The sequence below is a fragment of the Mustela lutreola genome, chromosome 6 (genome assembly GCF_030435805.1).
Source record: "Mustela lutreola isolate mMusLut2 chromosome 6, mMusLut2.pri, whole genome shotgun sequence".
Lineage (NCBI taxonomy): Eukaryota > Metazoa > Chordata > Mammalia > Carnivora > Mustelidae > Mustela > Mustela lutreola.
The window spans coordinates 74,700,562-74,772,650 of NC_081295.1; the positions used below are offsets into that span (position 1 = coordinate 74,700,562).

At 36.0% G+C, this 72,089-nt stretch overlaps 1 protein-coding gene and 2 non-coding genes across 4 annotated transcripts; all 3 read right to left on the reverse strand.

The window, feature by feature from the left end:
* Nucleotides 1-38,512: 38,512 nt before the first annotated feature.
* On the reverse strand, nucleotides 38,513-38,614 carry LOC131834946 (U6 spliceosomal RNA). Its single transcript, XR_009355037.1, has one exon. It is a non-coding gene; the product is annotated as a U6 spliceosomal RNA (small nuclear RNA).
* Nucleotides 38,615-41,633: 3,019 nt separating this feature from the next.
* Nucleotides 41,634-41,737, reverse strand: LOC131834931 (U6 spliceosomal RNA). Its single transcript, XR_009355023.1, has one exon. It is a non-coding gene; the product is annotated as a U6 spliceosomal RNA (small nuclear RNA).
* A 2,001-nt stretch (nucleotides 41,738-43,738) lies between these two features.
* On the reverse strand, nucleotides 43,739-52,901 carry CENPW (centromere protein W). Of its 2 annotated transcripts, none has more exons than XM_059177630.1 (3): nucleotides 52,599-52,896; nucleotides 45,838-45,951; nucleotides 43,739-43,883 (listed from the first exon to the last, which is right to left on the reverse strand). In XM_059177630.1, the coding sequence occupies exons 1-3, from the start codon at nucleotides 52,722-52,724 to the stop codon at nucleotides 43,857-43,859; spliced, it is 267 nt and encodes an 88-aa protein (XP_059033613.1). In that variant the 5' UTR covers nucleotides 52,725-52,896; the 3' UTR covers nucleotides 43,739-43,856. The 2 variants fall into 2 exon arrangements, with proteins under 2 accessions (XP_059033613.1, XP_059033612.1); XM_059177629.1 differs by lacking the exon at nucleotides 43,739-43,883 and adding an exon at nucleotides 43,922-44,217 and having other exon boundaries at nucleotides 52,599-52,901.
* Nucleotides 52,902-72,089: the final 19,188 nt, after the last annotated feature.

The following is a 72,089-nucleotide window of genomic DNA, read 5'->3' on the forward strand; positions in this document are numbered from 1 at the left end:
TAATATTGTTAAGATGTCAATACTACACAAAACAATCTGCAGATTCAATGCAATCTCTATCAAAATCCCAATGATGTTTTTGGAGTAAGTAGAAAAGCCTACCCAGGGCATCTGGGTGGCTCAGTTGGTTAGGCGACTGCCTTCAGCTCAGGTCATGATCCCGGACTCTTGGGATCAAGTTCCTCCTTGGGCTCCCAGCTCCATGGGGAGTCTGAGTCTGCTTCTCTATCTGACCTTCTCCCCTCTCATGCTCTCTCTCTCACTCTCTCTCTCAAATAAATAAATAAATAAAAGCCCACCCTAAAATTCATATAGAATCTCAAATGACCTCAAATAGCCAAAATAATATTGAAAAAGAACAAAGTTAGAAAACGCACTCTTCCTAATTTCAAAAAAAAAATTTTAAGATTTTTATTTATTTATTTGACAGACAGAGATCACAAGTAGGCAGAGAGGCAGGCAGAGAGAGAGGAAGGGAAGCAAGCTCCCTGCTGAGCAGAGAGCCTGATGCGGGGCTTGATCCCAGGACCCTGAGATCATGACCCAAGCCCAAGACAGAGGCTTAACCCACTGAGCCACCCAGGCGTCCCCCTAATTTCAAAACTTAACACAAAGCCACTGTAATCAAAACAGTGTTGTGCTGGCATAAAGACAGACATACAGATTAGTAAAATAGAATAGAGTCCAGAAATAAACTTTCTCACATATGGTCAAATGATTTTTTTAATATTTATTATTTTCACTCCTGTTTTTCTTTTTTCAACTCCAGTATAGTTAACATACAGTGTTATATTAGTTTCAGGTGTACAATATAGTGATTTAACAATTCTATATGTTATTCAGTGCTCACCATGGTAAGTGTACTCTTAATCCCCCTCACATATTTCATATATTCCCCTCACCCATCTCCTCTCTGGTAACCATCAACTTGTTCTCTTGTTAAGAGTTCTTTTTTGGTGTGTCTCACTGACTTACTTCACTTAGTGTTATACCCTCTGGTCCATCCATGTTGTTGCAAATGGCAACATTTTATTCTTTTTTACGACTGAGTAATAGTCCATTTTTATATATAACTTCTTTATCTGTTCATCTATCGATGAACACTGTGTTGCTTCTACAATTTGGCTTGTAAATAATCCTATAAGAGGGAGCATATAACTTTTTGAATTAGTGTTTTTGTAATTTTAGGGTAAATACCGAGTAGTGGAATTACTGGATCATATGGATATTCTATTTTTAATTTTTTGAGGAATCTCCATACTGTTTTTCACAGTGGCTGCACCAGTTTTGCATTCCCACCAACAGTGCACAAGTGCTCCTTTTGCTCCACATTCTTTTTTTTTTTTTTTTTAAGATTTTATTTATTTATTTGTCAGAGAGAGAGCGAGAGTGAGCACAGGCAGACAGAGTGGAAGGCAGAGTCAGAGGGAGAAGCAGGCTCCCTGCTCCCAGGCTCCCTGCTCCCTCCCAGGCTCCCCGATGTGGGACTCGATCCCAGGATGCTGGGATCATGACCTGAGCCGAAGGCAGCTGCTTAACCAACTGAGCCACCCAGGAGTCCCTTTGCTCCACATTCTCATCACACTTGCTTCTCGTGTTTTTTATTTTAGCCATTCTGACAGAAGTAAGGTGATATCACACTGTGGTCTTGATTTGCATTTCTCTGATGATTGATGATGTTGTGCATCTTTTCATGTGTCTGTTGGTCATCTGTATGACTTCTTTGGAGAAATATCTGTTCATGTCTTTTGCCCACTTTTTAATTGGATTATTTGAAATTTTGTTTTGCATTGAGCTGTTTAAGTTCTTTTATATTTTGGATACTAACCCTTTATTGGATATATCATTTCCAAATAACTTCTCCCATTCAGTAGGTTATCTTTGAGTTCTATTGATTGTTTCCTGTGCTATGCAGAAGCTTTTTATTTTGATGTCGTCCCACTACCTTATTTCCCTTGCATCAGGAGACATCTAGAAAAATGTTCCTATGGCCGATGTCAGAGATATTACTGCTTGTGCTCTCACCTGGGATTTTTATTATTTTGGGCCCCATATTTAGGTATTTAATCCATTTCAAGTTTATTTTCATGTATGGTATAAGAAAGTAGTCCTAAAAAAGAAAAAGAAAGTGGTCCTGTTTTATTCGTTTCCATGTACCTGTCTAGTTTTCCCAACACCATTTGTTGAAGAGACCGTCTTTTTCCCATTGCATATTCTAGCCTCCTTGTCATAGATTAATTGACCACATAATCATGGGTTCATTTCTGGGCTCTCTATTATGTTCTATTGATCTATATGTCTAGTTTTTGTGCTAGTACCATATTGTCTTGATACTATGGCTTTGTAATATATCTTGAAACTTGAAATTGTGATACTTCCAGTTTTGTTTTCCTTTCTCAAGACTGCTTTGGGTGATTAGGGGTCTTTTGCAGTTCTATACAAATTTTAGGATTATTTGTTCTATTTCTGTGAAAATATCTCTATTTCTATTTCTATTTCTGTTGGCATTTTGATAGGGATTGCCTTAAATTTGTAGATCACTTTGGGTAGTATGGCCATCTTAACAGTATTTGTCCTCCCAATCCATGAGCATGGAATATCTTTCCATTTGTTTATGTCATCTTCAATTTCTTTCATCAATGCTTTATAGTTTTCAGATTATAGATCTTTCATTTCTGTGGTTATTTATTCCTAGGCACTTTATCCTTTTTGGCAATTATAAATGGACTGTTTTCTTAATTTCACTTTATGCTATTTCTTTTTTAGTGTATAGAAATGGAATGGATTTCTGTATATTGATTTTGTATCCTGCAACTTTACTGAATTTATTTGTAAGTTATAATAGTTTTTTGGTGAAGTCTTTAGGGTTTTCTGTATATAGTATCACATTATCCACAAATAGTGAAATCTTTACTTCTTTCTTAATAATTTAGATACATTTTATTTCTTTTTCTTGTCTGATTGCTGTGGTTAGGATTTCCAGTACTGTGGTAAACAAAAATGATGAGTGAACATCCTTGTCTTATTCCTGATCTTAGGAGAAAAGGTCTCAGGGGCACCAGGGTGGTGCAGTTGGTTAAGTGTCTGACTCTTGGTTTTAGCTCAGGGTATAATCTCAAGGTCGTGAGATAGAGTCTTGTATCAGGCTCTGTGCCCCACATGAAGTCTGCTTGAGATTCTCTTTTAATCCCTCTGCCCCTCCCCACCACATGTTCTCCCTCTCTCTCTCTCTCTCTCTATCAATAAACCTTTTTTAAAAAAAAATTCTTGGTCTTTCAGAATTGAATACAATGTTAATTGTGAGTTTTTCATATATGGCCTTTATTATGTTGAGGTATGTTCCCTCTAAACCCACTTTCTTAATAGTTCCTAGCATGAATGGATGTTGCACTTTGTCAAATGCTTTTTCTTCATCTATTGAAATGATCACATGGCTTTTAATCTTTCTCTTATTGATGTTATGTATCATTGGATTCATTTGCAAATCTTGAAGCACTCTTGCATCCCAGGAATAAATTCTACTTGATCATGGTGAGTTATTTTTTAAAATATTTTTGGGTTTGATTTATGAATATTTTCTTGAGGATTTTAGCATCTATGTTCATCAGACATTTTGGCCTGTAGTTCTTTTAATGTAGTGTTTTTATCTGGTTTTTGTACCCAGGTAATGGTGGCCTCATAAAATGAAGTTAGAAGCTTTTCTATTTTTTTTTCATTTATTTATTTTCAGCATAACAGTATCATTATTTTTTCACCACACCCAGTGCTCTGTGCAATCTGTGCCCTCTATAATACCCACCACCTGGTACCCTGACTTCCCACCCCCCCTGCCACTTCAAACCCCTCAGATTGTTTTTCAGAGTCCATAGTCTCTCATGATTCACCTCCCCTTCCAATCTACCCCAACCCCCTCCTCTCTAACTCCCCATGTCCTCCATGCTTTTTGTTATGCTCCACAAATAAGTGAAACCATATGATAATTGACTCTCTCTGCTTGACTTATTTCACTCAGCATAATCTCTTCCAGTCCTGTCCATGTTGCTACAAAAGTTGGGTATTCATCCTTTCTGATGGAGGCATAATACTCCATAGTGTATATGGACCACATCTTCCTTATCCATTCATCCGTTGAAGGGCATCTTGGTTCTTTCCACAGTCTTTCTCTTCTATGTTTTGGAATAGTTTGAAAAGAATAGATATTAACTCTTCTTTATTTTTTTTTTAATTTTTTATTTTTTATAAACATATATTTTTATCCCCAGGGGTACAGGTCTGTGAATCACCAGGTTTACACACTTCATAGCACTCACCAAATCACATACCCTCCCCAATGTCCATAATCCCACCCCCTTCTCCCAAACCCCCTCCCCCCAGCAACCCTCAGTTTGTTTTGTGAGATTAAGAGTCACTTATGGTTTGTCTCCCTCCCAATCCCATCTTGTTTCATTTATTCTTCTCCTACATATTTGGTAGCATTCAGCTGTAAAGTTGTCTGGTCCTGAACTTTTGTTGTTGGAAGTTTTTTTAATTAAAGATTCAATTTTTTTTAATTTTTTAATTTTTTTAATAAACATATAATATATTTTTATCCCCAGGGGTACCAGTCTTGAATTGCCAGGTTTACACAATTCACAGCACTCACCATAGCACATACCCTCCCCAATGTCCATAACCGCACCCCCTTTCTCCCAAACCCCCTCCCCCCAGCAACCCTCAGTTTGTTTTGTGAGATTAAGGGTCACTTATGGTTTGTCTCCCTCCCAATCCCATCTTGTTTCATTTATTCTTCTCCTACCCCCTTAACCCCCCATGTTGCATCTCCACTTCCTCATATCAGGGAGATCATATGATAGTTGTCTTTCTCTGCTTGACTTATTTCGCTAAGCATGATACCCTCTAGTTCCATCTATGTCATCACCAATGGCAAGATTTCATTTCTTTTGATGGCTGCTTAATATTCCATTGTGTATATATACCACATCTTCTTGATCCATTCATCTGTTGATGGACATCTAGGTTCTTTCCATAGTTTGGCTATTGTAGACATTGCCGCTATAAACATTCAGGTGCATGTGCCCCTTCGGATCACTACGTTTGTATCTTTAGGGTAAATACCCAGTAGTGCAATTGCTGGGTCATAGGATAGTTCTACTTTCAACATTTTGAGGAATCTCCATGTTGTTCTCCAGAGTGGTTACAAAGCTGTCATCATCAAGACAGCATGGTACTGGCACAAAAACTGACACATAGATCAATGGAACAGAATAGAGAGTCAAGAAATAGATCCTCAACTCTATGGTTAACTAATCTTCGACAAAGAAGGAAACAACATCCAATGGAAAAAAGACAGACAGCCTCTTCAATATATGGTGCTGGGAAAATTGGACAGCCACATGCAGAAAAATGAAATTGGACCATTTCCTTACACCACACACAAAAATAGACTCAAAATGGATGAAGGACCTCAATGTGCGAAAGGAATCCATCAAAATCCTTGAGGAGAACACAGGCAGCAACCTCTTAGACCTCAGCTGCAGCAACATCTTCCTAGGAACATTGCCAAAGGCAAGGGAAGCAAGGGTAAAAATGAACTATTGGGATTTCATCAAGATCAAAAGCTTTTGCACACCAAAGGAAAGAGTTAACAAAACTAAAAGACAACTGACGAATGGGAGAAGATATTTGCAAATGACTTATCAGGTAAAGGGCTAGTGTCCAAAATCTATAAAGAACTTAGCAAACTCAACACTCAAAGGACGAATAATCCCATCAAGAAATGGGCAGAAGACATGAACAGACATTTCTGCAAAGAAGACATCCAGATGGCCAACAGACACATGAAAAAGTGCTCCATATCACTCGGTACCAGGGAAATACAAATCAAAACCACAATGAGATATCACCTCACAAAAGTCAGAATGGCTAAAATTAACAAGTCAGTAAATGACAGATGCTGGTGAGGATGCAGAGAAAGGGGAACCCTCCTACACTCTTGGTGGGAATGCAAGTTGGTACAGATTCAATTTTATTGCTGGTAAACAATATGTAAACTTTCCTCTTAGAACAGCTTTTGCTGCATCCCAAAGATTTTAGAATTTTGAGTTTTCATTTTCATGTATTATTTTTATTTCCTCTTTTATTTATTTTTATTTACTGAATGACCTATTCATTGTTTAGCAGCATGTTTTTTAATCTCCATGTATTTGTGTTCTTTCCAGATTTTTTCTTTGGTTAATTTCTAGTTTTATAGCATTGTCTTTGGAAAAGATGCATGGTATGACTTCACTCTTTTTTAATTTTGAAAGACTTGTTTTGTGGCATACCATATGATCTGTTCTGGAGAATGTTTCATGTGCACTTAAAAAGAATGTGTATTTTTCAGTTTTAGGATGGAATGTCCAGAATATATCTGTTAGATCCATCTGGTCCAATGTGTCATTCAAATCCACTGCTTCCTTGTTGATTTTCTTTTTGGATGATCTATCCATTAATGTAAGTGGAATGTTAAATATCCCTACTATTGTTGTATTACTATCAATTACTCCTTCTGTTTTATGTATTTACAATTGTTGTATCTTCTTGTTGGTTTATTCTTTTTATGATTATGTAATGTCCTCCTTTGTCTCTTGTTAGTCTTTGCTTTAAAGTCTATTTTGTCCAATATAAATATTCGTGCCTCAGCTTTCTTTTCACTGACATTTGCATGGCAAATGCTTTTCCGTCCCCTTCAATTTCAATCTGCATATGTCTAGGTGTTGAAATGTATCTCTCATAGGAAGCATATAGATGGCTTTTCTTGCTTTTCTTTCTATTCCATCACCCTATCTCTTTTGATTAGAGCAGTTAGTCCAACTAAATTCAAAGTAGTTATTGATAGGTATGTACTTATTGCCATTTTGTTACTTGTTTTGTGGTTGTTTTCATAGTTCTCTGTTCCTTTATTCTTTTGCTCTTTTCTCTCAAAGTTTGCTGACTTTCTTTAGTGATATACTTGGATTCCTTTCTCTTCATTTTTTGCATATTTATTACCAGTTTTAGATTTGTGGTTACCATTACGTTTATGCATAACATATTATGCATATAGCAATCTATATTAAATTGATGGTCACTTAAGTTTGAACTCATTCTTTTCTACTTTCCCTCATCCCTCACAACATTTTAGGTATATGATATCAAATTTTGCATCCTTTTATTTTGTGAATCCCTTGACTGAGCTTTAGAATATGCTTCTTCTTACTACTTTTGTGCTTCCTGATTTTCTTACTCCTACTTAGGATCCTTCCTTTCCACTGAAAGTATCCCCTTTAACATTTCTTGTAGAGCTGGTTTAGTGGTTATGAATTCTTTTACCTTTTGTTTTCCTGGGAAATTCTTTAACTCTCCTTCTATTCTGAATAATTGCCTTCCTAAATAGAATATTCTCAGCTGCAGATGTTTTTTTCTTTCAGCACTTTGAATACATCATGTGACTCCATTCTGACCTGAAAATTTCTGCTGAAAAATCCAATGTAGTCTTATGGGGTTTCTCTTCTATGTAACTGTTTTGTTTTCTTTTCTCTTTCTGCTTTTAAAACTCTCTTTATCACTACTTTTTGCCCTTTTAATTACTATTTGCCTTGATATGGACCCCCTTGGGTTGATTTTGTTGGGAGCTCTCCATGCCTCCTGGATCTGGATTTGTTCCTTTCCCCAGATTCAGGAAGTTTTCAGATACTACTTTTTTAAATAAAATTTCTGCCTCCCTTTCTCTCTATTCTCCTTCTGGGATCCCTATAAATGCAAATTTTGTTACTTTTTATGATGTTACTAAGTTCTCTGTGTTCACTTATTATTATTTTTTCTTTTCTCTTGTTCAGCTTGATTGCTATTACTCTGCCCTCCAGGTCACTGAGTTATTTTTCTGCTTCCTCTAGTCTATTATTTATTCCCTCTGGTGTATTTTTATATACTAGTTGAGTTCTTCATGTCTGATTGGCTCTTTTTTAAGGCTCTTTGTTAAGGATCTCACTGAGATCCTACACTCTTTTTTCAGGTCCATTATCTTTATATTAGTTTAAATTCTCTATGAGGCCTATTACTTATCTTTATTTCACTCAGCTTTCTTCTGTTTGTTCTGTGCTTTTACTTGAGACATATTCCTCTGTTTCCCCATTTTCTCTAACTTTCGGTGTCTGTTCCCATGTATTATGAAAGTCAGTTGTGTCTCCTGCTCTTGAAAGTAGTGATTTTATGAAGAAAGTCCCTGTAGTGCCCTGAAGTGAAATATCCCCTGTTCACCAGAAATTGGCACTTCGTTGATGTCCCCTATGTGTGTTGCATACATCCTACTGTTGTGGCTGGAGCACATTTGACTTCAGTCCAATCATCTGCAATGGCTCTTTTTGCCTATTATGGGAAGGATTTGGTCCCCATGTTGTTAGTAGGCCAGTCTGGAGCAACTCTGGGTTTGAGTTGAGTCAGATCAGGCATTCACCAGAGACACAGTAGCACTAAACTACATGGCACTTTTTCTGTATTGTCCCCTGAGAAGTTTGTGTTGGTGGGTGGGGGCTGCAGTCAGAACAGATGACTGCCCCCAGTCCACTGCTGGGTTAACAGTTGTTTGTGGTTATTTTCCCCTCTACCTAGGGTAGGAATCACTTTGGAGTGGCGCTGGACCTACTGAGGTGTTTACACACTGCCAGGTTTTTGGCACTTTGGATGGACTCTAGCCAAGAGGGTACCGGAAGGAGCAGATCTGTGGGAGAGTGTGGAGGTAGAGTGCACAGTACCAAAAGCCAGTTTTCAGTGGGAGGGAACCCGTAGTTGCCTGGTAAAACTGTCAAGGTGGCTGGGTTGGAGGGGTGGATCTGCAGAAGCAAGGTAGCAGCAGTGCATGCCATTAGCAAGCTAGGTGGAGAGTAAGCAGTGTGGAGCAAGCTAAGTGTAGTGTTCCCCTAGGAGTCATGTAACTAGGCTGGGCAAGGGGTCGGGAGGCTGGGGAAGGAAATGTCCCCGGGAGCTCTTTTGATCTTGGAGAAGTCTCCCAAGACTTCTGCCCCTCCAGCACAAGCTTCAAGATTAGTAAATAAATTATTTATTAGTAAATAAATCTTCCTATATACTCCATGCATTTTTCAAACTGCTGAGTCTATGCTGTATCTGTGGGGCCATTATACTGTCTCTTTAAGGACAAGGACTCCACCTTTCCAGCTCTCCCAGAACCAAGCCGTATGATTTTTAAAGTTCCAGGTGTTGAGCCCCATTGATTGTTAGGCTTCTCTGATTTTCAAAGCCAAATATTATAAGGATTCATCTTCCCTGTGTCTGTCCTATATGCCTAGGGTACCTGGTGTGGGGGTCTGGTCCTCTCTCCTCTCTGCACCTGCCATGTTCCTCCCTACAATGGACAATCCCATGGGTCCATTTGGCTCCTGACTTCAACTCTGCCTTCCCATCTTCTCCAGTTTTTCCTCTTCTCTACATTTAACTGTGGAGAATATGTTCTGCTAGTTATAGGGTCATTTTCTGGGTTAAGTTATGTTTTACTTAGTTCTATCTGTGGGACAAGATGACTCTGGGGCCCTCCTATTCTGCTATCTTCTCCTGGTTAAATGATTTTTTTTTTTATAATGGTGCCAAGAGCATTCAATGCGGAGAAAAAGACAGTCTTTTCAACCAATGGTGCTGAGAAAACTGTATATCTACATGTAAACTTGAATCCTTAGCTAACACCATATACAAAAATTAAGTTTAAAATGGCTCAGAGACCTAAATGTAAGACATAAACTATAAAACCTTTAGAGGAAAACATAGGGCAAAACTTCATAACACTGAATACTGAATTTGGCAATAATTTCTTGGCTATGACACCAAAGGCACAATCAACAAGAGAAAAAAAAAGCAGTCTAATTTTTTTAAAAAATTTGTGTATCAAAAAAGTATAGCAATCCTCAAGAAAATAAAAATAGAATAACCATATGATCAAGATTTGAAGTATATTCCCATATTCCACTCTGGGGTATATACCCAAAAGAATTGAAAGCAGGGTCTCAAAGAGATGGCACAGCAGCATCATTCATCAACCTATGTACCTATCAATAGATGAATAGATAAGCAAAACATGGTGTGTGTGTGTGTGTATAAATACTGAAATACTATTCAACCTTAAAAAATAAGGAAATTGTAATATATGCTACAACATGGATGAAACTCAAGGACACTCTGCTAAGTGAAATAAGATAGAAAAAGACAAATACTTTATAATATTACTTATATGTTTGTGCAAGAGGGGAAGATACATATTCTACCTCTGGAGTATGATTCCATTTATATGAGTACCTAGAGTATATGAGTACAGTCAAAATCATAAAGACAGAAAGTAGAATAGTGTTTCCTAGGGCTAGGGAAAGGTGGAATGGAGACACTATTTAATGTTATAGAGTTTCAGTTTTGCAAGATGAAATAGTTATGGACTGTGCTGATGGTTGTAGAACATTATGAATGTATTTAACACCACTGAACTATACACTTAAAAATTGTTAAGATGGTAAATTGTGTTATGTGTATTGTACAGTAAAGATAAAAATAAGTGCTTAATTTCTCTTTAAAGAACAACTACCTGCATTTGTAGATAATGGATCATAAGAAGGCAAGAACAGCTGTGGAAAACTAGTTTTTATTTGCTAGAGTGGGGTGTTTTGGAACTTGAAAAGCTAAGCCATGAAGATGATAGGCATAAGTATATAGATATAATTTTCATTGCTCTGACGATATAAACTAGTTTGAGTATATTGGATGAGGCTGGGTTTTGGAGAAGAAAAAGAAATGTATCCTCCTTGGGGACTTATTAAAGAAGGTAGTGATGGACAAGAGAATCCCTAAAGTGGTTTTAGGAAATCTGTGCCTAGTTTCCTAAATGAAACCTAAGGAAGTAGAAACCTAATGGAAAAGTCTCTCATTAAAAATAGAAGAAAAGAAGAAGGAGAAGAAAGAAACTATGGCTTCAGTAACATTTTAAAACTTAATCAGCCCCACCTACAGGTGTGGATAGCAATTGTCTCCCATATGGTCTCATATCACTATATCATGGCAGCAGTAGAGATGCCTGGAAATTATTCTGTGTTGGAAGGGAGATAGAGTTAGTCTTGGCATCCATCAGTTAAGGAATGATAGGTAAAATGTGGCAAATGCACACAAAAAGAAACAAATCATTATGAACAAAGAAAAACAAAGATGGATCTTAAAACAATAGGGCTTAGAGGGAAATTAGGAAACAGAATGAGATCTACAACCTTACCATTCATATTCTAGTAATTCTCTCCCTCCAGAATTACCACATCTACAGAAACTCTTTGAATGCTTGTTCTTCCAACTATTCATTCAACAAATATTTAAGTCATTTTGTACCAGTCCCTGGGCTATGTCCAGGCTATTAAGTGTTAAACAAGATATATTTAATACCCTCAAGAAGCTTAAAATCTAGAAAGAGAGACAAGGAAATATATAGGCAATCATAATTAAGTTGAGTAATTATTAGCATTTATTTATTCTCCTTCTTACCCTTTTCATCTTTCCAGGTGATATGTCAGCTGAGTAACTGATACAAAGACACACTTGGGAAGAACCATATTACTGCCTAAGAATCTAAATGACTATAATGGCCTTAAGTATGTCAACCAAGTGAGCAATGTCTTATACATTATCTCTTAGACAGCTGAAACCAATTAAATTTCTTGGGCAGTCCCATGAAATACGTCCTCCACCCAAACATGAACAACAGTAGGTCCTGACCTTAATCAGAAAACAGACAACCAAATGTCCTCTGTGCTATACATCTGTGGTATTCACTAGGACAACAAGAACCACTTCAAAAAAACAATATGTGGCATTTGATAAAATAGAAGGTGCTGGAGGGAAGAGGCCATCAGTTCAGTGAAATTAGATCCAGCTGTGAGCCACTCAGGCCAGGGCTATCTGTAAGTCGGTTTTCTTCCCTGCCCTGAACATTATAGCAATCTACTACAGATCACAAGAGCACAGCCAAAAGCCATATGTTTGGCATCATGTGAACAGCATCTGGTATTTTTTAAGATACAACTAAAAACGTTGAAAATACAATAAAACAACTGTCATTCACTTAATGCTTATGCTTATGTCTTAGCTCATGGATGGTTTTATGACAAATAAACAGTTGTATGAAGTCTCCGTTTAGTCACCTTCCTTTATACATTTCTTTCCTTGGTGAATTAGATTTTCATCTCTCCGTTTGGCTTGGTCTGAGTGTAATTTGTATATGTGCGCGTGTGCTACTGTAGATAGTGAAACACTGCTGTATAAGCAGAATGAAACTGTCTTTTCAGGTGGATTCAGCCAAGTAGTCGATAGTCATAAATATTATTTACACTCAGTTCTGTTTACTAAAAGGGGTCTGGCTAACATGTTTCATAATGTCTAGAATTCAGGCTTATATTGGAGTAGTAAGGGAAAAACACATGTGGTTGGCACTTAGGAAAATGGACATGAGTTTTGCTGGCCCTTCTGAGTTATATATGAATTGTATATTCTGAATTATATATAATTCATATATATATGAATTATAAATTCTGAATTATATATGAACTATCATTCCAGATCAAATCTACTCATCTAAGCATCTCAACAAGTATACCTATGAGTAACTGATAACCCCAAAGCAATTTATGTAAACCTCATAGTAGTTAGAAATCTCTTAATTATTGGTTTAGGAAGACTCTTAACCCCTTGCTAGAACAAACTAATGATATTGCCTAATTCACATCTTCTTTACAGCTGTCCATAAAATAATGCTATTAGCCTTAAATTCTCAGGTAGGGACATGTTTGTTTTTTAGATGCTGATTTAGAGGAGGATAAGTATACTAATTGTCTTTGAAAATACTTATTTTATGTGAAGATAGAAAAGTTATGATAGTTTTTTAAGTTAAATAAAAAAAAAACCACAACTCCCCCTTGTAGAATTTGTATGTAATTTCCAAAATCAAGACACACTGGATATAAAACATCAAATTTATATTTATTTGATTCCTTCAACAACTTTTTCATACTTCAAATTTCACTTTTTTCACTGTGATTTATTTGGGAGAGGAGCTAGGATGTAGCCTGGTCTGGAGATACATAGATTTCATGCCTAAAAAAGACTGGTATAGTTCACTGGGAGCTAGTAAAAATAGGATCTCAGTGAAAATGACTTACTTAATTATCTAATTAAAAATTAAAATTAAGAATTCATAGTCTGGACTTACTTTTTCACTAGATACTAAACATCTTAACTCAGTTTATCTCTAAATAAATCACTTAGTCATTTAAAAAGATATAATTTATCTGTAGTAAATGATAATTATTTTTAATTATATTTAATACTATAATGAAATAGACTAAATTCCAAAGAGTCTGCTCCATTCAAGTGGAGAATCTCATTTTTAATCCTTTTTAATTTTTTAAAATTTAATTTTAAAAAGATTTAATTAAAAATTAAATCTTTTAAAAATATTTTAAAAGGATTTAATCTTAAAAATTAAAAAAGAGTTAATTTTTTAATCTCATTTTTTTAATCTTCCCACTTCTGTATTCCCACATTTTATTTATATAACAACCGTAATACTTATCAAGATGAAATACAATTATTTCTGAACTAGAAGTTCTTCTAGTATCAAAGCCGTGTTTTATTCATCTTTGTACCCCTAGTGTCTACTGAGAAGAAGCTAAGTGGTGGGGAGGGGAGGTGTTGAATAAAAGAACAAATTGTTTTAAAACAAAAGGAAAAGTCAATTTGGAGATTTTTCTCTAGTGTACACTAATTATTCAATAGACTTAAAAATATAAGCACTAACCTGTTTAAAGATATAGCCTATCTGTGAAGCATGGGCCCAGGAGTGTTCATATGCTGACACAGCATATAGTGTACAGGAATGGATTCAAAGAACAGTGGAATTGACTAAAGGAACTGATGACATTACGTCTGAGGACAGAATCTAATATGGTGAAGTAATCAAGGCCTATGCTGTTTTAACTCAAATAGCCACAGCTAGTTTAATAGGATGGGGCATTGCAGTATATTGACAACTTTTGACATCATTCACTTCACGGGGATTTTCTCCCTCCACTGATATACACTGGATGTTTATTTTATTACTGGGGGACTGTGAAACAGTCTGATTAAAGCAGATATCACAAGTAGGGTAGAAGAAAACCTTTGTTTCATATCTGATCCCACAGACTGGATTTGAGCTCTTATTATTAAAGGGTGTAAGACTGGGTGCCTGGGTGGCTCAGTTGGTTAAGCAACTGCCTTCGGCTCCAGTCATGATCCTGGGGTCCTGGGATCAAGTCCCATGTACAGTTAGTTCCCTGATCAGCAGGAAGTCTGCTTCTCCTTCTGCTCCCTGCCACCACTAACCACCCCCCATTCATGTTCTCCTCTCATGAATAAAATATTTTAAAAATAAAATAAAATAAAATGATAAATCATGCCTTCTAACACTGAATCCCACTCCCCAGGTATAACCACTTTTATATCTAGTAAAACCCTGTTTTTCAAAAAAATGCATTGATATTACAATTTCTTGTTATGGATTTTAGGAATTATCAAATTAATTTGATTATATGAAAGGTTAGCTTACTTATAAAACTATCTCTTCTCCTCATTCCCAATATGGGAAATAGGTGGAGCTAGGAAGGATGGGCTGGGAAGACCTGTAAGTGGAGAAGTATGATGGAGATGGTACCAAATGCAACATTTTGAGGTGAGACCAAATTAAAAACTTGGCCAACTGCCAAAAGACATCATCAATACAAAAGGCAAAAGATCTTGCAGCAAAATCAACAGAACAGAGCAAGTCCAGAGAAAAGTCCAGATGCAGTGGTCGAGAAGGTACAGAAGACACAATTTCTGCACCCACATAACCCCTGCAACTCTTACAGAGCTCCTGCTACACAAGAAGACTAAAGAGACAGTCTCCTGAGTGGTGGCCATCAGAACAAGGAATTATAAAAACCAGCTAAAAAAATAAAGTAAGCCCTCAAAAGATACTTGTTTAAATCATTTCAATTTTGCAATAATTCATAAAAAAAGAAAATGTTGTAACCTTGAAATTCTATATACTAAGATCTATACCAATTAACAAGCCATCCTGGTAAACCCTAACATTTGAGAGCCCTGGAGTAAGAATACAAATAAAGGTCAACATACTATATTCCATTTATTCAAAAGTTATAAATCAAGGCAACTTTTAAATAAAAATATATTCTATCTTCCTACTCTGAAAACTACAACTTCATAATGAAGATAAATGTATAAAGCTATGCTTTTTCATATATAATTTAAATTCAGCAAAATAACAGAATTAAATTTAAGAAGTATAATTGCTGGGATGACTGGGTTGCTTAGTCAGTTAAGTATCTGCCTTCAACTCAGGTCATGATCCCAGAGCCCTGGGATCATGTCCTGCTTTGGCCCCTTGCTCAGAGGGGAACCTGCCTCTCCTTCTGCCTGCTGCTCTCTCTTCTTGTGCTCTTCCTCTCTCTCTCTCTCTCTGGCAAATAAATAAATAATTTTTTTAAGTGTTATTGTTGTAAAAGTGGTCTGTGAGTGGACTGAGTAATAAAACTATAAAATTCATAAACTTAAAAATCATTTTTCATACCTTCATTTCAGCAAAATATATTACTCTATTCAAGATTTTTATAGTCTATGCTTATTTTGAAAGTATTCACTTAAGAATTTAAAATTAAATGCAATCATAAATGTGTACAAAATGTGAATATTTTTAAAAATGTTAAGGTAATTTTAAAAATAAAAATATTATCTTGCATGCATAATGTCAAAAAACATTCTACTAAAGTATTCAACATCTACTGAAAGTGAGGGGAAGGTACAAATGATATTTCATATCAAAATTTTAAATATATTTAAAAGCTAAAACTTTTTTGAAAATGTAATTAAATATATTCAATATTTTATTAAATATTTAAGTAAAAAGGAAACTATTAGCAATTCTAACACTCAGCATCAATTAATTATATCTGATATGCTATAAGCATATGTATGCATATACAGAAATTTAAGTGAAATATAAACTGAAAAATATTGCATAATTCTTTTCAACTGCCTCATGCAAATGTTTTAAATAACATGGTAATCTGTGAGTACCCCCAGATTCAAACTGAAAGACAAAAGCCCCAAAAATATATATATGTTATATTCTACTGGTAAATATATATGTCTACGGTTAACAAGAATTCATTTCATTCATGCTATCTAAGATGTAATAATTTATCTAATTACCTAAGTGTACCTTCCACTTGAATGCATGATAGAGGTGTTACCTAATGCTATAGTAATAATCATAATGCAATATATAAGTTCATCAAATAAGCATGCTATATACCTTATACAATGTTATAATTTTATCTCTATAAAGCTGGGGGGAAAAATCTTTCCCACACACTGAAGCCATATCCCTCTTCAAAGAACAGCAGTATAATCCACAAACTCACCACATTTACATACAGTTACCTTTTGTTTCAAGAACACACACAGGGAGTGAAAAAGCCTTTCCCTGGGGCCTGAATGTTAGTCTTGACAGTTCAGGATGTTTAAGGTTCCTAAGGTTTCAGTTTCAGGAAGTTTAAGCTCTATCAGGACTGAACACTAGATCATGAGTAACAGAGGTACTCACATGTACTTTAATATATTACATATGTATGTTTGGGATATCCAGTTATCAATGAGATCTCTAAAGATGTGTGAGGCCCCTCTGCCCAAGGGTGGTACTGCTAGCAATAGAAGTGACTCAGATGCTACTAAAAGGTTCTAAGATAATATAGAGAGAGTTGATATGTCTACAAATAGTGACTCCTAAAGGTTTCCATGTTATTGTTATCACTATGTCAGAATGAACTAAAAAAAAAAAAAAAATTAAATGGGATTGGGAGGGAGACAAACCATAAGTGACTCTTAATCTCACAAAACAAACTGAGGGTTGCCGGGGGGAGGGGGTTGGGGAGAAGGGGGTGGGATTATGGACATTGGGGAGGGTATGTGATTTGGTGAGTGCTGTGAAGTGTGTAAACCTGGTGATTCACAGACCTGGGGATAAAAATATATGTATATAAAAAATATATGTTTATAAAAAATAAAAAATTAAAAAAAAAAAAAATAGAAAGTAAGTCCAACAAACCCATACTTCAAAGTCATGATATAGGTATCACATCTGTAGAGGCCACTACTATATACCCTGTATACTAGATACACCATACTTGGTGCATAGTAGGAGCTTAATAAATCCTTATTTATTAGCAAAATATTTTGTGCTTACTATGTGATCATGTAAATTTAAGACAGTGGGAGCCCCCTGCCAATGTTCCCAAGGAGACACCTGAGACAAAATTCACATGCCAGAGTAGAATTCACCAACTTTTCATCAGTTCTTTCCATGACTTTTGTGGCAGCTCAACCTAAAGCAGAGGGAGCCCCTTCTGCCATGACCACTAGCATTAGAGACAACAGCAGGGCCGCTGCTCATCACCAAGCCCACAGGTATGTTTCAGGATTAAATCAGTACCAGATCTGAGGTCTCATTACTTTCAATTCAATACACAATTTGAGAGCAGCCCAGTGAATCCGGGAGGATGTGTTTCAGTACTATGACAGCCTTATTCCAGCTTCAGCTTAGACTTTGGCTTCTTCCCTGTCTCTGCTCCCAAGATGAAATCAACTACCAGTCTCTGTTCCAAACTGCAGTTGTGCCATAAGCATTTCCCTTGGTGATGAGTCACTACACCCATGACTTAGAGATTGGTGGCATAACCCATGAACTCAATCTAAAGGGTGGGTCATTTAGAACTGGTAATAGAACTAGGTTCAGTTCATTAGCTGCCAAGCTTTGATTGAAATATTTAAATACATCCATCCAAAGTTTGGACAATTTATAGGGACTTTATAAAAAGAAAGTGAGAAATTTTTAAAGTTACAATAAAATAAAACATTTTTGAAAAATATCACTTTTATAACTGTGAAAGATTATAGTTTTCACAGAATTATATTTTAATTCTTTTAATTTTTCTTGCTCCAGAATAATGATGATTAACCAGATTCCCAGCCTAGGTAATTACATGAATATGTCAACTCATTTAATGACAGCATGGAGTTTTTACCAGTTATGAGTAAATAACGTATTTGTACAACTGGAAGTGATTTGCAACAAATTTGACTTATCAAGCAATACTGAGTTTAGCACTGATAAATATTAGCAAAATGTTGGATGGAATTCAGACCACATTGGTTGGAATAAACCAGTGTAGGTTTCAGGGGAAGCAGAGCAGCATAATAAAAATCAAGAGCATTAAATTCACCTAAAAAGCTAACCTGACAGTATTGGAGGCTAGTGTCTTTCTTTTATTTCTAAGGCATGTATTATGTAGACCTCAGGCCCAAACATTAGTAAAATCTCCTTTAGTGTTCCTCCACTAAACTTATCCATTTTCCATGAAGAACCACATTATACAAGAGAAAACTAAGGTCTCCACCTCATAGTTTAAGATTTAATCTTAAAAATTTCCAACAAAAAACTGTTTCCTGGAAGTATGGGAATCTGCCCCATTTCTTGCACTTGGAACTCCTTGGAGATAGAGACTGTCTCTTACTTTTATAATCCATGTTCCATACAGAGAGAAGTTGGTACAAAGCTGGTGCTGTACCTATGCTTATTGAGTGGATTTATTAGTTATGGTAACCAATTCATTTTTCAGCCTTAACTTTATTTTTCTATCTCAACAAGAGTTAAAACAGGATGTAACCAGCATAAAAAGGTCAAACACTAAAGTGCCAATTATTTATCTACCAAAAATAAAAATTCACTGATATAACAAAATAATGTAAAATGTTTCTTTCTGTATTTAACACCAAATCAAATTCTTTAACTTTCTATATATAATGTAGTTCCACTTATAATGGTAGTAGCTAACCTATTCTGTTTCTTCTTTACTCAGACTTATATAAGAGTTTTCCATAAAGAACATGAGATGGATTTCCTTTTCCTCTGAGGAGTGTAACTATGAGAATCAGGAATAATATTTTCAAATTGTCATATAGATAGGTCTGACATTCCACATTCTATGGATCTTGTGTAGACATAGCTCTGACTTTCTTCTGGACTTTAGGCTCATATTTTCAACATTAAGATAAATTATTATTCCCTGTTTTATATACCCAATATGCACTAGGCAATAATATATCATGGCAAGGAGTCCTTAAACAGTATGATGAAATATCTTACCATTATAGCTTTACTTTATTCAGGGATGATGTTTAAGACCAGTACATTTTTTGTTTTGTTTTGTTTCCATCTGTAGTGACTGAAATTAACTTAATGTTAGAAAAAAACTCGAGGGACACTTTAACTTTAATGACCCTTGTATGTGGGATTATAGCTAAGCATAAAACTATTAAAATGAAGTCAGTGTACCATGGTTTTATGGCACCTGAACAATTACTGTGAATTGCATCCATGCTGAAAAACTCCACAAGTGACTGATCGTCATGTGCTTTTCAGCAAGAAAGTACTAAAGGAATATATAAATAATAGTATCCAGGTATGGAGTCACTACCAGCCAGCAGATAAATGCTTACACACCAAATACAAAAGAAGCAGAAAAAACAGCACCTATAATCTATACATACATACTCCTACCTTCATCCCAATAGGTTAACAATTAGATGTATTTTGGTGGAAAAGGTAAATTTGTTTTCTTTGAATCAAAAGATGATGTAATTTGCAATGCTCAGACCCTAAGGATGCTAGGTACAGTCAACACTATAGCTAATTTGGGGTTTCAAAGATGGGAGAGTTTCCCCTGGTTTTCATACCACTTCTGCCTTTGAAGGATTTCTTAAGCAAATGTTTACCTTGTCATCATGTATACTTCGGGCAGTATGTTTTGAGTATTATGGGGTTATGTGCTCCCCTCTGTGGGTCATTCATAAAATTTCCTTAAGTTATTGTACAATGCAAGTTGCTATGAAGGATCTCCAAGGTTCTGGTTGACTTATGTTTGGAGTAAGTCTTTTGTTGTTATTTGCTTTCTGACAGAGGGACTGGAAATTGTCTGGAATTTGGAACTGATTTTGTGATGTTTGGATAGTACTCTTAAACTGAGTGGTGTGTTAGCATGTGGTTTACTTATGCAAAACAAATCGAAATTTAAAGTACTTCTCTTAAAAGTGTAAGTGTTTTTGAGAAAAGTTCCTAACAGTCCCAATTTTGTGGTACAACAGACTCACACTGGCTAAAATATCTGGTGAGGTCCTTAACTGTCACCTTCTTCAACCTGTGTTTAGCAATGCTGCAGAAGCTATTATTGGTCTGTTTCTTCCTCCTCCCCCATTCCATATATTATAAAAGAATAGCTTATTAAGAGCCACATCTTAAAAATTAAGTAGACAGTGATACCACTTCCCTGCTACTGTGTTTTACTAAGATTTAAACTAGCTCAAATATGTAGGAATTAACTCTGAACTTTTTTCTTTACAATAGGAGGCTGGGGAGAAGATAAACTGATACATACGTAAAGCAGTGAACAATTCATCAGGGATACATCCTTCCATAAAAGACACCTCCTTTTCCTTAAATTGTGAGTATCTCTGTAATCATCTATATAACTTTAGTTGAAAAATATTGATATAAATGTGAAATTCTTTATGAATAGAAGTCTGCGTGAAAGCTCTTCACTCCCAATTCACATACCTCCTTTTCTGCACATTCCTAGGGAAAAGACACTAAATCATTTATCTTAGTTCTCTCTTTAAATCCTAGAATCTAAAGATAAAATTTAATTTAATTTAATTAATTCACCTACAAAAACAGATCAGCCCTACCTTACCTATGTGTTCACATAGGCTGAACTGTGCATATAGAATAATTAATCTCACGGGGGCTTTGCCAAAATGAGAATGAGTGCACCAAACTATAGCCCCATCCTGGACACAGAGAAGCACCCCATCAGCACAAGGCACTCTATACTCTTCCCTCCTTTTATCAGTGAATGGCACTTTACTCACCATGTAAATAAATACTTCCCTGCTGCCAATTCTCATGATTAAGAAAAAGTACTGTGTCCTTCAGTTTGCCTTAAAAGAATATTTAATATTTTAATAAAGCTAAAAACATGATTTGTATGATAGAATTAGCTATGTAAATTCTGACAGTGGACATTCCCAAGAAACACCCAGTTCCAAGACCTCAGCTGCAATATCTACTCTGGTCTCCTCTCTTAGCTGTTCCCAACCCTTGAGGTCAACTCTATTACTATTAGTGGGATATCTGACTGGCTCCTGAGTCACTAACCTCTGAATATCAATGATAGGAATGACAATAGTGGCCTAATATTAGTAATGTAGCAATAAATACAAACATGCAGATAGTTGGAATCCTAAGTCTGGAATATCTTGACCTTGAAAGATGCTCATTTTGTCTCAAAAGCAAGGTGGGGTGCCTAGCACACATGTTCACCTAGGTCCCAAGCATTGATTCAAGATGTGAAAGCCACCAAGAAGGTAAAAAGCAAATGAAGAGTGAGAGAGAAAAAAAGGAAAAATCAGAACTAAAATGAGAAAAAAATGAGGAAATGGGCAAGAAACAAAAGGTGAGGAAATAAAATAAGAAAGAAAAGAGGGTTTGAGGCAAAAGAAGTGAAGAGCTGTGAGGCCCCAGAGAGGCACTTACCAACTGCTGCCTTGAAATGGGAAAATAGAGGCAATATGTGGAGAGCAAAGACAAGATGGACAAAACAGTGAGAGACAGGGAGCATCCAGCTTCTCAGCAATTACGTCACTTATACCTAATCCATATCGCCATCTTCATCATGGACTGTTATAATAGCTTCCTGATATCTTCCTGACCCTTGTTCCTGTTTCTTCTTTACCCAGAATCAAAAATGATCCTTTTAAAAAGGTAAATTATGGTCACATCACTTCCCTACTCAGAACATTCCAATGTCCTTCTTTCCCACTCAAAAATCCTTACCATAGCTTCTGAGGTTACACATTATGTGACCTAATTCACATCTTCTTCAGCATTCTCTAAGGCTGACTTTCTTTCTATTCCTTGAATATATTAGATTTAGTTCCTCTTTGGGGTCTTTGTGTTTTGTGTTGGAACTCTCTCTTACCAGATCTTCTCCAGGCTGATTCCTTTTTATACTGTAGGTTATAGTTCAAAAGTCATTTTGGCTGTGTCTAACTCATAGATAAAACCCAATAAATATCTGCTGAATGCATGAATGAGGATAATGAAAACTTCAGCATAACATTAGTAATTGATGAATCTGAGTTGGTCAGTGGAAATGTTTGTCTGTCCAGATGATGTAGGAATATCTTATAGAAGACATTAATTTATGTTCATTTAGAGCACAGAAATAGTGCCAATGCATGGAAATAACAGGAATATAAGTTCCAGACTAATAAAAAAAAAAAAAAACTTCCTAAAAATTGGGCAGTTTATACATCATTGTATTGAACTACTCACACAGCAGCTAATCCACAGAAGTGTAAAAGGAATCAATTGAATTATTTATTATATACATGGAGTTGATTGTTTTACTTAAATTTCCAAGTGGGGTCAGTTGTAATGATTTGCTTTATTAAGAATTTATACCAGACTCCTATTTCATAGCATGCATAACTGGTATCCTAAGGTCAAGATTTATTTGTTTTCAGGAGACTCATCCTGTTTACTCTCTGAGCTACAGACTTCACCTCATTGCTGATGAATATGATAATCTCAGTTGCTATGAACCTGCACTCCATCAAACTGGATCAGCCAGGAAGCAAAACTCCCAAGCCATGTCCACACCTGTCTTTTCTTATGTGTCCTATATTCAAGTAGCATGTTTTATTGTCCACCTACCTGAATAAAATCTCACATATGATGAAAACCAACAGAAAATTCTTCCAAATCAAATTTTACCATCTTACTTCTAAGCCCATTACTGATTCAATTTTAAAGAGTCACCGTCTTTGCTGTTAAATGATATGCTCCCTGTTTAGAATTACATCAGCCCATAATCCCATAACCCCCCCCCCCCCCCCCCGTGCCTGCCACTCTACCCCAACCATCTCCTCTGTGCTCAGCCTCTTTGACTCGGGAAAAGCTTTAGCTCGTCTTTAAAAACTTTTTTGTCACCCAAATCCAGAGAGTCCTCTCTTTCACACAACTCCCACAGCAATTAAGGCCTAGACGACTAATCAGCCACTGAAGTAGTTTATTCCTAAACATGACCTCCAAAAAATGCCTCTACTACCTACTTGCTTTTCCTCACATCAAGAGGGGGATTTTACTCTCCCAGCTCCATCTCACCAGTACAGTCACAGTTTTGTGACTGCCTGGACCAACAGAATGGGGTGAAAATGGATATTCTGGTACTTCTGATCACAGGACATAAGAGTACATTGGAGACCTAATGTGTGATATAAGGAAACCACACTGGTAAAAGAGGCCACATGAAGGTGTTCTGGAGGATGAGATATTACAAGAACACTCCATCTCAGCTATCATCTGACTGCAATGGTATGAGAGACTTCAAGTCAAAACAGATCTCCAGCTAAGCCCCAGCCAATCCATAGAATCCTGAGAAAAGGTCAAATTAATGGCTATTGTCTTAAGCCATTGTTAGGGTGATTTGTTATGCAGCAATAACCAAAATAGCCAGTCATGTTAGCAACATAGGTATTTATGACTGGAGTGGCTTTAAGTACTTTAAGTACTTTAAATTGTCCTGTCTTAAGGACAAGGAATGTGTTTCAATGGTTTTTATGTCCCTTATTCTCTAGCACAGTGTCCCCAAAATTATAGGTACTGATTATTATCTTGTCCACAGACTAAGTACTTTAAAGGCCCATCTAATTTCTTCTGGCTCTTGGAAGTTTTAGAATAAAGTTAATTTTATTATAAAATAATTTTCTTATATATAAAAAAACCTTTGAGGACTATATTATTAACAAGTTTTCAGAATCTAAAACATAATTTTGATATTATTTGCATCTTGTACTTTTATTATTTTTTATATGTGAAGAAGCATTGCTACCTAATTATTCAACTATAATAAGAAGAAAATATAATTGTTTTTGAGGCTTCCCTTAGAAACAAACAAACAAACAAACAAAAACTCAGCTGCATCTAGAAAAAGAGTAACATTTAAAATTCCAAATGACTACCAGTAACATTTTTTAAATTAATTAATTTACTTATTTTTAACATAATAGTATTCATTGTTTTTGCACCACACCCAGTGCTCCATACAATACATGCCCTCCCCAATACCCACCACCTGGTTCCCCCAACCTCCCACCCCCTGCCCCTTCAAAACCCTCAGGTTGTTTTTCAGGGTCCATAGTCTCTCACGGTTCACCTCCCCTTCCAATTTCCTCCAACTCCCTTCTCCTCTCTAAAGCCCCTTGTCCTCCATGCTATTTGTTATGCTTCACAAATAAGTGAAACCATATGATAATTGACCCTCTCTGCTTGACTTATTTCACTCAGCATAATCTCTTCCAGTCCTGTCCATGTTGCTACAAAAGTTGGGTATTCATCCTTTCTGATGGAGGCATAATAGTCCATAGTCTTGCTAATTTGGGCCATTCTAACTGGTGTAAGGTGGTATCTCAATGTGGGTTTTGATTTGAATCTCCGTGATGGCTAGTGATGATGAACATTTTTTCATGTGTCTGATAGCCATTTGTATGTCTTCATTGGAGAAGTGTCTGTTCATATCTTCTGCCCACTTTTTGATATGATTGTCTGCTTTGTGTGTGTTGAGTTTGAGGAGTTCTTTCTAGATCCTGGATATCAACCTTTTGTCTGTACTGTCATTTGCAAATATCTTCTCCCATTCCGTGGGTTGCCTCTTTGTTTTGTTGACTGTTTTCTTTGCTGTGCAGAAGCTTTTGATCTTGATGAAGTCCCAAAAGTTCATTTTCGCTTTTGTTTCCTTTGCCTTTGGAGACATATCTTGGAAGAAGTTGCTGTGGCTTATATCGAAGAGGTTACTGCCTATGTTCTCCTCTAGGATTCTGATGGATTCCTGTCTCACGTTGAGGTCTTTTATCCATTTTGAGCTTATCTTTGTGTACGGTGTAAGAGAATGGTTGAGTTTCATTCTTCTACATATAGCTGTCCAGTTTTCCCAGCACCATTTATTGAAGAGGTTGTCTTTTTTCCACTGTATATTTTTTCCTGTTTTGTCGAAGATTAATTGACCATAGAGTTGAGGGTCCATATCTGGGCTCTCTACTCTGTTCCACTGGTCTATGTGTCTGTTTTTATGCCAGTACCATGCTGTCTTGGTGATCACAGCTTTGTAGTAAAACTTGAAATCAGGTAACGTGATGCACCCAGTCTTATTTTTGTTTTTCAACATTTCCTTAGCGATTCGGGGTCTCTTCTGATTCCATACAAATTTTTGGATTATTTGCTCCAGCTCTTTGAAAAATACTGGTGGAGTTTTGATCGGAATGGCATTAAAAGTATAGATTGGTCTAGGCAGTATAGACATTTTAACAATGCTTATTCTTCCGATCCAAGAGCATGGAATGGTCTTCCATCTTTTTGTATCTTCTTCAATTTCTTTCATGAGTGTTCTGTAGTTCCTCGAGTACAGATCCTTTACCTCTTTGGTTAGGTTTATTTCCATGTATCTTATGGTTCTTGGTGCTATAGTAAATGGTATCGATTCTCTAATTTCCCTTTCTGTATTTGCATTGTTAGTGTATAAGAAAGCCACTGATTTCAGTACATTGACTTTATATCCTGCCACGTTGCTGAATTGCTGTATGAGTTCTAGGTATAATTTTTAAACAATAACTATTTGCATCTTCCTGAAATATTTACTCATGAAAATACTGACAATAACAATCTTAAGGTAAATAATTTAACAAAGAACCTCAGTGTGAAATGTAGTCTCTCTCACACGAGTCTTATTTAAAGTACCTTCCTACATATTAGTTCTATACTAAGTTAAATTTACTAACTTCTGTTTCTGAATGGCTCAGAATTAGGATGTCCAAATGTCTCAGTTTGCCAGGAAGTGGAGTGTTTCCTGGCTTGGAGGATCTACAGTGCTAAACTGGAACAACTGGGCAAACTGGGATAGGTGATCAGCCTCACTGAAGTAAATTTATAGCCAACATGTGTTCCCTCTGAGAACAAAGTAAACTAGATAATATACAGAAACCATTTATATGAAGACAAGTGAGATCTGCTAAGGTAACAAGAAATGGAAGGACAGACTCTGGAGGGCAGCACATCAGAAAAGTAAGCTAATATTAGCAGCAAATTTTACCTTGGAGGCATCTGCCAATTCTAACAAAAGAAGAAGTTTGCAACTCCAGGCTACTATAGCGAAGCTTTTAATGGAGACCTGGAATGTTGGATTACAAGATCAGTTTTTCCATCAGGGTATTTACAGAATTCTTGGGCCTATGTGGCAAAGACACTGAAAAGTGAAGCAGAGTTTTGGGCATTCTCATGTTTCAAAGATTAGCATTCAGTACATGCCAGAAGAAGAGCCATCAAAAAAACATAATTAAGCTCCTGGTTAAAACACCTGGAAGGCCAAGGGCAGGTAAGAGATGAAATGAATCTCTTCCAAATTACACCTCAGCCATGAGTTAGCATAGTCACCAATTGGATTAAGGTGAACAGCCATCACTGTCTACATAGTGCAGGAAAGAATGACCCCTCTGTAGAGAATAACTTTTTTCAACAAAATATCTGGATTTGAGCAATATTTATTAGGCATGCCATAAGACATAACTACATGAACAAAAAAACAAAAGAAGAAAAAAAAAAAGAAGAGGAAGAAAAAAAGCCTCAGATAACCCAAATAATGGAATTCACCAATGATTACCTTAAAATACAATTAATATGTCCAAGACAATAGAGAAAAGGATGGGTAAAAATTAAGAATTTCAACAGATGAATCGGCTGCAAGCATTCAAGGGGAAAAGAGATCTGTAATTTAGAAATTATCAGATATGTTTCAGAGCAGATGAAACAGAGCAGAAGACAAAAATTAGTAAACTCAAAGTCAAGCGAACAGAAATATCCAAACTAAAGGACAGAGAAAAAAATTTAATGTAAAAAGCATTTAGAGTGTAAGAGATACCTACAGAAGTGTAATATAACACATAATTGAAATACCAGAAGAGGAAAAAGAAAATGGCCAGAATCAAAATGTGAAAAGATTGTTATCTTCTAAGAATCTTCCAAAACTTATGAAAGGTACCACCATATTTTCAGAAAATTCAGGAATCTCAAGCAAAATAAAAATGAAAACAAACAAACAACAACAAAAAAAAACCTAGAGAAATTAATCACACCAACACTGCTAAAAACCAGAAAGGAAAACCTTTGTTAACAGGAAAAAAAAAAAAAAAAGTATTGCTGTAAGTCTTATGAAAGTCTCAAAAAATGATGGAAGCCTGAAGATACAGTATAACATTTTTAAAGTGCTATAACAGCCAATTCTAGAATTCTACATCTAATGAAAATACCTTTCAAAATTGAAAATTAAAATTTTGGAGAGGCTCGGTGGCTCAGTAAGTTGAGCATCTGCCTTTGGCTGATGTCATGACCCCGGAGTCCTTGAATCAACCCCAACATGGGGCTCTCTGCTCAGCAGGGAGCCTGCTTCTCCCTCTCTCTGCTCAGCAGGGAGCCTGCTTCTCCCTCTCCCTCTGCCTGTTGCTTCCCCTTGCTCTCTCTCTCTGTCAAATGGATAGATAAACATTAAATTTTTTTAAAAAGATGAAATTTTTTCACAGACAAAAAACAGAATTTTTTACCAAGAAATAGACACTAAAGAAAATTCTGAAAGGAGTTCTTCAGGTAATTTCAAAAAATTCCAAAGAAAAACATGGAATTGTAGAAATGATCAAAAGGTGGACATGAAGGTAGATATAAATATATGCTGAATACTGGCAGTATCAAGTAATAATAATCCCAGTATGGTTTAACATGTGTAAAATTAAAATAATCAAAAGAAAGGAGTAGATAAATGGAATGAAAATGTCCTAAGGTTCTAGAATTAGTCACGGGTGCATGTTGTAATCTCTAATAAAAGAGTGCATAGATTAATAAATAGTATAACAAGTGAATGATACATATTATAATCTCTAGTATAATGTATAACTAGGGTAATAGTAAAATGGACCATAAAATTCAAAGGAAAACAAAAAAGAAAATGCTTGAATAGAAAACAATTAGTAAAAAAATAAATCTGAACCCAAATGAAGGAATGTTAATTAAATATAAGTGGACCACAAATTTCAATTACTAATATTATCAGATTGGATAAAAGAATAAAACCCAGAGCAAGATGGTGGAGGAGTAGGAGACTTAAATTTTATCTGGTCCCTGGAATTCAACCAGATAGTTAGCAAACCATTCTGAACACCTATAAACTCAACAGGAGATCAAAGAAAAGAATAGCAGCAATTCTATAAACAGAAAAGTGACCACTTACTCAAAGATAGGAGGTGCAGAGACATGAATCTGAGATGATATACGGAAAGATAAAATGTGGAGGGGAGGGAGCCTCCATCAGCTGGCTCCTACCAAAGGACAGAATAGCGGAGCACAAAATCAAAAATTTTAGAAGTCAGCTCCACAAAAGTACGTTGCTCCAGTGGCTAAGTGGGGTGTCTGTGTGTGTGAGTGTGTGTGTGTGTGTGTGTGTGTAATCCTTGCTGGGACAGTGTGATCTCAGGACCCTCAAGGTCACAGAAACATCAGGGGTGCCCCAGTGTGGCACAGCTCCCAGGTATCAGAGTGGGGAAGCTGGCTGCAAAGACAGAGCCCAGGAGGGGCTATCAGGTTGGGGTTACCATAAACTGTGATCCAAGGCACATGTAGGTCACTACTCTTTGAGCAGGGACCCCAAAAGTGGCAGATCCTGGGAGACTCCCACTTTCCGCCACCAGAAGGAGCAGAGCAGGAGCACACTGCAGGAATTTGCTGGGTTTGGAGGCTACAAACAGGGCTGTGTGCCCAAGATAGAAATGTTCTGTCACAGGCTGGGTGAGTTTGGAGTATGGCCAGAGACCAGGGAGACAGGAGTTATTGACTGCTTCTCTTGGAGTGCTCATGGAGAAGTGGGACCCCAAGCTCTCAGCTCGTATGGGGCTAGAGATTGGGAAGCTGCCATTTTCATTCCTATCCTCCAAAGCTCTACAGAATGTGTTCAGGGTTCAAAAGCTCCTGAGAGCAAACCCAAGTAGATTACTTAGCCTGGTCCCTGACAAGAGCGGTGCAATACCACCTCCAGCAAAAACACTTGAGAATCACTGCAACAGGCCCTTCCCCAAGAATATTGGCAAGAACATCCAGCCAAGATCAACTTTACTGATGAATGAGAACTGTAAAATTCCAGTGCCAGGGTAATATGTCATATAGAATTCATGGCTTTTCTCCCATGATTCTTTAGTCTTTCAAAGTTAAACATTTTTTTAGTTTTTTTTCTATTTTTTGAATTTTTCCTCTTTCCTATTTTAACAAACATCTTACCAATACCTCTTTTAAAATCTTTTTTTAATTTTCATTTTTATAATCATATTCTATCCCTTCACCATATTTTTAAATATACCTTATTTTTTGTATATATAAGTTTTTCATTAAAATTCTGGGATACACTTTGTTCTATGAGATCAAAATATACCCTAAATTCAGTGTATTGCTTTGTTCTAGTCACCCACTTGAACACATTCTTTTTTTTAAGTATTTTCATTCTTTTTTCAACCAACTTCTTATGTTATCCATTCCTTTTTTAAAAATCTTTTTAAATTCTCATCTTTACAATCATATTCGATTCCTCATTGTATTTAGCCTTATTTTTGTAGATATGTGTTTTTCCTTCTTTAAAATTGTAGGAGGTTGTTTCTTCTAACCAACAAAAATACACCCAAAACCAAGTGTGTGGCTCTGCTCTATTTACCAGCCAGATTATTTAGATATAGATATAGATATATAATAATATATATATATATTTTCTTTTGTTTCTCCCCAGTTTCAGATCTCTTCTGATTTCTTTAGTATATATTCTTCTGAGGTCATTGTTACCCTTTTAGCCCTTTGTTCTCTCATTCATTTATTCTTCTCTGGAAAAAATAACAAAGCAGAAAAACTCACCTCAAAAAAAGAACAAGAGGCAGTACCGAATCCTAGGGACCTAATCAATATGGACATTAGGAAGATGTCAGAACCAGATTTCAGAATAATGATCATCAAGATGATACCTGGGCTTGAAAAAAACATAGAAGATACTAGAGAATCCCTTTCTGGAGAAATAAAAGAACTAAAATCTAGCCAAGTTGAAATCATAAAAGCTGTTAATGAGTTGCAATAAAAACAGGGAGGCTCTTACTGCTAGGATAAATCAGGCAGAAGAGACAATTAGTAATATAGAAGATCAAATGATGGAGACATAAACAACTACTGAATCACAAAGGGAGAATTTAAGAGATAAGTAATATCATGAGACAAAACAATATTAGAATAATTGGGATCCCAGAAGAATAAGAAGAGAGAAAGAGAGGCAGAAGGTATATTGGGACAAATTATAGTGGAGAACTTCCCCAATTTGGGGAAGGAAACAGGCATCAAAATACAAAAGGCACAGAGAAGGCCCCTGCAAAATCAATAAAAATAGGTCAACACCCCGTCATCTAATAGTAAAACTCACAAGCCTCAGAGACAGAAAGAAAATCCTGAAAGCAGTTCAGGACAAGAAGTCTGTAACCTACAATGGAAGGAATATTAGATTGGCAGCAGATATTGGCATATCCACAGAGACCTGGCGGGCCAGAAAGGATGACCATGATATATTCAGAGCACTAAACAAGAAAAATATGCAGCCAATAATACTGTATCCAGCTAGGCTATCATTGAAAATAGAAGGAAAAATAAATAAATGACCCCTACAGGAAATATTGAAAGGGGTCCTCTAAGCAGAGGGAGCCTAAAAATAGCATAGACCAGAAAGGAACAGAGACAGTATATAATAAAAGTCACATAACAGGCAATACAATGGCAATAAATTCATATCTTTCAGTACTTACCCTGAATGTAAATGGGCTAAATACCCCAATCAAAAGACACGGGATATCAGAATGAATTAAACACACACACACACACACACACACACAAAAGACCCATCAATATGCTGTCTGCAACAGACTCATTTTAGACCCCCAAAAACCTCCAGATTTAAAGTGAGATGAAAAACAATTGAATATGCTAATAGACATCAAAAGAAAGCTGAATGGCAATCTTTATATCACACAAATTAGATTTTAAGTCAAAGACAATAAAAAGAGAGGAGGAAGGACACTATATCATACTCAAAGGGTCTGCCCAACAAGAAGATCTAAGAATTTTAAAAATCTATGCCCCTAACATGGGAAAAGACAACTATATAAACCCATTAATAACAAAATCAAAGAAACACATCAACAATAATACAATAATAGTAGGGGATTTTAACCCCCCCCCCCCACTGAAATGGACAGATCATCCAAGCAAAAGATCAACAGGAAATAAAGGCCTTAAATGACACACTGGACCAGATGTATCACAGATACATCTTAATACATCACAGATATATTCAGAACATTCCATCTCAAAGCAAGAGAATACACATTCTTCTCTAGTGCACATGGAACATTCTCCAAGATACATCACATCCTGGGTCACAAATCAGGTCTCATCTGATACCAAAAGATTGGGATCATTCCCTGCATGTTTTTGGACCACAATGCTTTGAAACTAGAACTCAACCACAAGAAGAAACTTGGAAAGAACTCAAAGACATGAAAGCTAAAGAGCATCCAACCAAAGAATGAATGGGTCTACCAGGAAATTAAAGAAGAATTGAAAAAATTCATGGAAACAAATGATAATGAAAAAACAACTGTTCAAAATCTTTGGGTGCAACAAAGGCGGTCCTAAGAGGAAAGTATATAGCAATACAAGTCTTTCTCAAGAAATAAGAAAGTTCTCAAATATACAACCTAACCCTACACCTTAAAGGAGCTGGAGAAAGAATGGCAAACAGAGCCTAAAGGCCTAAACCCAGTAGAATATAAGCAATAAAAATCAGAGCAACAATCAATAAAATAGAAACCAAAAGAACAGTGGAACAAGGACCTTGTTCTTTGAAAGAATTAATAAGATAGATAAACCCCTGGCCAGAATTACCAAAAAGAAGAGAAATGACCCAAATTAATAAAATCATGAATGAAGGAGAGATCATAACCAACACCAAAGAAATAAAAACAATTATAAGAACATATTATAAGAAACTATATGCCAGCAAATTTAACAATCTGGAGAAATGAATGTGTTCCTAGAGAAGTGTAAACTACCATAACCGAACCAGGAAGAAATAGAAAACCTGAACAGATCCATAACCAATAAGGAGATTGAAACAGTCATCAAAAATCTCCAAAAAAACAAGAGCCCAGGGCCAGAGGGCTTCCCAGGGAAATTCTACCAAACATTTAAAGAAGAATTCATCCCTATTCTCCTGAAACTGTTCCAAAAAATAGAAATGGAAGAAAAACTTCCAAACTCATTTTATGAGGCCAGCATTACCTTGATCCCAAAGCCAGACAAAGATCCCATCAAAAAGGAGAATTACAGACCAATATCCTTGATGAACACAGATGCAAAAAACCTCACCAAAACACTAGCCAATAGGATTCAACAGTACATTAAAAGGATTATTCACCACGACCAAGTGGGATTTATTCCAGGGCTGCAAGGTTGGTTCAACATCCGCAAATCAGTCAATGTGATACAACACATCAATAAAAGAAAGAACAAGAACCATATGATACTCTCAATAGATGCTGAAAAAGCATTTGACAAAGTACAGCACCCCTTCTTGATCAAAACTCTTCAAAGTGTAGGGATAGAGGGCACATACCTCAATATCATCAAAGCCATCTATGAAAAACCCACCGCAAATATCATTCTCAATGGAGAAAAACTGAAAGCTTTTCCGCTAAGGTCAGGAACATGGCAGGGATGTCCATTATCACCACTGCTATCCAACATAGTACTAGAAGTCCTAGCCTCAGCAATCAGACAACAAAAAGAAATGAAAGGCATCCAAATTGGCAAAGAAGTCAAACTATCACTCTTTGCAGATGATATGATACTTTATGTGGAAAACCCATAAGACTCCACTCCAAATCTGCTAGAACTTGTACAGGAATTCAGTAAAGTGTCAGGATATAAATTCAATGCCCAGAAATCAGTTGCATATCTATACACCAATAGCAAGACAGAAGAAAGAGAAATTAAGGAGTCAATCGCATTTGCAACCGCACCCAAAACCATAAGATACCTAGGAATAAACCTAACCAAAGAGGCAAAGAATCTATACTCAGAAAACTATAAAGTACTCATGAAAGAAATTGAGGAAGACACAAAGAAATGGAAAAACGTTCCATGCTCATGGATTGGAAGAACAAATATTCTGAAAATGTCTATGCTACCTAGAGCAATCTACACATTTAATGCAATCCCTATCAAAATACCAGTAACTTTTTTCAGACATGGAACAAATAACCCTACGATTTATATAGAACCAGAAAAGACCCCGAATAACCAGAGGGATGTTAAAAAAGAAAACCAAAGTTGGCAGCATCTTAATTCCAGACTTTGAGCTCTATTACAAAGCTGTTATCATCAAGACAGTATGGTACTGGCACAAAAACTGACACATACATCAATGGAACAGAAGAGAGAGCCCAGAAATAGACCCTCAACTCTATGGCCAACTAATCTTCAACAAAGCAGGAAAAAATGTCCACTGGAAAAAAGACAGTCTCTTCAAGAAGTGGTGCTGGGAAAATTGGACAGCCACATGCAGAAGAATGAAACTGGACCATTTCCTTACACCACACACAAAAATAGACTCAAAATGGATGAAAAACGTCAATGTGAGAGAGGAATCCATCAAAATCCTTGGGGAGAACACAGGCAGCAACCTCTTCAACATAGGCCGCAGCTACTTCTTCCTAGAAGTATCGCCAAAGGCAAGGGAAGCAAGGGCAAAAATGAACGATTGGGTCTTTAACAAGATCAAAAGATTTTGCACAGCAAGGTAAACAGTGAACAAAACCAGAAGACAACTGACAGAATGGGAGAAGACATTTGCAATTGACATATCAGATAAAGGGCTAGTACCCAAAATCTAGAAAGAACTTACCAAATTGAACACTCAAAGAACAAATAATCCAATCAAGAAATAGGCAGAAGACATGACCAGACATTTCTGCAAAGACAACATCCAAGTGGCCAAGAACACATGAAAAAGTGTTCCACATCAGTTGGCATCAGGGAAATATAAATCAAAACCACAGTAAGGTACCACCTCACACCAGTCAGAGTGGCTAAAATTAATAAGCCAGGACAACAGATGTTGGCGAGGATGTGGAGAAAGGGAAACCCTCCTACACTGTTGGTAAGAATGCATGCTGGTGCATCCACTCTGAAAAACAGTATGGAATTTACTCAGAAAGTTGAAAATAGAGGTACCCTATGACCCAGCAATTGCACTACTAGGTATTTACCCTAAAGATACAAATTTAGTGGTCCGAAGGGGCATGTGCACCCCAATGTTTTTAGCAGCAACATCAACAAAAAATATAGAAAGAGCCCAGACGTCCATCAACAGATGAATGGATAGAGAAGATAGATATTGAATATTATACAGTCATCAAAAAAAAAAAAAACTCCACAAAATTTTGCCCTTTGCAACAAGTGGATGGAACAAGAGGGTATTACGTTAAGCAAAACAAGTCAATCAGGGAAAGACAATGACATGATCTCACTGTTAAGAGGAATTTGAGAACAAGACAGAGGATCATAGGGGAAGGAAGGGAAAATTGAAACAAGACCAAACAAAGGAGGGAGACAAACCAGAACAGACTCTTAATTTCAGGAAATGAACTGAGGGTTGCTGGAGCAGAGCAGGGTAGGAGGGATGGAGTGGGTGGATGATGGACACTGGGAAGGCTATGTGCTATGAATGCTGTGAATTGTGTAAGACTTACAAATCATAGACCTGTACCCCTGAAACAAATAATACATTTTATGTTTTAAAAAATCCTAAAAAACTAAATAATTTTAAAAGAACAAAACCCAGGTATATGCTAATTATAAGTGACACTTTAAAGAAAAAGAATGTCTGAGAAATATAATAGAAAATAAATATCATATAACTACTACCTGAAGAAAACTCATAGCTAGTCAGACACAGGGAACTCCAAGACTCAAAAAAGAAAATCACACATAGATGGCAATATCTTAAGAAAACAAGGCAAATGGTTTTACATGTAATAAAAGGAACATCTCAAAACTCTATCCATCACTATATCCAATCAGGAAAGTATTGCTTTAATGTAGCTGATATAAGTAAGGAGGAAACTGTAGCATGTCAATAGGTTTTATTTTTAATTATCAAGTTTTATTGATAATATTCAGAAATATTAATTGGATACAAGATTTTGACTACATGCCTCAAGAGGAATGATTTAAATAACAAATTAGTATCTATCCCCAGAGCAGGACAATTGATTTATCTACTTAAAAGAAATTCTACCAACCATTTCTTATTGTCTGGATTTTGCTTAAATACCCAGAAGCTAGTATACTGCCATGTGTTTGTATTTTTGTGTGTGTGTTTTTATTTTGTTTTGTTTTTTGAAAATAATTTATTCTTTTATAAACATATAATGTATTATTAGCCCCAGGGGTACAGGTCTGTGAATTGCCAGGTTTACACACTTTACACCATAGCACATACATACCTTCCCCAATGTCCATAACCCCATCACCCTCTCCCTACCCCCTCCCCCTCAGTTTGTTTTGTGAGATTAAGAATCTCATATGGTTTGTCTCCCTCCCGATCCCATCTTGTTTCATTCATTCATTCTTTTCCTACCCCCCAAATCCCCCACGTTGCATCTCCACTTCCTCACCCAAAGAATAAGCAATCCAATCAAGAAATGGGCAGAGGATATAAACAGATATTTCTGCAAAGACATCCAGATGGCCAAAAGACACATGGAAAAGTGCTCCACATCACTTGGCATCAGGGAAATACAATTCAAAACCACAGTGAGATACCTCCTCACTCCAGTCAGAATGGCTAAAATTAACAAGTCAGGAAATGACAGATGCTGGTGCAGATGCAGAGAAAGGAACACTCCTACATTGTTGGTGGGAATGCAAGCTGGTGCAACCACTTTGGAAAACAGCATGGAGGCTCCTCCAAAAGTTGAAAATAGAGCTACCCTACGACCCAGCAATTGCACTACTGTATTTACCCTAAAGATACAAACATAGTGATACGAAGGGGCTTGTGTACCTGAATGTTTATAGCAGCAATGTCCACAATAGCCAAACTATGGAAGGAACCTAGATATCCATCAAAAGATGAATGGATAAAGAAGAGGCATATATATATACAATGGAATACTATGCAGCCATCAAAAGAAATGAAATCTTGCCAATTGCAACGACGTGGATGGAACTAGAGAGTATTATGCTTACTGAAATAAGTCAATCGGAGAAAGACAACTGCCAAGTGTTTGTTAAATGAACAAGATGGGTAGATTTGAACCTAATATATTTGGGCAACCATAGAAACACAACTAGCAAGAAAAGCAGCCTCTGGATTAGTAATCTGCAGTTTGGCAAATCCAGTTTAAGCAATATAGCCAAATTAAGAAAAGAATGATGTCAAACAGGGTCAAACTTTCTGTAAAGAACCAGAATGTAAAGGGCGCCTGGGTGGATCAGTTGGTTAAACGTCATCTTAAGACTCAGGTCATCATCGGAGCATTCCAGATAGGCCCTGGGGCTCCCTGCTGTGCAGGGAGTCTGCTTATCCTTGTGCCCCTCCCCTGACTTATGCTCTTTCTCTCTCAAATATATAAGCTCTAAAAAGAGCACTAGATAGTAAATATTTTAGACTTGCAAGACATATAGTATTTACTGCAACTAATCAACTGTACCATAATGTTATCATGAAAGCAGTCATAGACAATAGGCACATGTGTGCTTATATTCCAATAGAGATTTATAAAACTTTGATCCAGTGCAATTGTTCTCAAAAGTGTAGTCTCTAGATGAGCAAAATTAGCATCACCTGGGAACTTGATAGAAATAGATTCTCAGTTCTACCCTAGATCTACTGATTCAGAAATTGGAAGAGATTAGACACAGCAATCTATACTTTAAGCCCTCCAAGTGATTCTGAAGCTTAATAAAGCTTGAAAATCACTTATCTAGGGAACATGGCATCATGAAACTCATCTCCAGCCATCTCCATACTGAATGTCAAGATTCAAATACCAAAGAGAAGGACAACTAAACATCCATCCTTAGGTACTATACCACCTTCATGTTCAGCAATCAAGGCCTAAAAGTGTTTAAGGGATACAGTGGGAAGGAGAGAGAGTACATGGCCAAAAACAAGTTCCTACATTACAGATGAGGAAACTGAGCCGACACTTAAATTACTTGTTTTAAGGTCTCACAGGCCCTCCTCAACATGCAAAACACAATCACTTAGTCTAAAATTAGTTTTTTCCCTACCTCTGCTGGAACTCATATCCTAGATTCTCTTCATTGTTTCTAACTCACGTGTGAGGGATGGGTGGCATATAACTACTTCAAGATATATTAGACAAGCCAATAAATTTCCCCTACTATTCTTCTATCTTCATTGTGTCTTGATTCTGGCTTTCTTCAATCTCTCTCATTAACATGTTGAAGTTACATAGTTTACCAACATAGCAAAATTTCTACCTATAACAAAAGCCTCTCAGAAGAGATGCTAAACCCACATAGACACCATCATTACCTCTACTCTTACTTCTACCAACTTCCCTCTTCATTGTCTTGATTCTGCCTTTCTTCAATCTCTAACTCTCATTAACATGTTGAAGTTACATAGTTTACCAACATAGCAAAATTTCTACCTATAACAAAAGCCTCTCAGAAGAGATGCTAAACCCACATAGACACCATCATTACCTCTACTCTTACTTCTACCAACTTCCCTCATCCCATCCCACTCCCCAGGCTGTACACACACCTCTTCTGGTCTTGTATTTTCCTGGTGGTTAGCAATATTATGGTCTGCAATGATGGGGGCAAAAACCCCCAAGTTTTTCCAAACACCCAATGAGAATACTTACTATTTTGCTCTTCAATTGGAGAAGCTTAATCTTAGCCCACTCTTAGTTTTCATACTTGAAGGTTAGGGTGAGGTGAAAAAAATTTCAAATAGAAGCCTAATATAAAGAATGTAAAAATAAGTCCAAATTATTTTAAAGTCTTTTTAGGATGTGGTAGTGGGCCTAACTGCATTATGATGTTCATCTGTCACTATATAAGAAATAGGAAGGATGAGAAAATCTCATTTCTTAAAATATCTAATGATTCATGAGTTTGCATATCATCCTTGAGTGGGACCATACTCATCTTCTCTGTATTGTTCTAATTTTAATATGTGTACTCCCAAAGCAAACATAAGCGAAAACTTGTTTTTAAAGTAACATAAATATTAACTCTAAATATATTAGTTCTAGTTTCCTGGGTCCAAAAATTCCCTAATCTAGCTCTTAAAGTGAAGTCAAATGAAAAATAAGATTGATATTATATGTATTTACAGAACTCTTCAGCATCAATTACATATTCTAGTTGCATGTGTTTTCAAACTTAGACATTCTCATGGAAAATCTTAATATTTATCTATAATTTATCTTTACACATAATTTTATATTAAAATGTGTATTTACAAGCAAATAAGATGTTGAAATCTTTGCACATTAATGCTTTGTATTACATTCAACATAAATAAAGAATTCATGAAGTTTTCTGTTCAACACACACACACACACGCACACACACACACACAGACTTTCTCTACTCAGAATCCATTAAAATAATAAAACATTAAAGGATATAAGCCAAAATTGAAGAGATAAGATACAGATATTCAAGAGAGTTCAAGAAACTTCTAGATGCAAAGAATACTGAGGTAGAGTCAAGGAAGTCACAGGTAACAAGAGAAGATGCTGCAGCTAACCTGGCCAGGCAGAACTCTGGGGCTTCTCCTGAGTCCAGACAGTCATGTACAATGGAAGAAGAGTAAGATAGGGCAATAACAAAATGATTCACTAATGATCTATGTGTGGGATAGTTCATTCTCCAAAACTTTATCCCGGGGGGAGGGGGGGGGAAGTGTGGAGATACAGATTTTTCTCTAAAGAAATTAAATAAATTATACAGAGGATTAGGTCACTAGAATGGATGTACACAGTATATGATAAACTCCATATATATGGACATAAATTCCATATAATCTCTATAGATATAAATTCTATATATGAGACTCTGAAAAGTAGAGAGAAAACAGCAGACTACCTAGAAACTTGAGGCCTAAAAACAAACAAAAACAGTGAGGAGTACCCTGGGTTTTCTCTCCAGTTCTATCCTAGACTGGATTATTAGAGAAGGAGGCAACTCAGAAACACCAATAAGCACAGATGAGGGGGAAAACTGAAAAAACCCTCCAAAAAATCTACCTTCTCTAACCAAAAAACAAGGGGTATCCTAGCAAAACAGAAAATTTTAGACAATAACCAATCTGTTCCATCCAAATAGCACAGATAAAAACTGCAGCCTCCATTCTCCACCCCCTTCAGCAACCATCAAGTAGACAGCCTAGACTTTTATTTTTACAGAGACATAATGTAGCTTTCTAAATCCTGCTATCGGGGTGGCGTCGAAGACCAAGTGAGGAGGTAGTAATTTCATCCTGAGCCCAGAATTTCATCTTCAAAGAACTAGCAGTGAGAAGGAATTTCATCCTCTTGTTGTTGGGCAGGGATCAGAAACCTGGAAAGGCAGAACTGTTACCACTCAGCAGTAATAAGGGTATACCCTCACAGTCAGTGAAGACCTCATAAGAAATCTGGTATTTCATACTTACGCTGCAGTAAAAAAAAGAAAGAAAGAAAGAAAGAAAGAAACACCTCTTATAACTTCCCCATTGCGTAGTATTGGAGACTAGTCAAGTTGGGACTTTTCACCAATGCTCAAGTGTAACATGACTACCTTCCTACAACATCAGCGGAATACACGCGAATAGCAGTGATAAGGTGACTCCTCCCTCTCCCAACAAGGATGGTATCAGCAAAGACTTAGTGGGGAGCCTAAGCTCCCACCCTTTGCCCAGCAATAATAAGAGACAGCTCCTTCCTTTACTGGCCATCAACAGAGCCTAAGTAGAGAACTTGGACTTCTATCTCACCAGCAGTAACAAGGCAGTACCATGTTTTATCCACTAGAATGGTGCCCGAAAAGTCCTGTGATAGCAAAAGATTTAAATAAGATCCAGTCTTATAACATCCAAGTTTCAGTAAAAAATATCACGCATAATACCAAGAATCAAGATGCAAATTTCATGATAAAAAACAAATTTCAACACCAAAATGGTACAGATTTTGGAATTATCAAAGATTTCAAAGCACCCATCATAAAAGTTCTTGAGTAATTACAAACACACTTAATGAAAAAAAAGAAGCCTCAGCAAATATACAGAAGTTATAAAGCAAAAGCAAATGGAATTTTAGAACTAAAAAGTTTAATAACTGGGAAAAAAATGAGACAACAGAATAGTGAAACAGAAGAAATAACCAGTGAACTAGAAGACAGAACATAGAAATTTCCTAATCGATGAGAAAATATACCCCCCCCAAAAAGGGCCTCGGGAATTTATGGAACTTAAAAAAAAAAAAAAAAAAATCTGCCATTTATGTCATTAGAGACCCAGAAGTCAAGACAGATGGGGCTAAAAGGTATTCAAAAAAGTAATGACTGAAAATTTCCCAAATTTGGCAAAAACAAAGCAAACAAACAAACAAAAACCAGATTCATAGTGTAATCTCCAAACGGGATATATGCAAAGACATCCATTGCACAGCACATCATATCAAACCTAAACAAAGACTAACACAAAAATCTTGAAAGTAGCCAGAGAAACAATACACTAATTACAGATTTTTTTTCCCATCAAGGAGTATGGAAGCCAAAAGGAAATGATAAAACATTTTTCAAGTACAAAGAACCGTCAAACCAGAATTATCTATCCAGTGAAAATATGTTTCAGGAATGATGGGGAAATCAAGACATTCTCAGATGAAGGAAATGAAAATTTATCACCAGCAGCCCTACCCTAAAAGAATAACAAAAGGAAGTTCTCTAAACAAAAAGGAAATGACAAAAAGTGAAATCTACAAGACACTGATGAAGAAATCAAAGATGTAAATAAACAGAGACATTCTATACCCATGGATTGGAAACCTCAACAAAGTCATGATGCCAATTCTGCCCAAATTGATATACAGGTTTAATGTAATTCCTGTTAAAATTCTGGCAAGCTAAAATTTATATGGAAAGGCAAAGGAACTAGAAGAGCCAAAACAATTTTTTTCCTTACCAGTTTTCAACAAGCTTTTAAGTCTGTCTCAGATAGCCATTTAAAAACACAGAACACAAGAATCTGCATGTTATCCTTGTGCAGGGGCCATGCTAATCTTCTCTGCATGGTCCTAATTTTAGTATATATGCTGCGGAAGCCAGCATGAGCCAAAACAATTATGAACAAAAATCACGTGAGAGGAATCACTTTATCTGATTTCAAGACTGATTATATAGCCACAGTAGTAAAAACTATGTATTATTGGTGGAGACTGAGAAAAAGTAATGGAACAGAGAATTCAGGAACAGTCCCACAAGTACGACTAACAGATCTGTGACAAAAGTGCAAAAGATCTTCAATGGAGGAAATAGTATTTTTCAAACTAATGGAGCTGAAATAATATCCACAGACAAAAAAAATAAATCTTGACCTCATACCTCATATAAAAACTGACTCAAAATAAATCAGACTTAAATGTAAAACAAACTATAAAACTTGTAATAAAAAGAAAGGAAGAGAGAGAAAGAGGGCAAATCTTCAGGACCAACGACTTGATTAATAGTCCCCAAACATTACACCAATACCATGAAAAGGGGGTAGGGGACCCAATTAAGATGGACTTCATCTATTAAAAACTGTTGATCTTCACAAGACCCTGTTGAGGGTAAAAGACAACAGGAAAAATATATATATCTCGCAAACCCCGTATCTGACAAATGACCTAACCTAGAATAATGAACTCTTAGAATTCAACATTGTAAAAACGAACAATCCAAATAAAAAAGTCAAAAGAAATGAAGAAACATTTTGCCAAAGAGGAAAAATGGATGAGAAATATATATGAAATTATGTGCAACATCATTAGCCATCTGGGAAATGGAAAAAACCATGACACACTCTCATCAGAGCAGCTTAAAATAAAAAATAACAATACCAAATGTTTATGAGAATGAGAATGTGAAGAAACTGGATCTCACATAAATTGCTAATGAGAATATAAATGGTACAGCCATTCTGCAAAACAGTTTGGTCATTTCTTTTTTAAAAAGTAAAGATAAACTTACCATTCAACCCAGCAATCACACTCCCAGGCATTTATCCCAGAGAAATGAAAACTTTTATCTGTATAAAAACTTGTACACATTGGTTCATAGAAGCTTTATTTATAATAGCCAAAAACTGGAAATAATCAAAATGCCCTACAATGGGTAGACAGCTGCAGAAAGTGTGGTACATAAATACCAAGGGATATGACTCAGTAATAAAAAGGAACTGCTACACGCAACAACTTGGATGGATCTCAAGGAAGTTATGCTGAGTGGGGAAGGGGGAGACAAATCCCCAAAAGTCATTACCTGTATGATTCCATTTAAAATGATAAAATTATAGAGCTGGAGAAGAGATTAGTGGTTGCCAGGGCTTAGGAACTGGAGAGGAGGGGTGTCCATAGAAGGCTAAGTGTTAATTATAAAAGGACAGCATGATGGAGAAATTTCTGGTGATAATTCTGTATCTTGACTATAGTGGCGATTACACAAATCTACACATGATAAAATGGTACAGAATTACACCTACACGGTGCTAATATCAAATTCCTGTTTTGAGTACTATAACTATTTAAGATGCAACCACTGGGGAATAAAAATAACTATCAGATAATACACAATAAACTTCTAAAGAATTCCTTAGGGGAAGTGAAACACCCACCTATTAAATAATAAATCAGTTTGCTCTATTATGTTTTTGACTTGGAAGGAGAAGCAGGTTTTGAAAACACCTTGCTGATGTTTCTAGTTGAGAAAGGTCAATAATAGTGTAAAGTAAAAACTGCATTGCTTTTGCGACAGCATTAAATAGTTAAAATTGGTACCTAGATTGACTGCACATTGTCTTTCTTCAGAAATTAAATTTATTCCATAGTTAATTGTAACTAAATCTAAATCCTTATAAACAATTCTAACACATCTCTTCAAACTACTTCATATGTAAAATGTCATTTTTGTTATGTAAAACATTTGTAATATCAACAAAGTGAAGTAAAATGAGGCTACTGAAACTGAATGAAACAATTTGTCAAAAAAACATTTAAATAGTCCTATGTTTTTGAGATATTCCAGTACCAGTGTAAAAAAAAAAAAAAAAAAAAGACCAAATACACACATCCCTCAACTAGTCAATATTTTAATAATAAACAATCTTAGCTGATTCGTAAAAAGTGCTTTCACAGTCTGTTACCATCTAAAATAACACATCATATAATTTTCAAAATGGGTTCTTTGACTTCTAACCTCTGCTCTTCTTTAGAATTACCTGTGAGGGGGGGAAAAAAATGAAGATTCATATTATATATACCCAAGGCAAATAAAACAGAACACCTGGACAAAAAGTTCAATCATCTTACGTGCATAATATGCAAGAGTCTGGGTTTATAAAACCCAGTTTGGAAGGTGATTTTGGAATGTTTTACTTTATAAATGGTCCTAGACTTCCCCCTAAACTAGTCCACTTCTCTCAAAAAATGTGAAACAAGCAACTCACAAAATCTGGTCTTATAGTAACTTCTGAATGTCAACTTCTTCAAATGTAAGCCAAAAGTACCTAGATTAGTGGTTCCCAACTTGAAGTTTGTAGACAATTTGGTAATCTAGGGAGTTAAATAATTTTCCAAAAGTCAAAATCCTATTATAAACCAGGCATTAACAACTATAAAGCAATACAAATCCATTGCAACACCAAATTTCTTATATTTGAGCTAGAATTCTATCAATTTAGAGACAAAGACTAGTCATCATATGCTAAAAAAAAAATTAGGTAGACAATTTTCAAAACATATAGCCCCTGAGAAAATAAAATAAAACCAGATCTTTAGCTATAAAAGATCGGAAGCAGTAAACCAGAATATATCCAGAAATTTTTTTAAGAACTATTAAGTACACCTATAATAAAAACAAACCCTAAATTTAAAATACACACATATACTCTTCAAGCTCTTAGCCTTACTTTTACCTGCAGAAAAAAAAAATACTTACATAGCCTTTAATAGTCTAGAAACATATTGAAACACAAGCAAATTTGAAGCCCCTAAAAAAGTACTAGGGCATGCAATTTCTAGGCTTCCATAGAGAGACCTTCGAATAGGTCTATATCCCAGGCCAGTACTTGTACTTCTCTGGTTCTACATGTTAGCATGAGCATTACAAAAAGAAGTACAACATACTCAAATTTGGTGAGTATATTATGTACCCAAATCTTTACTATGTTAAGTTAAACAGAGTTCAACAAATTTCTTTACCTCTGTTTCTCATAAACTTTCATAACTTTACATAACTATATAAAGATGATGGCATTGTGGAAAACTGGATAAAAGACAGATGGGAACTCTATTATTTTTGCATCTTCTGTGAGACTATAATTATTTCAAAATTTAAAAAAAAATTAAACAAAAGTCCACAAAGTAGACTGTCAAAAATATGTATCTCTCCCACATCACCCACCAGTCAACCATGGTTGCCAATTTCTTATATATTATTTTAGAAACAAGCTCTCTATATAACATTGTGACTATTCAATTTCTCTGACCCCCCAAAATTTTTGTGGTGGGCCATAAATTTGATTTCATTTAACATCAAATGAAAATAATAATCTTGGAGACATATTTAGAAAAAACTATCCTAGGTATCATTCTTACATTATATAGAAATACCAGTAAGAAGCAACTTTCTCTGCTTATATAAATGATTTGATTCATAAGTTATTATGACTTATAACATATCGTAAGTCACCTCAAAACAAGTAATTAGGAAAACTTAAAATGATCAAGAAGTTTTCATAAATTTCAAGGTGATAAGCCTTCTCAACTATGTATATAGCCTACTATAAATCATACAGTTTAACAGCCAAACGTTCATTTCCCTTAAGTAATGATAAAGCATTGGCCATGAATCTTCCCATCAGAAATCCATAATATATACTATAGAAAAAGAAAATCTCCATAATTAAACCCATTAACATAAAAAGCCACACATCCCCAGCTATAAGCAGCTGCCTATATTGCCCTGTACCTAGAAAATAGCAGCTGACAACTGGTTAGCATTCTGGGCCAATTCTGCTGTTAACTATACCAGGATGCCAGCATAACTGAGGTAGGGTGGGGAAGCAAAACATCAGTCAACAAAGCTAAATAAGGAATCCAAAGCAGACAGAACTGATATACGAGATGATAATTTTTTAAGTTAATTCTTGCTCAAGAAAAGGAAGATTTTACCTTTGCTGCAGCCTGTACATGCTCTTTTTTAATGATTCCATACTTATTCTCAAAAGCATTCATTCTGGACTCTTCTGCTAACCGATGAACAAACAGTAAACAATTCAGATGTACCTTTAAGAGAAAATTCAAAAGGATTTTTATTTTTTTAAAGATTTTTACCTATTTATATTTGAGAGAGAGAGAGAATGAGGGAGAGAGCACAAGCAGAGGGAGAGGCGGGCAGAGGGAGAAGCAAGCTCCCCACTGAGCATGGAGCCTGACATGGTACTAGATCCCAGGACACTGGGATCATGACTTGAGCTGAAAGGCAGACACTTTAACTGACTAAGCCACCCAGGCACCCTCAAAAGGATTTTTAAACTCAAACACTCATGCTTTGAATAATGATTTTTTAAAAGATTCCAAAATTTTTATTTTATTAATTTTTATTTTATTAATTCCAAACTATCTATTAGTGTGCTTAAGTCAATTCATTTTTATTTAAAGTAACCAAGATTTGATTTAATTTAAGTCCAATTTAAATTCCATACAAAAGAGACTTAGTATCAGGAATACATAAACCAAGGCTATATATAAGGCTGACCAAAGTCCATAGACAATAACATTTTGTAAAGCATAAATACAAAGCTTAGGTAGGACTCTATTAAATAGCAAATATTCTTGCTTCCAACTCCAAATAAATTTAAGAAATTAAATTAATTAAATTAATTTAATTTATAATGGAATTTCCCAAAAAATTTAAAAGCAAAACATCAAAAATGTGTAAGGCTGATCATCTCATTCTACGAACCATGGGTTTAAGATTTTTTAACCAGGTATTTAATTTAAAACATCTATTCAAAAACATGTTAGTAACTGGAATGTTAACCTTCCTGAAGTGAAAAGTATATGTATAAAGGTCAAGTTACTTGTCATCCAACATATCAAAATAATTACATCTACTACTAATCTTTGAGGCCCTTAAGAAATTAAAATAGATAATATAAGCAGATAAATAATATTAATTACTTGGGTACAATTAGAAAATATCTTTACTATATTGGTGATTGATATATTACACGTTCTTTGCAGTTAGAACAATACTCATCTAATATTCACTACGAGTACTACACACAACCACTTCCCCCCAGTTTACTAAACATTAAATAACTAGGTAATGTAGTGTTTTAAATTTAAATATTATGCAGAAATCTTTGGTGGATGGTTATAGATGTTTAAGAATGTTTGAGTGATATCTGGAAAAAATAGGAGTTTGGGAATTTAAATTTAATAAGATAAAGAACCTATAGAAGGACATCTTCCTTTGGTACTTTCTTGATGCATGGTCTCCTTTAATTCTCACAAGAACTTTAGGGTAAAGCACCCAATTCTGACTCTTTATGTAATACCATGTTATTCGATTCTTTTTTTTTATTAACATATAATGTATTATTGGCTTCAGGGGTATAGGTCTGTAAATCATCAGTCTTACCTTCCCCAATGTCCATAACCCAGCCATCCTATCCTTCCTCCTAACTCCCCAGCAACCCTCAGTTTGTTTCCTGAGATTGAGAGTCTCTTATGGTTTGTCCCCCTCCCAATCCCAACTTGTTTCATTTTTTCCTCTCCTACCTCCCACAACCCCCCACCCTGCCTCTCAAATTCCTCATATCAGAGAGATCATAAGATAATTGTCTTTCTCTGACTGACTTATTTTGCTTAGCCTCTAGTACCCTCTAGTACTAGTTCAATCTAGCACCCTCTAGTACTAGTTCAATGCTCTCTAGTTCAATCCACATTGTTGCAAATGGCAAGATTTCAGGGTTTTTTGATGGCTGCATAGTATTCCATTGTGTGTGTGTGTGTGTGTGTGTGTGTGTGTGTGTATACCACATATTCTTTATCCATTCATCTGTTGATGTACATCTAGGTTCTTTCCATAGTTTGGCTATTGTGGACATTGCGGCTATAAACATTTGGGTGCATGTGCCAGAAAACTATAAAGTACTCATGAAAGAAATTGAGGAAGACACAAAGAAATGGAAAAATGTTCCATGCTCATGGATTGGAAGAACAAATATTCTGAAAATGTCTATGCTACCTAGAGCAATCTACACATTTAATGCAATCGCTATCAAAATACCATCAATTTTCTTCAAAGAAATGGAACAAATAATCCTAAAATTTATATGAAACAAGAAAAGACCCCAAATAGCCAGAGGAATGTTGTAAAAGAAAACCAAAGTTGGTGGCATCACAATTACAGACTTCATGCTCTATTGCAAAGCTGTAATCATCAAGACAGTATGGTACTGGCACAAAAACAGACACATAGATCAATATTCAATTCTTTTTTAAACTTCCAATGACATCCCATTTCCTATTGCAGCAAAAACAGTATATAACATGGCATAATTTCCTATTAATCTAGATTTCCTACTTCTAAAGATAAATAGCTTCCAGATATGCCCAAGATAAATTCCTTAATACTAAACCCCATTTGACTAGACTTTTCCAGTTTCATCTTCCAGCTTACTGTTCTATAGTAAGTCTTTTGAACTTCTTTCCATATTCAAATAAAACCTTGCCTATAGACATCCTACTAGTTTGAAAACGTCTCTGAAAAGTCCAACTGCCCCCAGAATGTAAAGTTATGCACCCAAAACTTCCTACTACTGCACATACTACATACACCATGAAGCAATTTCTCACCTGTCCTCCTCAATGACATATAAGGATAAGAATTATGTTTACCTTCCCCAACATTGTATCATCAGTGATCTCTAGTCCATGCACAATACATAATAGGTAGTCAACAGATATTGCATGAACAAAAGATTTCTCCATATCTCCCCAAATTAAGCAAAAAAAAAAATTTTTTTAGCCATTCCCAAATAAACCACATCCACTGTTTTAGAGAACTGATGGGTAATGGAAGTGAAAGCGTGGGGGGATGGGAAAAATGGGTTTAGAGGTGTTGGAGATACTGGCCTCCAGTTATAGAATGAATAAGCCATTGGAATGAGTAAGTCACAGGAATAAAAGGCACAGCTTAAGGAATACAGTCAATGTACTGTTACAACATTGTATGGTAGTGGTAGCTACACTTGTGATGAATGAGCACACCATACAAACTTGTTGAATCACTATGTTATGCATCAACTATACTTCAATTTTGAAAAAATGAAAAGCAAAAATGAAAAGGGAAAAAACAAAAAAACCGCACTGTTTTGAGACTTGGTTCACCCTATTAATTGACATGGAAAGTCTTTTCCTCTTCATAAGCATGAGCCATAGGTACTGAGACAAATTAATATTACTCTGTCACAGAATTTTTTTAAGCAACCTAATCCTCTCCCCATAAAATAGTTAAAAATTGAGTGGTGCCACTCAAATGTACTAAGGTTCTTTGGGTTTGGTTTGGTTTTGTTTTAAGATTTATTTTAGAGAGAGAGCTTGTGGGAGGGCAGAGAGAGGCAGGAGAGAATCTCAAGCAGACTCCCTTTTGAGCATAGAGCCTTAAGAGTGGCCTGACCTCATGACCCTGAGATCACAGCCTGAGCCGAAATCAAGAGTTGGAAGCTCAATCATCTGAGCCACCAGGGCATCCCTGCACTAAGGTTTAAATTAAAATAGTCAAAACAAAAACAAATTTTAAAGTATTCAGCTAGACATTCAAACTTGAAAAAGCCCATTCCAACAAAAATTTACCTGAAAAAAAAATCACCTTGCTTGAAAGGTAAATCAAAACATAATTTACAAAGAAATGTCCATTCCTTAACAGTCAATTTGGTAAATTGATCAAAACACTGAGCCAGTCTGATTTCCCCCTCTCTTCATCATAGGACTTTTGAATTTTACATAAATCGTAAGCATCCAGAGATTTCCTCAGTGAGAAATCTGAAAACCCACTGAGCCATGAGAAAGCTGAACAATTTATACAGATTAACAGATGTGCTCCCCAGTACTGGGGATATACAACCAAATAAAGCATACAATAAAGCAAAAAAACTGGTGCAAAAGAACTATGAAATAACACAAAAAAATTAAGAGTAAAGTATGAGAAATAATAATAAATCCACATTAGTTACAATACATTCCCAACATTATTTGTATACTCATAACGCCGAACATTAGAAATACAAAATATCTCCAATTCAAAGTTTCCATCCAATGAGGGAACCAAACCCATATGAAATTAATGACAAATGTGTGACAATAGAGAAAGTTGGTCCTAAAATTAAGGAAGACTCAGGAAGTGGCTAGCATTTGAACTGGATTTTGAAATTGGAGTCTGCCAAGTGGAGTACGATGAGGTAATCTTCAGGCAGAAGAAATACAACATACCAAAAGACAGCATAAAAGTAAATTAGCTTTGTATTAAAGATAATGAGAGACACAAAAAGGAGATCTATATGGTTCCTTCCTCTCAAGAAGCTGCATACTACACTGGGAGAAAAAACGACATATGAAACTTACAGAATAGTGTCAGAGTCTCAATAGTTTAATTGTATGATGTAATTCTTTTTTTTTTTTTTTTAAAGATTTTATTTATTTATTTGAGAGAGAGACAGTGAGAGAGAGCATGAGCAAGGAGAAGGTCAGAGGGAGATGCAGACTCCGCATGGAGCTAGGAGCCCGATGTGGGACTTGATCCCAGGACTCCGGGATCATGACCTGAGCCGAAGGCAGTCGTCCAACCAACTGAGCCACCCAGGCATCCCTATGATGTAATTCTTATATTGCTATCAAAGTTCAGAAAAAAGAGATCAAAACAGAATGCCCTAATTGTAGAGAAGTTTATGGATGATGTGGGACACTTGTTGGGTAAGATTTCGAAGTGTCAAAGATAAGAAGAAAACCATAAGCAGAAAGCCATAATCAAAGAAACCAGGGTGATGCATGCCATATACAAGACAGTGAGAGAACCAGTGCAAGCCAAAGACAAGCATACAACCTAGGAATAGATGCCAACAGAAAGAACTTCCTTTACCCTACCACACCCCAACTCCTTTTTCCCACACCATGAATCCCAATCCCACTCTACGAGAGAGCCCAGATATCCATGGGTCACTTTGAGGCAGACAGGTATGATGTGGGAGGACTCTACTTGAGAAATTTCTGCCAAACAATCTGCACCAGCTGTTACTCTCCTAGATATTCCTGAGCAGGTACACTTCCTCCCCATTTAGAACCCAAGCTCCAATGAAAACTCTCCAGAATAAATTCCTGAAAATGTTCTGCAGATCAATTTCACTTATCCAGTTCACTTATGTTACCTTTATCACCATTGGGTGAGGCATTCAAAACAGTAGGTACAGGTTGACCCTTGAAAACATTTTTTTAAAATAAATACAGTACTGTAAATGCATTTTTCTCTTTCTTATGATTTTCTTAACATTTTCTTTTCTCTATCTTATGCTATTGTAAGAATACAGTATATATTTACAAAACATGTTTAACAACTGTTTTATGTTATCAGTAAGGCTCTGGTCAACAATGAGCTATCAGTTATGTTCTTGGGAAGCCAAAAGTTATACATGGATTTTCAACTGTGGCAGGTTAGAGGTGTCATTCAAGGGTTGTTCAAGAATCAACTATATTGTCTTTCCTTTCAGGGTCTAAGAAAAGAAGGGCAGGAGACAGTAGAAGAGCTACTCTTGCAGGAAAGCTGCTTTGGCTTCAGAGACCAAATAACGGAAAAGTAAAGACAATTCTATAGTAGTGTAGCAAAAAGAGAAATGCTGCACTTGCAGGCAACAGATGGGAAGGCGGTAGTGAACTTGGGGAGACTGTAGAGAAGAGAGGTGGAAAAACCCAGTGCAGTTTAAGAACAGATGGAGGATGCATTTGAAGACATTCTAGAGGCCCTGTGCCCTGGCTACCAACAATTCTTTACCTTGACGTCCTGGAAATTAGGTGCCAACTTATAAATGGCTCCTTTATTCAAAAATCTGTTCTGACAAAAGGGAGGAGGTGCCTCTTATGGTTTAAACCTAGGGAAAGAGTGTTTATTCTGCTAGAGAAACATAGGTTCCAGGCACTACACATAAAAACTCCGAATTTATTTCAACACAGAAATATACAGTGGTTTGGCTATGGCTATTAAGTGAGCTTTATGCTGCAGGAATTCTGAGTCAGATAAATAAAGTCTTGGTGGTTTGCCTTGAATACTCAACTAACAGCTGCTCTGTTCGTCTAGGAAAATGCATTCACAGTTGAAAGCATACCCCTTACAAGTAAACTTGAATCAGGGCTCTTTAATAAGTAAGCTACAGTGGAGAAAATAGGGAAATGTGTTTGGTTAACAACGCAAAAAAAGGGAGAAAGGCAAAAGAGACACACACGTAAAAGGCCTGCCAGTAATGCCTTTTACAATCGTTCAATAAATAGGACCCTGCCTGAATTCCAAAATTTACTTTTTTCTTTAACTGTATCTTTCGCAAGTACACTAAGCGCAGTACCTGACGATGCCCCGGAAAAGCCCTAAGCAGGAAGCGAACGTTAGTATTCCCCTCTTAAGATGATGTGGCTAAAATGATGATCCGTAAAAAAGGTCCGGATGCCTACATTTCAGAGGAGGACCCCAGGCAACTCAGCGTCAGGAATATGAACTGACGGGTCCGGCGAGGATAAACCTGCCTCGTCATCGCAGGAAACGCCTTACACGTAGGCCTGACGGAGCTGGACTCGCTAGGGGTGACGAAATAAAAGCTGGGGCTTATTTCCTCTATCTCCCTCTTGCTCCATCCCCAGCCAAAGAAGGGACGGAATCTCACCAGTAAGTCGCTACTTGTCTCTAGACGAAGGTGAGGCTTCTGTCGCTTGAAGACGCGCTTAAGAAAGCCCCGGGGAGCCTTCCGTTTTATATACTTTCTCTGGAAGACTGTGGTCGAGAACGCCATTCTCTCCCTCAGGCACCAGCCTCCTTAGCTTCCGAGATCCTCCGGGGGCTGCACAGGAATTCACCCTGGAGTGAACAGCAGGAACCACTCAGCCGCTACGCTGCTTCTTCAGGCCGCAAAACTCCGGCCCAAACGTTTGAATCAGCCGCCGAAACAGCGCGCCCGGCGCTAGCGAGTGACGTCAACAGGGTGCAAGCCCCGCCCCTGGAGTGCCGGCTGTTCACGGAAACACTCTGGGTAGGCGTTCTGTGACGTCCTTAAAGGTCGAGGCTTCCTTTAATCGCTATGTGTAGTGTACCTGCGCTTTGGTACAGTTCTCCTGTGTCTCTCCTGTGTTTCACAGGTCTGTTGAGAAACTGTGGGAAATGTTGGTATGCCAAGGCAGTTACACTTATTCTATATACTGAGCCTAATACCGGGGGACTAAGAAGTAGATGCATAGAAGATTGTGATATTTTATCAGGATTCCTAAAGATTCAGTGCCTTCCTAGGAGGGCATGACTTTCCAATATTAATAGCTAACAATTTACACTTTTACGCAATTTCACTTCATCTTACTTGAGGTCTTTTCATGATTCTAGCTTTTTTGTTATTGTGTTGTTGTTGTTGTTGTTGTTGTTTAACAAATGCTGCTCCCTTTCATGTTAAGTTCCTGCACTTAATCTTGCAATTACTTCAGATATAGTTTAATGCTACCTCTTTGAAATTCTTGCTATTTCTCCAAGCAATTAACTTTTCTATCTTCTGTGCTATCCCTGCGAGTAGTCCCTAAACTTCACTGTGATCAAAAGAAGCACCACTGGGCAGGGGTTCATACGTATGGGACTTGAGAATTTGCATTTCTAACAAATAGGTCATGTTGGCGCTGCTAGTTTGAGGACAACTCTGAGATCACTGTGATGTTCACTGTAATTATCTCTAATACTACACCTGTAGTAATTATTGTGATTTCAGTATCCACACCGATGATCCTTCCACCATCTGGTCTCCCATTCTGAAGACCTCGTCTCTGCCAGTGGCATCTTTCACCCTATCAGCCACTCACACCTGCAGTTATACACTACGGTTTGTCGCTACCAAACACCATACCCTTCCATATTCTCAATTAGTTGTCTCACTCTTCAACCTCATCTGTCTTTTCAAAGCATTCCTTCCGATGTTCCAAATCCAATAATTCTTAGATGTCACTTAGATGGAATAGCAGTTTCTTTCTATCTTTACCAGGCCGCCAGCCCTTCTGTACTCATTCTACCTCCTGTGGTCCATTGTCCATTATTAGAATATTCCCTTGCATTTCTCCTCAGCTCTCTAGCCATCTCCAGCTAATTCTCTTCCCTAATCAGATGTGCATATCCAGTTCTCTACTGGACTGGAATTTTAAATCATCTTAAATTTAACATATCCAAAATTAGCTCTTCTTTGACCCCTATTTCCCAAACCTGCTCCTTACACCAACTTTCCCTATTACAGCTGATGGTACTTCCATTTTTCCAATTACTCAAGCCAAAATCTTGGAATCATCCTTGGCTCCCCTCTTTTTCTCACCTCACACTCAATCTTTCATCAAATTTTGTCAGCTCTATTTACAGTCTCTGGTCACTTTTGGCCAAGTCACCATCATTTCTCACTTGGATTATTGCAAACACCCTCCTGACTGTGCCTCAGCCTGTTTCTCTTTATCCTCAACAGAAGAGGCACGTTTAACTCAGATTATATCACTCCTCAAACCCCTTCCATTTCCATCAAAATAAAATTTCCTACAATAACTTTTGAGGCCTTACCTGCCTGCCAAGTACAAACACACTTAAAAATACACAATGAACCCTTTGACCTTATCTCCCACAATTAAGGAATTCACTCTTCTCCAGCTATATTAGCATACTTGATAGCCTTCAGATACACCTGAAATCCACCAAATACACCAAACACTCATCCACCATCCACTTACTGTTCTCTCTGCTAAAAATATTTTTTCCTCATTTATTTGCATAAATGTCTCCATCACTTCCTTCAAGTCTCTGCTCCAACAAGTATCAGAGAGACATCCTATTTAATATAGAAATGCCACACATGTATACACGTATATACCTAGACACACATAGGTGCACATACACATACACAGGTCCAACAGTGTGCAAAAGCTGACTTATCGTCTAAGCATTGTGTTCAGGAACATTTTGTTGGCAACTAAAAATATTTACACCACTGGAATTGGCAAATACACAAATCAGGGGTTCTTGTTTTTCTTTTCTGGAAAGAAAGTTGTTAAACATTTACCAACATAACACTGCACATATCTCTACTGAGATGAACATTCTAACCCTGTGGTTTATTTTTCTCTCTAGCATGTTTCACAGTATAATATTTGCTTCTACATATAGAAAAATGTTATTGTAGCATTATTTATTATAGAAATAATTGGAGACAGTTGATATTCATTAAGAGGGGAATGAAAATACCTATGGTTGTATGTGTTAGTATACTAGCATTGCTGTAACAAATGACCACCAATTTAATGGCTGCAAACAGTACAAACTTACCATCTTTCAGATTGCCAGTCTGAAATCCTAAAATCACAGGGTCAGCAGCACTGCTTTCCTTCTGGGGGCTATAGCAGAGTGTCTGTTTCCTTGACTTTTTTAACTTCTAGAAGCCTTTTCCATTCTTTGACTCAAGGCTCTTTTCTCCATCTTCAAAGTACATCAGTCTACTTTCTGTTTTGATCAGCACATCTTTTTCAGACTTTGATCTGCCAGACTTCTTCTAAGAACCCCTGTTATCACATTGGGCCTACCCAGATAATCCAGGATAATCTTCTTATCGTGAGACCCTTAACTTAATCACATCTATAAAGCCTCTTTTACCAAGTAAGGTAACATTTTCAGATTCTAGAGATTATAACATGGCTATCCTTAGGGGGAGGGAGAGCATTATTCTGTTTACTACATGATCTCTTCCTGGACTTGATTCTAGAGTAGAACTTCAATAGAATGTTCAATAGAACATTCTTCAGTGATAGATATGGTCTATATCTGTTCTGACCAATACAGTAGCAATATGTGACCACTGAGCATTTGAAATATAGCTAGTGTGACTAACAATATCAATTTTATTTAAATGTCACTTACATTTACATTTACTAGCCACATGTCACTAGTAGCTACCATATCAGACAGTGCAGTTAAAGCAAACTAACAAGTAATTCTCTGACATTTTTGTAGGTCATGTGGAAGCCAGGGAACAGGATTAAAAAGGATTTTCAACTTACCTGAATTTTCCATACTTTCTACAATGAGAACACTTTTATTTTAATTTTTACACATTTGAAACAATAGTTAAGTAGAGTATTATGGTAATAATTGTATTTATCCCTGTAGTGAAGCATTTCTCTAGAGATTATCTTATTTGATCTTGACAAAACTATGGTAGGGGGCTGGTATGGGGTGTTATTATTTCTATTGCACATGAAATTAAATGATCAGAGAGCTTGAGTGACCCAAAATAAAAAAGTTTATGTCTAAATAAAAGGGAAGTTTTAAATTCTGCTCAATTGCTTTCCTTTAAAAAGTTTTATTTTTTTATAGACTTTCACCTTCACAGAGTAAAACATTGGAAAATTTCATCACAACCTAAATTTTCAAAACATTCTTCTTTTCTTTTATGGTTTTTCAGTAAGTAAGTTCCTTTGATTCAATGGGTGAAGAATCACAAGGCAGCTATTGGAACCCTACCCACAAAACTAGAATCTTCTCCCAAAACTGAAAGTGTCTTGAGTGATGATAGCCCTAAGTCCAAATCCAGGGAGAGTAAAGGACATCCAAATAGAAACAGCAAGATCTGGACAGGAGTTAGCAGTGACACTAGAAGGAAAAATACATCCCCTTCTTTATCCCAACTAGTTTTTTAAGGTAAATTTTGCCCTGATTTGAAAAGCACAAAGCCCTCATGCTACTGCTGTTTACTTTGACATTTACAAAAATAAAACTTGTTCAAAGAAAATTACTGAGAGATTTACACTCCTGTCATTCTATTCTAATAAGTGAGAAATAAATATAAATATAAATTTTGAGAATCTTTGCCTTTTTTGTTGGTGACATCTTTTGATGTCTGTTAAGATTCTTTTTTAAATAGGGATGCATTTTTTTCAGGATCTAGCCTACAAAAATTATCTTAAATATAAAATCCATTTTATGCACAGAGATTTTAAAAATATTTTTTTTAAAAATATCTAACATAACATAATAAAAAACATTATCTAATGTGGAAATTTGGGCACATACATTCATTCAGTTAACCATTATTGTAGCCATATTAAAAATGACACTGATGAAAGACTTAAGCCTAGAAGAAGGTGATGTTAATGTCAAGTGGGAGAAAAATATGTGTATACCACGTTAAATATAGTATGACCCCAAGAATATTAAAAAACATGTGTGTCCGGGGCGTCTGGGTGGCTCAGTGGGTTAAGCCGCTGCCTTCGGCTCAGGTCATGATCTCAGGGTCCTGGGATCGAGTCCCTCATCAGGCTCTCTGCTCAGCAGGGAGCCTGCTTCCCTTTCTCTCTCTCTCTGGCTGCCTCTCTATTTGTTATTTCTCTCTGTCAAATTAATAAATAAAATCTTTAAAAAAAAATGTGTGTCCATGCACCCAGACACTACACTGAGAAGAAATATACCAAAATATGAATTTAGTTTTTAGATAATGGGCATATGGATGATATTTTTTTATTTTAAATGTCCAATATTCTACAATAAACATACTTTAAAAAAGAAATGATGACATATTTCATATTTTAGCTAACATGTTTACTGAATAAATTTTATTAACATATTTCTCTAAGAAAGCTACATTTAAAAACTTTAAAGAATAATTGATAATACTTTCTGGTATTTGACACCATCTTGAATGATTTGATTTTGTTTTTCATATATTGAACTAATGCACATAAATGGAATACGTTACTAGGTAATGTTTTCATATGAATTAACATTTTTGGATCATTTAAAATGAAATGAATGGCTTAAAAGATTTTTTCTGATTTGTGCTTTTGTGCTTGTTAACAAAGCATTATGAAAGTGTTAATAATAGTTAACACTGTGTAGGTAGAATCTTAATTTGCAAAAAGTTTGACACATTGTATTATTAGAACATTAAGAAAATTGGGTTATTGTCATAATGATTAATCTTTGGCAAAGCAGGAAAGAATATCCAAATGAAAAATGACAATCTCTTCAAAAAATGGTGTTGGGAAAACTGGACAGCATGCAGAAGAATGAAAGTGGACCACTTTCTTACACCATGTACAAAAATAAATTCAAAATGGATGGAGGACCTAATTGTAAGACAGGAAACCATCAAAATTCTAGAGGAGAATACAGGCAGCAATCTCTTTGACCTCAGCAAAGAGGTCAGTAGCAACTTCTTACTAGACACATTGCCAGAGACAAAGGAAACAAAAGCAAAAATGAACTATTGGGACATCATCAAGATAAAAAGCTTCTGCACAGCAAACAGTTGACAAAACCAAAAGATAACCTACAGAATGGGAGAAAATATTTGCAAATGATATATCAGATAAGGGGCTAATATCTAGAATCTGTAAAGAATTCATCAAACTCAACACCTCAAAAATAAATAATTCAGTTAAGAAATGGGCAGAAGACATGAATAGACATTTTTCCAAAGCTGGCCAACAGACACATGAAAAAATGCTCAACATCAGGGAAATGCAAATCAAAACCAAGATGAGATACCACCTTACAAATGTCAGAATGGCTAAAATTAACAACATAGAGTACAACACATATTGGCAAAGATGTGGAGAAGAGGAATTCTCTTACACTGCTGATGGGAATGCAAACTGGTGAGGCACTCTGGAAAATGGTATGGAGGTTTCTCGGAATGTTAAAAATAGAACTACCCTATGACCCAGCAATTGCACTACTAGGTATTTACCCAAAGGATACAAAAATACAGATTCTACATGTATTATACATGTACCCCAATGTTTTTAGCAGCATTATCAACAGTAACCAAACTATGGAAAGAGCCTAAATGTCCATCTACAGATTAATGTATAAAGAAGAAGTGGTATATTGGTAGATAGATAGACAGATAGATTAGATAGATAGATAGATAGAGGTATAGATATATTGCTACATATATAGGAATATTACTCAGCCATCAAAAAGAATGAAATATTGCTATTTGCCATGATGTGTATAGAGCTAGACTGTATTATGTCAAGCAAAATAAGTCAGTCAGAAAAAGACAAATACCATATGATTTCCCTAACATGTGGAATTTAAGAAGCAAAAGAGATGAACATGTGGAAAGGGAAAAAAGAGAGTGAAAGAGAGAGAGAGAGAAGCAAGCCATAAGAGACTCAACTATATGGGGGGAGGGGGGTTGGGAGAAGGGGGGTGGGGTTATGGACATTGGGGAGGGTATGTGCTTTGGTGAGTGCTGTGAAGTGTGTAAACCTGGCGGTTCACAGACCTGTACCACTGGGAATAAAAAAATTAAAAAAATTAAAAAAAATTTAATAAAAAAAAAAGAGACTCAACTATAGTGAACAAACTGATGGTTGATGGAGGGAACTGGGTGAGGAATGGGCTATATGGATGATGGGTATTAAGGAGAGCACTTTGATGAGCACAGGCTCTTATATGTAAGTGAGAAATCATGAAATTCTATTCCTGAAGCCAATACTACACTATATGTTAACTAGAACTTAAGTAAAAACTTGAATAAATAAAATAAAATAAAATAAAAATTTTAATCTGCCAGAGGCAGCACATATGACAAAACTTTTTATAAATTTAAAATACCTCTGTCATGGCTTCTTTCATCATTTATGAGATAAAGAATTTCAGAAAATTTTGGAACCTGCACTATTTCAGTTTTTCATGAACAGAGTGGTTTGTAAGACAAATTATTCCAGAAGCTTTGGAAACTTTCAGCTTACTTGTGCATCCCTTAATTAATATTCATGTTTCAAAAGTTTGGCTCAACTAAGAGCATCTTTCCTAATCCTCTTCCCCTCACTGATTATCCCATTTTTCATATGGAATAGGGAGTGGTTATAGGGACACAAATCTATGTTTCAGTGTTGATGATGGATATTGGCTTTGAAATAATTCCTTGTTAGGAATCCCAGAAACCTTGGCCTTTTTTATGTGTTTTCCATGACTGAAAGATGACTTTGAAACAGGACATAGTATTCCAAAACAAATGAACTTTGTTAGGAAATATCAACTGGGAATAAGGAGCAAAAGCTACATTGCAAACAATTTTTCTGTAACTTTTTTTTTTTTACACTATGGAGAACAATTGCTACTAGAACATTATTTAGAATAGAGCAGGGCAAAAGAGAAATACTGTAATTTAAAAATTGTCAACTGGTAATAGGCCCACATCAAATCATCAGTATTTTTTTCCTCTTAACCTAGGTACTCTAAAGAGTTTTCAAATTGGCACCACTTTCCTTAGAAAAATTATTAAGGATTCTGTGAGAAAATAACATGACATCAGTTGGTCAGTTGTCAATAAAAGTAGAAGAAACTAATTATTTCTTTCCAGGTAAAACTTTTTTCTTCTATCCCTAAAACAGCCACATTTTTCCAGGGGGGAGGGAAGAATTTTTAAGCAAATACAGAAAATTTCAACATAATTAATTATTCAGCAACTTTTATTAGGATAAAGTGAAAAAAATAAGACTCCTCCCTCCTTCTACTTCAAGTTTCTCAGTTGGTATCAGGTACAAGAACTGGAAGAGAAAAGTTTTAAGTTGGGTAAAAGTTTAAAGTTTTTATTATTTCTCTGGACTGAATTTAAAAGGTAGGTAATTATAAGAATAGACTAAACTTTTAACCATCTAAATACAGGGGTTTTGAGTTTATCACCTGAAGACAGTTAAGTCCTGAGACTTCAATCTAAAAAAAAAAAAAAGAAAGAAAGAAAGAAAAGAACAAGTTTGAAGAAAAGAAGAAGAAGAAAGTTCATTTCTGCCTACACTTCATCAAGTCTGGCTTGTTCAACATCTTAACCCATTATAAAAAAAATACGATAAAAATAACTATACTTCTGTGAATGTTTACCATGTGCCCAGACTGCTCTAGATATCAACCCCACCTGCACATGTCTAATCTTCTCTAGAACACCAGAGATAAGTACTATTATTATCCTCTTTTACAGAAAAGATAAGGGAGAAACAGTGGTAATCTTGTGAAATTTACCTCCAGTGGAGATGAGATGAAGTTTATCACAGCAAAACCTGGGAACAACATAAAATGTGTAGTTAAGTAAACATAGTCTGTCCTTGATCTGCCATGCATTCACTTAGAGCATGATTTTAATCACCAGGTGAAAATATGTAAGAATGTAGCTTTATAATGGTAAATGAAAAAAATCAAAAAATTCTATCATTGGTGATTTAGTTTATACATCTTTTGTTAAAAATAAAGTTTATAAAAAATGGTCATAAGAAAAATCACAAAATGTGATTGAAAAGGTATTAATTTTATAGGTGATTTTTTTCTCTGTAACTTCCTATTTTTTTAATGTAGTAAGATTGCATCTCTACTAGAAGAATAAGTTAATAAAATGGAAAAAGTAATTCACTTGAAATTTTCATCAATACCAGTCAAATGGTTTATATTTTAAACACTGACTTAAGCTAGATTTTTAGTATTATGAAACTGGCAATGACAATCACAAAATTTTCTTACTCCTTATTGAAAATCCATTTTTTAACATGGTCATATCCTTAAACTTGATCTTCTGTGGGCACATCTGTGTTCTAGCAAGAACAAAAGAGGAAGCAGAAGGGAAGTACATGGCCCCTTTCTTTAAGGTCAGTATCTGAAAACTACACATATCACATCACTTCTATTACTTTGAAAAGAATTCCGATACATGATGACACCAAAACATAAATCAGAGTAGAAAATGCTATTCATATTTGGACTATAGTGTGCCCACCTAAAAACCAAGGGATGTATAATAACTGGCAGCTTTTGATACATGAGGTTTTATTGAGAGTCAATATAAATAGAGATTAGAATGGATTTTAAAGTCAAATAAACTAGAATCTGAGTACATGTCTATAATTTAGCTTTGAGACCTTAGAAAATGGCTAATCTCTTTAACCATGAATTATATGATTTGAAAAGGGGGAAATACCTAATATTATGACTATAGTATACATTTGCCTATATAGTATATAACTATATAGTATAGTTTTGGCTGCCTTCCTATTTTGGCAGGAAATAATGATTGTGTAAGTCTTGTAAAGCTGTCATCACACTGCATGAGATATGAACAATTTTCTGTTTATATTACTGCTCCTATTATAATTTGTTATTATGTTCTGTAAGATGTTTTCCAACCAAAAACTAATCATCAAATTCTATGATTAGTTCAATTATCATAATAATATGCAAATATAAAGATATGGGGGGTTTTTGGTTTTTGCTTTTTTAATCAGTCTCCACACCCAATGAAGGGTTTGAACTCATGACACTGGAATCAAGAGTCGCATGCTCTACTGACTGAGCCAGCCAGAGACCTTGAAAAGATGTGTTTTAAAAGAACACTTTTGCATTTGATTACAGAACAGGTGATGAAAACAGTATCCTTATAATATCCTCCAACATCCAAGCTTCTATTTTCTCTACCAATCTACCTCTATACATAAATTTCTAATGCAAAATTAAGGAACATGTAAAGAAACTAACCAGCAGAAGCGAGCATGAGGGAAATAATAGACATCTGATCCTCAAAATATCTGATAAAGACATGATGGACTATAGTATATAAAATAAATGTTCAAATTTTTTTAATTAGAAAGCAACTCATCACAAAAATCAAGCCATCCATATTTTTTCAAAAATAAAGTCAAATATTAATAAATTTTAAGAGTATTATTTAAAATTAAATAATTAATTAAGGCATTGGGTGTGGCAAAATAGGAAAGTGGTGACTTGTAAACTGAGGAAATTACTAAGTGATGGAAAATATGAAAATTTTTTAAATATGGAAGAAAAAAATAGGAGTTCAGGAGGAGAGAGTAGATAGAATGGAAGAAAAGGAATATTCAAAACATAATGGCTAGGATTTTCCAGAACTGAATTTTTACTTTCAAGCAACATTATACATCTCAAGCAGGATAAATAAAATCCAGACCTAGAAACATGTTAGGAATTGGATACCACTGACAAAGGAAATATGGTAAATGCATCTAGAGATTAACCACAGCCTTCAAAAGAAGAAAAATAAGCTGAGAATATAATTTACTATAGTATCGATAGAAGCCAAAAGATAGTGATGTAACAACTTCAAAGCACTGCAGCTAATAAGACTCAACACAGAATTTTATAACTAACCTATCATTGAGGGCAATATAAAAGACATTTTCAGACAAACAAAAAATGATCATTACCATCAACAGCTTTCACAGAGACATTCTAAAGAATGTCTTTCAGGAAGAAAGAAGTTAAAACCAGAAAGAAAAATTCAGATAAGTATACAAGTGAGTAAGTCCAAACAAACATTGGGTAATAATAATATTCAATTTGGGAGACTTTGGTGGAAGTTAAATCCTAAACAACAATGACATTTGAGATAGGAGGAAGAATAATCAGAATCAAAATAGTGCGATATTCTTCTGTTTGGGGGAAGGAAAGTAGAAATATTGGATAACTTTATATTTTATTAAATGTGAATATTAAAATATGAAAGGATTAAGAAAAAGAATAGAAGATATAACATCCACCAAAAAATATCCAAAAGAAAACAGAATTATTCAAAAGCAGAAGGTATAAACAGCAGCATTATTACCCACAAGTGTATGAGATAGTAGAACAAAATTTTGAAGGAGAATCAGTATTCTTAAAGTGAGTAAATGCATAAAAACTAAAGAGAGGATTACTAAACTGGAAAATAAATCTAACAAACTATCTACAATGTGGAACAGAGATATAAAATTATAGAAATTCCTAAAGAGAAGTAAGAGATGTTGAGGATAGAATGAGAATGTCTGACATAAAGATGATTCCATATCAAGGGAACAGAAAGGTTAAGAAAGAGGCAATACTTTTTTGAATGGCTTGGAATTTTCCAGAGTTGACAGAAGATACAAAATCTCAGACTCCTTGAAGTACAAGCAGGGGAGAAAAAAAGAATTAATATACAACAAATGCACTGTAGTGAAATTGCAGAAAACCTAAGACATAGAGATCTTCAGAGGAAGAAGAGATGACAGGCAAAGTTCTTCACATTCTTTTATGATGAGAGTAAAATTTTAACATAAATCTAGATAAGGACAATAAAAGAAAGAAAAATAAAAGAGGCTCTTACTTATGGGCTAAATAGAAAATTCTAAATAAAAATCTTAGCAAAAAAAAATTTAGCAACATATTAATAGATTTAACCCAGGAATATAAGATGATTAACTTTGTAACAGCTACTGTCACAAGAACCCTATGAAGGCATACCCATGAGCTGTGTCCTTCCATAGTGTCAGCTTCATTCAGTCATAAAGGAGGGTTAACATAATTAGAAAGCAGATTCAGGATTCCAAACTCAGGGATGTTTCACCACATGATTAACTTGACTTCTTACAACAGCACACAAAGCAGAACACAAGACGAGTTACACAAGATAACTCGGGGAAGAGGAAGCTGAAGAACCAAACCTAAAGTCAGTTTGGTGGGCACATGGTTGAGATAAGGCCTTGGTCACATCCCGGTGGGCTCTGGGCACTTACTGCTTGTTGTGATCAAGCAGTGAAGGATCTCGGTTCTGTCAGGAGATCAGCTGGGCAGAGCTTGGCGACAGCCGCCTTTTTGAAGTAGTCAGACATAGAGGAGTCAGTGTCTGAGCAGGAGTCAGAGTTTGCTGCAAAAATCCTCTCTTTTTAAAGGGATTTAATCAGTCTTAGGCCCCTGCAGTTCTCCTCTGCTTCTACTTGTTATCAGTTCTGGGGTATGGTCAGCTGGTGGGGGTCTGGACTTAACTGCTGGAGTCATTGCTTGACACACAGGCCCCTGCTTGACATGAGTGACTCCATCTTGCTCTCTACGGTTACTAATCTAAATTCACCACAGTGACTTTAAAGGAGGGGGAAAAAATCATATGAATATGTCAACAGAAGTAAACAATTATGATACAAATTCATCACACATGTATAACTTAATAAAACCACTAGCAAACTAGGAATAGAAGGAACCGCCTCTCCATGATGAATGTTACCTCTCAAAATCCACTGCAGATAACAAACTCAATTTTGAAACATGATAAGCAATCAGAACATGATAAGCAATGCCTTATAATGCAGCATTATATTGGAAGCTCTTTACAGTTAAATAAGGTAAAGGGTATAAAAAATAGGAAGTAGAAGCATTTGGAACTGAAGACAGAAAACTGTCACTATCAAAAACAAAAAAAAATTGTAAAAATCTACAGATAATTTCTTTAAATAAAAGACATTAGCAAGTTTTTTTGACATGAGCTCAGTACATAAAACCAATGGCGATCAATATACTTGAGCAACAAACAGAAAAATGTATTTTTTTAAGATTTGACTTATCTATTTTACCGAAAGCGAGAGAGTACAAGCAGGGGGAGCAGCAGAGGGAGAGGAAGAAGCAGGCTCCCTGTCCAGCAGGCAGCCAGATGTGGGGCTCCATCCCAGGACCCTGGGATCACCACCTGAGCTGAAGGCAGATGCTTAATGGGCTGAGCCACCCAGACACACTGAAAAATCTATTTTAAAAAAGATATCATCTACAATAGTAACAAGAATCATAAATTTCCTGAGAATAAATCTAATAAATAAAGTATAACATTTACAAAATATAGTAAAATATTATTCAAAGGCATATAAAAGTCTTAAATACGTGCTATAAAATGTTTATGAATAGTAATCATGAATAATAAAAATACGACAGTGTCTTCCAAAATTAATCTATAAAATTAATGCAGTTTCAATCCATAGGATTTTTATGGAACCTAAAAAGTAAATCCAAAAATTTACATGAAAAAGTAAAGAAACAGGATAGAAACTGGAATACAAAATAAACAAATGAAAATATGCTTAAAATCATGGGAGTATAAATTTAAGTAATGATGAAATACAATTTCAGAATCATCAGATTGACATAAACTATTAGATTAGATAATATCAAAGTTTTGTGATATGTGAGGAAAAGCAAATCAGTTATACATTCTTGATGAGACTGTAAAAAAAGCAAAAAAATGCACATACTCAGGATATAAAATCAATGCACAGAAATCAGTTGCATTTCTCTACACCAACAGCAAGAGAGAAGAAAGAGAAATTAAGGAGTCAATCCCATTTACAATTGCACCCAAAACCATAAAATACCTAGGAATAAACCTAACCAAAGAGGCACAGAATCTATACTCAAAAAACTATAAAGTACTCATGAAAGAAATTGAGGAAGACACAAAGAAATGGAAAAATGTTCCATGCTCCTGGATTGGAAGAATAAATATTGTGAAAATGTCTATGCTACCTAAAGCAATCTACACATTTAATGCAATTCCTATCAAAGTACCATCCATCTTTTTCAAAGAAATGGAACAAATAATTCTAAAATTTATATGGAACCAGAAAAGACCTCGAATAGCCAAAGGGATATTGAAAAAGAAAGCCAAAGTTGGTGGCATCACAATTCCGGACTTCAAGCTCTATTACAAAGCTGTCATCATCAAGACAGCATGATACTGGCACAAAAACAGACACATAGATCAATGGAACAGAATAGAGAGCCCAGAAATAGACCCTCAACTCTACAGTCAACTAATCTTCGACAAAGCAGGAAAGAATGTCCAATGGAAAAAAGACAACCTCTTCAATAAATGGTGCTGGGAAAATTGGACAGCCACATGCAGAAAAATGAAATTGGACCATTTCCTTACACCACACACAAAAATAGACTCAAAATGGATGAAGGACCTCAATGTGCGAAAGGAATCCATCAAAATCCTTGAGGAGAACACAGGCAGCAACCTCTTCGACCTCAGCCACAGCAACACCTTCCTAGGAACATTTCCAAAGGCAAGGGAAGCAAGGGCAAAAATGAACTATTGGGATTTCATCAAGATCAAAAGCTTTTGCACAGCAAAGGAAACAGTTAACAAAATCAAAAGACAACTGACAGAATGGGAGAAGATATTTGCAAACGACATATCGGATAAAGGACTAGTGTCCAGAATCTATAAAGAACTTAGCAAACTCAACACCCAAAAAACAAATAATCCAATCAAGAAATGGGCAGAGGACATGAACAGACATTTCTGCAAAGAAGACATCCAGATGGCCAACAGACACATGAAAAAGTGCTCCATATCACTCGGCATCAGGGAAATACAAATAAAAACCACAATGCGATATCACCTCACACCAGTCAGAATGGCTAAAATCAACAAGTCAGGAAATGACAGATGCTGGCGAGGATGCGGAGAAAGGGGAACCCTCCTACACTGTTGGTGGGAACGCAAGCTGGTGCAGCCACTCTGGAAAACAGCATGGAGGTTCCTCAAAATGTTGAAAATAGAACTGCCCTATGACCCAGCAATTGCACTATTGGGTATTTACCCTAAAGATACAAACATAGTGATCCAAAGGGGCACATGCACCCGAATGTTTATAGCAGCAATGTCCACAATAGCCAAACTATGGAAAGAACCTAGATGTCCATCAACAGATGAATGGATCAAGAAGATGTGGTATATATACACAATGGAATACTGTGCAGTGCAGCCATCAAAAGAAATGAAATCTTGCCATTTGCGACAACATGGATGGAACTAGAGCGTATCATGCTTAGCGAAATAAGTCAAGCAGAGAAAGACAACTATCATATGATCTCCCTGATATGAGGAAGTGGTGATGTAACATGGGGGCTTAAGTGGGTAGGAGAAGAATAAATGAAACAAGATGGGATTGGGAGGGAGACAAACCATAAGTGACTCTTAATCTCACAAAACAAACTGAGGGTTGCTGGGGGGAGGGGGTTTGGGAGAAGGGGGTGGGATTATGGACATTGGGGAGGGTATGTGCTTTGGTGAGTGCTGTGAAGTGTGTAAACCTGGTGATTCACAGACCTGTACCCCTGGGGATAAAAATATATGTTTATAAAAAATAAAAAATTTTAAAAAAATGCACATACTCTACTAATACTTCTAAACAGAAATATTTTAATGCTTTTTTTTGTTAAATTGCTTTATTTATTTTCAGAAAAACAGTATTCATTATTTTTTCACCACACACAGTGCTCCATGCAATCCGTGCCCTCTATAATACCCACCACCTGGTACCCCAACCGCCCACCCCCCCGCCACTTCAAACCCCTCAGATTGTTTTTCAGAATCCATAGTCTCTCATGATTCACCTCCCCTTCCAATTTACCCCAACTCCCTTCTCCTCTCTAACACCCCTTGTCCTCCATATTTATTATGCTCCACAAATAAATAAGTGAAACCATATGATAATTGACTCTCTCTGCTTTACTTATTTCACTTAGCATCATCTCTTCCAGTCCTGTCCATGTTGCTACAAAAGTTGGGTATTCACCCTTTTTAATGCTTTTTATTTTTTTACTTGAAAGAGAGCAAAAGTGAGAATGAGCGAGCACAGAGAGAAAGGCAGCAGGGAGCTAGCTGAGCAGGGAGCCCAATGTGGGGCTCGATCCCAAGACCCGAAGATCATGACCTAAGCCGAAGGCAGGCACTTAACCCACTGAGACACCGAGGTGCCCCTACCAGACAAAAATTATTCTGGGTTTCTGTCCTTGACAACTTTCACATACATATGCAAAGAAACATGTATAAGGGTGGTCACTGAGCACTCTGCAACAAAAAAATTTTGGAAAAATACAACTACCTCACAGTAACTGGCTTACTCATGCAAAGGAATGATGCCTAGAGCTGTTAAAAAAATTATTAAAGTAAATCTGCATGCATTAATATGGCTAAATCTCAAAAACTTAATGTTGGATAAAAATAGGGCTGTAGAAACTTACATGTGGTATGAGAACACTGATATAAAAATGTTCAAATGTAAAGCAAGCAGTATAGTTTTACATACATGTATAGCACATACTGGAATTGCACAGAGCAACTTCAGGGTAGTGGTTGCCTCTGGAAATGGAGGGATGGATAAACAATGGGACTTCAGCTGTTGCTGTTTCTTCAAACTAAAAACGAGATATTCACAAAGATTGAAACAAGTATGACAAAATATGGAAAACTATTTTATCTCAGTGGTGAGGACATATTTTTCTATGTTCAAAATTTTAAAAATATTCATACCTGTGCATAAAGCTGTATGTACAAAGAGTTTTATTGCAGCATTGATTGTAATTGCAAAAAAAAAAAAAAAAAAGGATTAGAATAAATTGAATATCCATAAGTAGGGAAATGAGTATGTAAATTATGATACATCATAACCAGGAATGCTAGTGTACACCTATATGATTGTGTATTTGTTTGATTGCATTGGTGGCTCCTCTTTTTATGCTTCTGATCAAAGTCAGGGCATTCTTTCCCACTCTGACTCCGGGATCAACTACAGCACTTGCATTGGCCAAAGAAATGTTATCAAACATGACACAACCGGAGGTGAGAAAAATTCTTGTGCACTGTGACTTGACGTCTTGCTCCTTACCAGAATCATGAGAAGATGTCGGACCTAGTTTGTTGGGGAAATATGAGGAATAGCGGGAGCAAAGCTGAGTCATCACTGTGTTGACCATCCTGCACCAACTGGCCCCCTCCGAGCCTCCAACTGCTGAGAGATAGAGGTCTGGGAGAGTCCTGCTTTGATCAGTTAAGCTTAACCCAGATCAGTAACAATGCCCAGCCATAGAGTCATGAGACAAAAATTAGCTTTCAGTCCTTTCACCAAAGCCATAAATTTCAAGGAAAATTCTGAGTGGAAAATGACTGTAATACAATGTGTATAATGTCATTTTTATAGTCAGAATTTTCCCTGATAATTTATCTTTTTGGTTAAAGAATAGAAAGAGCATTCTTCACTATTCCTTCCCCATAACTGTCTTTTTCCTTAATGCACTCTAAAGAGAATTGATTGTGCATTCAACACTCCAACTACAATTGGTATCTACAAGTTTACATTTGCTCATAGTTTAGAGTTAGAAAGCCTCAGCTTACATCAGAAACAAATTTCTGCTAGGACTAGTGTTTCCAAAATATAATATTTTAACAAGCAGTTAAAGGGAATTATTAACAGAGTTTTAAAACAAGTCTAAAAACAGTCTCTTCACATTAAAAATGTAAATAGTTTTACAATTATAGAATCACACAATTGAAAGAATCCGCAAGAGATTGCTTGGTTCTGACACCTGGTAAATAAGGTAAATTTTTAAATTAGCATTTGTTTTAAGATATAAGTTAATATGTGCATCTCTATTTATCTCTGCTCTCTATTTTATTAAAATATATGCTATCCAGAATGGAGTCATGGTTTGTTTGCCAAACTTTTGCAAAGCAGGTACTTTTTTAGCAAACAAATAGCAGACATGTTTTTCTGTTTAGGTAAATGTTAATAATAACAGCTGGTTTGGTAATTCGGTTATTCGGCAAAGACATTGTAAACTACTTGAAAAGAAACCATCTGGTTTGCAGTTGTAAAACTGAAACCAATTAAAGCATTTAAATGGCATTTTGTTTTTCATTTTAATCTGTAAAAATGTATTTTCCAAACTCTAATTAGTGGTTGATTTTTCTCTATTGCTTTTATAATATGAATCTGACTCTCAAATAATTTTTAAGTTCAACAAAGGTGTTCCTATAATTAATATTGTATTGGGACATCAGATGAATTAAATGATAAAGAACACAAAATATATATGCACACAGGTACAAATAATGCCGTACACAGAATTTCTATATATCAGACGTGATAAAATAGAAGTTCTACCACCTCACAAGAATTGTTTGGTTGGGTATAGCCTAAGAACCTGATAATGTAGCTGAGGGAGTACATACGCTTAATAAAGAAAAAGAAAAATGTAGCAAGCAAGCAAGCAAGAAAAAAAAAAAACTCAAAGATTGTAATCAGAAATATACTTTTCTTCCCCTATCTACTTTCCTTTCGAAATTTATTCAGTGATAAGAGCTCTTCACTTTTACTCTGGAATAAAACAAAAGTAGCCCCATAACTGTTCTCACTTACAGATTTAAAAAGAAAAAAAATAACATGATCACTCAGGGTTTCAAAGCCCAGATTTAGTACTTAGCATGTCGAGTCTTAGTACTTAGTCTTAGTCTTCAGTACTTAGTACTTGGTACTTAATCTTAGTCTTTAGTACTTAGCATGTCGAGAAGCCTGCTTCCTCCTCTCTCTCTCTCTCTGCCTGCCTGTCTGCCTATTTGTTATCTCTATCAAATAAATAAATAAAATCTTTAAAAAAAAAAGTGGTGAGAGGTACTCATGTTGTCTTTTTCTCTCTCACTCTTCTCCTCAGGCCTTCAGTCCTATACCACTATCTTGCTAACTGTGGTTATTAAAGCTTCCCTCTAAAGCTACTCTGAGAGGAAGAACAAGAGATGAGCTGGAGCAAGGAAATTCTTACCTGACTGCCATTGTCTGAAGTTTCCTTCTATCTCTGAAGAGCTGGCAGATGGTTAAAGCTAACACTTTCTCTTCTGGGGAACTTTTATATTTGTTTGGAATGCCCTACTCTACCCTCCTCCCTTTTGAGGTGGTCTCTGATCTGCCATTCTCTGGACAAGGGTAAATGCACTCCACTTCTGTGGTTGCTTACTCCTTCTCTGCCAGATTGAGTTTGGCGATTCACCTCTAGCTTCTCCTTTTGAGGCTTGTTTGCCTTTCGTGGACCTGTTTGTATACTATCTAATAAACATCTTATGAAAATTCTCTATCTCAACCATATATGATGAGCACAAATCACTTGGGCATCCTTTTCCCACATAAGCATAGCAGGACAATCCCAACAGAGGAGCTACATCCACTCCCATTGTAGCTAGCTGTTCCCTTACCTCTACGTTTCTGTGACTCCCTAACTCCCAGGCCATAGTTCAGTCACTGAGTAATCCTGTTAGAAATCCTCGCTTGACTTTAAATGAAGAGGGAATCCTAATTTTGTTTAAAAAAAAAAAAAATCCTGTTCACTAATCTCCACTCCCTCTCTGCTCTTTGTTATTTATATTCCCAATGAGAGTAAGAGATTTTTAATGTCAAGAAGCCCATTTACAGACATTTCCTTTGAAAATGTTCTTCTTGGTCTGGCATCTCACTTTAGAATTTCATAGCCCATTACATCTAATATTTCAATTAAAATTTCACTTTAACAT

Excerpts from the sequence above, each read along its gene's own strand:
- CENPW (XM_059177629.1), bottom strand. The coding sequence starts at position 52,724 with ATGGCGTTCTCGACCACAGTCTTCCAGAGAAAGTATATAAAACGGAAG. Across the intron at positions 45,952-52,598 it reads AGACAAGTAGCGACTTACTG|GTACATCTGAATTGTTTACT; the intron begins GTGAGATTCCGT and ends TTTCTCTTAAAG. Across the intron at positions 44,218-45,837 it reads ATGTACAGGCTGCAGCAAAG|ATTACCAAATTGTCTACAAA; the intron begins GTAAAATCTTCC and ends TTAACTCCCTAG.